This window comes from Trematomus bernacchii, unplaced genomic scaffold (genome assembly GCF_902827165.1).
Source record: "Trematomus bernacchii unplaced genomic scaffold, fTreBer1.1, whole genome shotgun sequence".
Classification (NCBI taxonomy): Eukaryota; Metazoa; Chordata; class Actinopteri; order Perciformes; family Nototheniidae; genus Trematomus; species Trematomus bernacchii.
Window position 1 is genome coordinate 10,052,149 of NW_022987803.1, and position 60,948 is coordinate 10,113,096.

The 60,948-nt window shown below is 40.5% G+C and overlaps 3 protein-coding genes across 4 annotated transcripts in view; all 3 read left to right on the plus strand.

Annotated features, from left to right (window-relative positions):
• Nucleotides 1-8,558, plus strand: part of snw1 (SNW domain containing 1) — an 11,739-nt gene extending 3,181 nt beyond the window's left edge. The window contains exons 9-14 of one of the 2 annotated variants that reach the window (XM_034150658.1): nt 69-185; nt 966-1,107; nt 1,801-1,906; nt 4,227-4,344; nt 4,872-5,035; nt 7,815-8,558. In XM_034150658.1, the coding sequence (XP_034006549.1) occupies nt 69-185; nt 966-1,107; nt 1,801-1,906; nt 4,227-4,344; nt 4,872-5,035; nt 7,815-8,013 (846 nt within the window). In that variant the 3' untranslated portion in view covers nt 8,014-8,558. The remainder of the gene's footprint in view (nt 1-68; nt 186-965; nt 1,108-1,800; nt 1,907-4,226; nt 4,345-4,871; nt 5,036-7,814) is intronic. The other variant, XM_034150659.1, reaches the window with a different exon arrangement.
• An 18,226-nt stretch (nt 8,559-26,784) lies between these two features.
• sptlc2b (serine palmitoyltransferase, long chain base subunit 2b) lies at nt 26,785-48,497 on the plus strand. The gene is made up of 12 exons (XM_034150445.1): nt 26,785-27,006; nt 30,614-30,808; nt 31,223-31,377; nt 32,539-32,687; nt 33,894-34,018; nt 35,806-35,899; nt 37,352-37,457; nt 38,857-39,076; nt 40,036-40,162; nt 44,323-44,458; nt 44,725-44,854; nt 46,322-48,497. The coding sequence occupies exons 1-12, from the start codon at nt 26,863-26,865 to the stop codon at nt 46,430-46,432; spliced, it is 1,692 nt and encodes a 563-aa protein (XP_034006336.1). The 5' UTR covers nt 26,785-26,862; the 3' UTR covers nt 46,433-48,497.
• Nucleotides 48,498-49,034: 537 nt separating this feature from the next.
• Nucleotides 49,035-60,575, plus strand: ism2b (isthmin 2b). The gene is made up of 6 exons (XM_034150318.1): nt 49,035-49,694; nt 54,292-54,543; nt 55,562-55,898; nt 57,494-57,631; nt 57,735-57,803; nt 58,156-60,575. Exons 1-6 carry the CDS (start codon nt 49,584-49,586, stop codon nt 58,671-58,673), a joined length of 1,425 nt encoding a protein of 474 aa, XP_034006209.1. The 5' UTR covers nt 49,035-49,583; the 3' UTR covers nt 58,674-60,575.
• The last annotated feature ends 373 nt before the right edge of the window (nt 60,576-60,948 follow it).

Genomic DNA, 60,948 nt, shown 5'->3' on the forward strand with positions numbered 1-60,948 from the left:
CTCGTTGTGATTCCAGTTCCATCGTCTCACTGCCTTTTTCTCATCTCTGTATGCTTAATATCTTTCAGGGCTACACCATTCCTCTTGACAAACGTCTGGCTGCTGATGGCAGGGGGCTGCAGACGGTTCATATCAACGAAAACTTTGCTAAGCTGGCTGAGGCGCTCTACATCGCCGACAGAAAGGTACCATCGATTTGTGGTTCAGAAATACTTTATTAGCCCTAATTAAAAAAGTTTTTTGTGAAAGTTTTTCCATTTTAGAATAAAATTCAATAAGTTATTTAAATAACATAAGAAGTAAGAATACAATGCAATAAAAACACCAAAAAAATAAATAAAACGGCAGTATTCAAGGTAAACATTTCCAATACAAGATTAAATAAAACAAAACGGTTGAAATATTTATATTAACATAAAATGTAAGAATGTGCAATAAAAATATGAAATAAAATATTTATATAAACACAAAGTTTTCAAAGTAAAAAGTACGAATTCAAAGATAAAAAAAAAAGTACGAATTTAGTATTTATATAAACATAAAAACTAAGACTTCAATTAAAGATGAAACAAATAAGAATTTAATGAGATATTAAGTAAATATAAGAATCCAAGGTAGAGGTTTCAAAATAATTAACTGATATGAAATATAATAAGATACTACATGAAATAAGAAGTAAAATATAAAAATTCCAATACAAATAATTAAATATTTATACAAACAAAAGAAGTAAGAATGTGCAAGAAAAAGTTGAGATAAAATATTACATAAACCTGGGAATTTAAAGTAAAAATGTCCAATAAAAAGATTAAATAAATAAATATATATATTTATACAAACATAAGTCGCTAAGTGCCAGGAAATTGAGTTTAAGAATCTGATTACCAAAAGCAGGATTGTGTAAAACTAACTAAAAAAACGTTTTCGATCTTTTAATGACCATGAAATGCTGACTGTTTCCATAGGCCAGAGAAGCAGTGGAGATGAGAGCCCAGGTGGAGAAGAAGATGGCCCAGAAGGAGAAGGAAAAGAAGGAGGAGAAACTCAGGGAACTGGCCCAAATGGCTCGAGACCGCAGGGCGGGGATCAAAAGTCACGGGGACAAAGGTGAGTCCTAAAAACGAGGAACCTAGAAAAAAAAAGTCATGTTCTCCGTTTCTTATTTTCCGGGTGGTTTTCTGAGCTAGTGGAGCAGACTGTGCTGTCAGTGCCGTTGTCAGTTTTCCAAATCTGGAACACGAGGCGCATAAGTGATGGCAGCATTTTTCACCCTGCCGGTGTTGACGGGACCAGCAAGCTGTGAAATGATGTTTCTGCTTCCCTGCTGATCATTCACATGTATTTCCAGAAGAGAAATCCATGTTGCATGACCTGTTTGTGTGCATGCATTTTGAAGGACGGTTTGGATATGTCACATCCTATCGAAGTCTAACATTAAATGTGTTAAAGGGGCCTTAATAATGCTAAGTCTTATGGTTCATATTTTTCTTTTGCGCCCGTTAAAAAAAATTCCCAAGACTAATAAATCAGCGTTGTTTTTGTCTTTCATGTTAACTGTCCACTGACTCTTTCCCATTTCTATCCCTCCCTTTCCTCCTATTTCTTCAATCCCTATACTATCTTTCCCCCCAATTATCCCTCACATCACTTCCACTGTTCCTCATCTATCCACTCATTTCTCTCCTTTCTATCTTTCACATCACATCATCTGTCTCCCACTTCTCTCATGTGGTCTTTTTTCTCTTTTCCTTGCACCCTTTTCTCCCTCATTCTATCCATCCCCCCCTCCATCTCACGCAGCAGGTGGCGAGGACAGCGAGGTCAGGGAGCGTGACGAGATCCGCCACGACAGAAGGAAAGAGAGACAGCACGACAGGAACATTTCCAGGGCCGCTCCTGATAAGAGGTGCTGGACACGCACTTTAAACACACCCCCCTCCACACACACACACACATACACACACACACACACACACACACACACACACACACACACACACACACACTCTTGTCTCACTGCTGAATCATTCATCGGGCCAGCAGTTATACCGAACAAACGCAGCATGATCCAACAGAGCACTCTGACAGTAGTCCATGTTTGATTGTGTATGCAGGACCAGTGTGTGTGTTTGTGTGAGCGTGTTCTCACTGCCCGGTTGTCAGTTGATGGAATGGTGGTTCCCCGCAGGAATGAGGGAAGTGGAATTCAGAGGAGAGCTCATTACAATCACCATTGCAGCTGTCAGCGAGCAGAAACCTTGTGATCTTAAAATGACCTTTGGCTTTAAGATGACGCTGGCTGAAGGACACTAAAGACATTAAAGTCACTCAGAACTTTTTTAACGACGTACATTTCATCCTCGATTTAAGATTTAAAGACAAAATCCTTGAAGTTTTCCAGAAATATGATTTAAGAAGTTGTACCCATAGGCATACATCGATATTTCAGGCATGTATCAATATAAAATTCATGCAACACTACGGTCTATTATGGCTTTAGGGGTTTCATGCCACAGTACTAAACATAGCATTTTTTCTAGAATTCCCTTATGTTTTTACGTCAGTGGCCCTTTCTCATTTCTCTAATTCCCCTCCTCGACTCCTATCCTCGTGTCTTAGTCCCGCCCACAGGAGATGAGAGCGGAGGAGAGAGGAGGGGAAGCAGCAGGTGGTTAGAGAAATGAGAAATCCTCTCCGAGCCGTCATTTTAAAGAGACGTCCATTAATGATGACAGGAGGCACAGCCCTCTGCTCTGTCTGATGGACAGAACTGTGTTCATGACGACTTATATATTTACTTTGAATTCATTCACAGTGCGGTATAATGAGACAATAACAGGCTACAGATGCGGACATACACACACATATATTTATATAAATATATACAATTTCAGAATTAAACAAGTATGAGAGCACTCTCATAATAACGTTACACTATCAGAGACTGGATATATATCCCCCCCCCCCCCCTCTCTGGTCGCTACAATGAGGAAATGAAATTACGGGCCAAAAGTTTTATTGACAAGTATTAAAAGTAAGCATAGGACACCAAACCAACTGAGACCTGTCTGTCTGCCGCATCTACGCACACACACTGTACCACACTGTACCACACTGTACCACACGCACCTACAGCTCCTTGTTAAGGAATAATTCTTCTAGATATCTAACCTTTTACTCTGACATGTGTTATCTCCTTTAAGGAAAGGCCTTGGTGCCATATGTGTTGTCACCAGTGTGTGACCGGTCAACTTGACTGGCACGAAGGGTAATTGTTGTGGGAACACTGAAGCATTTCTTTATCGGTGTTTGTGGGCTCTAGGATGTGAAATCCTTGAGGCCATGAGCGTCGGACGCAGATGATTCAGTGTTTAGTCTACTCCTTCAGAGATGTTGATTTCTCTCTGTGAACCTGTTAAAAGGTCTAGCATAGAGAGAGGTTCTTGAGAATTGACGTGGCAACTCTACCGTGTGGTCAGAACCTCTGACTCTTTGATTTGTGATGTGAATCCTCCGGCCGAATACTCTGAATAAACCCATCAGTGTTTGACATCAAAGCTCCAACTCTCACCGTGTCTCCTTCCTGAGTCGGTGACTCCATGCATTACTACACAGAAGTTTCCTCCACACTCCTAAAGCATATCATATATATCAGGATACAGCCGTTGTGTATTTTATTATGTGAAGCACTAAATGGTTGTAGACAAATATCGACTCTGTAGATATCTACTAAACTAAAGCAAATAAAGAGAGTAATGTAGGCCTGTTATACTGAGTGATATATATTCTACACACTGCTCTGCTTTCTGCACGGACCTCACAGCTGTTCTCACTGTAAACATCGCGTCGCGATGAAAGCATATATAGAATAGAAGAATAATATCCAGGGGATGCATGCAGAGCTGTCATTGGCTGAGATAAGTCCGGCCGTGCGTCACGACTCTTTTAAACATCACTGTTGCCGGGAAAACATCCGCGGAGGACCCATCAGTGTATCCTCGATTATAGCTCCTCCAGAGAGCCTCCTCGACGTTCGATCCTCGGTCCTCGATGTGCATTTAGAGAAATGAGATTTCCTTCAACATGGCGCGCTGAAATCCATTTCCGGAGGACCGAGGAGTCGAGGAGGGGAAATTAGTGAAATGAGAAAGGCCCAGTGTAGAGCTTATGTCATTATTTTTTCCCATGAATCTTTGCTAAGTGTCTGCCATTTTTCTGTGTCGCAGGTCGAAGCTGCAGAGAGACCAGGACAGGGACATCAGCGAGCTCATCGCTCTGGGAGTGCCCAACCCCCGCAACGCCAGCGAGGCTCAGTACGACCAGCGGCTCTTCAACCAGAGCAAGGTGAGCATATCAAACATGCCTTCATACAGTTATGATTTGTGCTGACTGGACACAAATGTGGACATTATTATTTTTTGTGGATTTTGGGGAAAGAGTTATATATTCAATATTGTTTTCAATTAAAGATTTTCAATTAGTTTATTTCTTAAATGTCATGAACTGTAGTGCAATGGCTGTACAAAAAGATCATGTTTGCGTCATCGATTTGGTGGGTTCGTTGTCCTTTTTTAAAAGTGTTGGGTTGAAGTGGCAAAGTCTCCAGTGTTTTTCTGGAATTTAAAGCCTCAGTCGCAGAACAACCTGGAAAGATAACTTTTTTCTTCCAAATGTTTGATAATGCTAAACTGAGTAATTTGATACTCAATACAAGGAAGAAACGCATTATAATCATTCCTTTTTTTTCTTTTTCGGCACAAAAGAAAACTAATGAATGTTAAGAAATCACCTTTAAAAAGTTTGAGCGATAACCTTGTTTTGCAATTTATTTAGAACTAACTGTACCTTATTATCCACTCTCTCTCTCTCAGGGTATGGACAGTGGTTTTGCCGGCGGCGAGGATGAGTCTTACAACGTGTACGACCAGCCGTTCCGCGGCGGCAGAGATATGGCTTCCAACATCTACCGGCCCAGCAAGAACATAGACAAGGACGCATACACAGATGACTTCGACACACTCATGAACAGCAACAGGTACTGTACATCACTCTGTTTCCACTATATCTGTAATAACATGTTATACATGTACTAGGAAATGTCAGTAGTATCATAATTATGACACGTAAACAACTGTATGGATAGCAGTGGGAAATGTCAAAGATGATAAAACGCCAACAAATGACAACAAAAAATAAAATTGTTCGCATAAATATGTTTAATCGGTAAGTACGCACTCAAGTGTTTGCATTTTAATTTGTTTACAAACCTTTTGCAATATTGCTTGTTAGATCAAATGTAGTGCGAACCTTTAAAACTATGCTTGATGTCGTGGCAATGATAGGTGTAACTGAGCACCTAAACGCTTAATAACTCAAATATAAAGTTATGTAAGCTATCACACATCCCTCCCTGCATAATAGGGTCAAATGTACCATGGGGCAATATCCTCTATTCATCTAACTTGCTTGCATTAATAATATAACTAGCCATGTTTTGATGGTGATGATCACAGTGCATCAGCCAAATAATCCTACAGAGAGATTAAAAAAATCAAATAGTGATGAAAAACTTTACTTTAAAAAAATTGATAAATATTCCCTAAAAGTATTTATTTTTACTTACCCATACTGCTTCCCAAATACTTGTACGACACTGTTGCTTCACTGCTGAAGTTTTAACTTTCACAATTATACACCCAATAAAAGCCTGAATAATTTAGGGGGCCTTCTGGCTTGATTCCGAGGCACGAGAGAAGCATGCACATGATGTCCCAGCAGGAGGTCTCCCCCTGGGGCGGCAGCAGCGCCACACACCACTAGCCGAGCAGAGCCTGTCCCATATGTTCAGTCACCAGCTCGTCACTGTCCTCTAGGAATGTCTGGCCGGCTGCAGGGAGTCACACCATTCTGCAAAACATCGGAAATCTTTGATTGAAGAAAATTCCCTGAGACATGCAAACATATGTTCATTGGAATAATAAGATATTTTAGACCCAGTGCTGAAAGAGTGCCCTAGGAATGAGTCATAAAAGACTGAAATGACCTAGCATTTGAGCAATTCAGTTCACTCGTCTTGAAGTCAACAGATTTTTGGTCAGTCATTTACCAAGTTTTGAATGTCTGAAGCTTTCCTTGTGTCATAAACAGCAGTGGCTAACAAGTGACAGCAGATGCTAACAATTGTCTAAGTAAGACTATTGAGCGTCATCACACTGAACTTTAGCCGCCTTTAGCTTAGCGGTGATGATGTGAAATCATGACCGAAATGTAGTTGGTTTATAGCCCAACGTTAGTTTTATGGCAATTGCATTTTACGCTTCCAAAATTATAAAAGTGGTGTTAAAATCTGGAGATCATACTGCGAAACAAAACGGCATCTGTCTGTTTCTTAAGCGTGTGTTTGACCCAGAACTTACTCTTTCCAACATATCCAATGGGAAAATCTTTTTTGTTGAGAGCCCTAGCAAGGAATACTTCAAGGTCTGCATCCAAAAATATCTCACTTGCGTCAACTCTATATCTTGTAGCAACTTGCTAGCAGTTTTCTTACATTGCAAAAGAAGAAAAAACAAGCCCAAAATAAGTTGGCAAACAAAATTGTCTTTAAGCCGAGACACGGCAGGCAAAAACATCGTTTTTCATGCACTGGTCCATTTTGAGATTTTGTGCTATTTTGATTCCATAACATGTTTTCTTTCAGGCTTTTGGAAGGAAAACGTACAAAATACACATTTAGGTGTTTATTTTACTATAGTTTGTCTATTTGCGTCTGTAGATTTCTCCTAAATTCACCAAACGTTAGCATTCTAACGTATAATAAAGAACCGCGACCGCTGTTTGCACCGTGTAATCAGAGGTATCATTGGAAAGCTCCGTCTCTCCTGCACAATCTCATCGGATCCAAATATGGTCATTTCCTTTGTATCAGCAACCAATCGTGAAAGTACAAAGGGGTCTTAAACCAAAAAACTAAATCTCATTGGCTGGTGTCAATTTCTGACAACGTGATTCGTTCAGATGCGTCACGTGGTGTGCTAAAACACTTCCTCGTTTAGCTTTCGCTGGAAATTTAAATCTCAAAATGTCAAAAGAACAGTGAAAAAAAACGTTCACAGAGAAGACGACAATAAGTGTCACTTGCACGAAGCAAAGTTAGACAAAAAACAAATGATCCCGAACATGAAATACCTTCACGGAGTGCGTCGAGGTGCAAGCTGTCATCCAAAGAACAGGAGGGTTTAGGTAGCGCCACACAGCAATCTTTAAAGGTTGTTTTCTCAAAATGAGTTTTTTCCTCATATTCTGAGTGAGAAATGTCCACTTCAGTAGCACTTACCTGAATTATATAACATTTTATACCTAAAAACATGGCAAAAATTGATATTTTAGGGCTGTTGGCAGTATTTTCTGATTTATGGAGTGATAAAAAGAGATATCCAAAATCCCTTCTGTAAAAACTTTAGATTCTAATATGACTACAAAATGAAAATTTTGAACCTGGCTTTATCCAATGTTCAGATTTGTGTTCCTGAACTGTGTTAAAATATGCGCATATTTATTGAGATGATGGCTCATTTGCATATTTAAACATGCTATTTCATAAAACTTGTAATACAAAAAACAATTGTCTTAATGCAAGTAATTAACTGGAGACATTTCTAGCTGATGTCTTTAAGTTAAACAAATTACCCTATTCACCTGTAGTGTCTCACCTTAAGTTTACAAACTGTAAAAAACACAGCCAAAACGTTTCTTTTGGAAAGAAACTATACATATCTTTAAACTAATTACGTTTTCTTCTTTTTTCATCTCAGGTTTGTTCCAGACAAAGAGTTCTCCGGTGCCGACCACGGGCAGAAGCGGGATGGCCCCGTTCAGTTTGAGGAGGATCCCTTCGGTCTGGACAAGTTCTTGGAGGAGGCCAAGCATCACGGCGGCTCCAAGAGGCCGTCCAACAGCAGCAGCAGCCGCTCGAAGGACGACTACCACGACAAGAAGCGCAGGAAGGAGTGAGAGCGCTCCACGAAGGGAAGCTGCTAGCATGATGGAGGATAGGGAGGTCGTCTGCACCCTCTCAAAGGCTGAGAGGGGTTTTAATATACTCAATTCTATCAGGAATGATCTGTCACATTTTTTGGTTTTATTTCAGTGTGAAACAAGGCAGAAATATTGTTTTTTTCCCTCCTTTCCCCCCCCACATTTTTTGCCCCATTCTGTAAATGCTGAGTCATGCTTGATTTGAATTGGGTAAAGCGCAAGTGGAGCTAATTAAAAATATGGACGTTGTATTTTGCCCTGAAAATGTTTCGATTTCTTTTTTTTTATATCTGTATTTAGTTACTCAAACAGAACATGTTCATATTATTATTTTCCAATTTTCCCCCTACATTCCCCCCCTTTTTTTGTCCGCTGTGTTTTATTTAAACCACGGTGTATTTGTGAGTTTTATTTGATGGCAGTTATTGTACAGCATTATAAACTTATCTGTAAGGTGTGAAGCAAACCTGCTTTATAATTCTTGTAAATGACTACCAATGGAATAAATTTCTTATAGTGTATTTCTGGTATCCTCCTATTCGTGTTCCTTATTGAGTAAACACTTTTGGTGGGTTATTTACTAATTAAAAATTGATGCTTTTCCCCTGTCAGCTTTTTCAGAGCTGCCCAATCTAAACTTTTACAACATAGTGGGAAGTCCATTAGTTGTGTAATTATTATAGTTTTCTCGTAGTAGATTTCCATTATTTTAATCACTCCCCGAGTAATGCATCCTATTTACATGATTAAATGCCCAAAATGTATTTAGAGAAGCCATCTATTACAAAGTGTGAGCAGTGACATTTTTTTTTTACCAGAAATGGGCTCCGTGATTTATACGATGATTAGAACAAAACTGGTTCCATTAATTACAATTAATTATGATTCATGCAGTCTGACAGTTTTATTTTCCCTGGCTTCGGAAAGTAATCAACGCGGCATTACACGGCCCGGCACCCTCACAAATCTCTGCACAGCGCCAACTCTCACTCATGCCTGAATAGGGCGCAGACACTTGTTATATGCACGTGATTTATGTTTTTCCTCCATGGGCAGTGTTTGCAGTTATGGCCGTGTGAATTAGTGCCCTGGACTTGCATGGTATGTTTTATTGCTGGTCTTTTTACCAGCATCAGAAAAAATATAGCCAAAGAAGTGACGGATGAAACAATAACCCCAAAAAAAATCCAGGCCAAATAAAATAGAGTTATATTTGGGTATTTAAAAGGAACTTGGCAAATGTTAAAGTTATGTCTCTTTTATTTTCAAACTTTGTCCGCCTTTGCTTTCTTAAATCTCTATGGGATTTCATTGGAGAGTTTAGTGGCACTCAACTTCTGGTTTATTGCCAGTTAGGTTTACACATTCAAGGAATTTGTTTTTGTGTATAATGATGCATACATAAACACGATAAGAGGAATTTAGTTGTACATTTAAAAAACTAAGATTTCTTTACGAGAAATCCAAAAGAATATGACAATTTATTCTGAAAAACAGCCCTGCTTTTAGGGCTTTCCCTCTCCTGCAGTGTGTTATAAATAGGTTTTTGTGCATGTAAATGGTCTGCAAACGCTAAAATCCCGAAGTTTCTCTCTCTACCTTTTTAAACATTAAAGGTCCCCTATTATACTGTTTTTCATCAATATATTATAGGTTTCAGATATATACAAAACATATCTCCTTAGACGTGTTTGGCTCGAAATACCAAACAGATCATTGCAGCATCCCATAATCCCCTCTGTTTCAGCCCTGTTTCAAAAGTGCTGATTATCTGTCTGTTACTTTAGATGAAAATAAGGAGCCTCTCCCCACATGTTTATGTGTAAAAGACATGAAAAAGTGGATTTTGCATAATAGGTGACCTTTAAAGCATTGAAACATGTCACAGTAGAGGCACAAAATATGATTGAATATGAGCATAATAGGGCCCATTTAACATTATCCTTTCTCACATTTCAGTGTTTTATTCTCACGTCTTATTATTCTGCCTTTGATCCTAACCCTGAGCATAAATAAGTGTTGAATGAAGGATGGACCGCTGCTGCCAGTGTGAGGGTGATTTAAGGACAGCGGGGGTTTAGTATATGAGTGTCAGTGTGAAGAAATCCATCTGACATGTACCAGCTTAGTGTCAATGACTCATGAGGGGAATATAATGACTGGGTTTTGAAGGCACATTTATGAACATAAATAAAGTCCTTTTCAATACACAAACATTTCCAAGTCAACACAATTAATTGTTTCCATTCAGCTCCCCTTCAGCCTGCATGTGCACTCGGACCATTGTTGGAGGACAGCTCGATAATAGGTCTCCACTCGTGTCTGCCTTTATACATGTGCACAGAGGAAGATCAATGAGGTTCTTATTCATGGAGGTAAAGAGGAAATTGGTTCCCTGGCATCGCTTTTGTGTGCTGTTGGTAGTAAACGCTGGGCGTATTGTGTTGGGCCATAATGGAATCCTCAGGTCGCAGAGGAGGCCATGATGGATCGCTTCTTATCTGTGCTCCGCAAGGTAACAAACCCAGAAATAATAAACTATATTGAGTTGTTGCCGAGCATCTCTGCACTCTTTGGACTCTACGAGGATTGCTTCGTTTGTTTTCTCTGATGTTATTTGTGATATTTACCCCCCTCCTTCCTCCCTTTCAGCTGCTGCAAAGCAATAAGTCTGGTGATAAATGTCCCCTCTGCTGCTGTTGACCTGTCCATGATGGCGGCCACAGAGAGATCTTATCTCCCTCTGTGAGATTTGCTCTTTTCTTCCATTATTGAAGGCTGCAACAGAGGAAGGCTTTTTGTGTTGTTGAAGAAACGAACCCACACCATGGAAAACAATGGCTGCATCTCTGCACTGCCATGGACAAAACAAGGTACAATGATTCTCCATCCACATAGAGAGATGAGTAATTTTAGGAATAGAAAGACAGAATCACAAGTTAGAAAATGTCTTAGTTCTTATAGGCCGAAAAAAGTAAGCAATACCAGCACATACAGAACAGATATAAGTGATGTGAAGAGCATAACATGAGAATTACATAATAAAAAATAGGAGTACATACAGATATGAACATATTGAGTGAGAGGTTTTAGGGAATAAGTTCCATGATTAATAGTTTATTAAGCAACAAAAAACAATGATTTACGTAGAGAATCCAGTTCTAGGAGGCACAGTGAAAACAATTGCATTTGAAATATATATATAATATATTCAAGAGCGCCATCATCTGGGGTATCATAGATACTAATAATATCTTTAATGTTGAAAATATAGAAAGAATAAAGTGAGTCCAAATTGCTTGGGATATTTCACAATAAAATAATACATGATCATTGTTTTTCAAAAACGTATCCATATTGAGAAAAGGTACAATAAGTTTAAATGTCTGTGAACTTAGCAACAAGACAATTAGCATGTATGTTTTTGGAAAATACGGGATCTATTAGCTGTCAGAAGCAACGTGTTGGTATCTCTAATTATGATAGGGCATCCTTGGTTTGAAAAGTCAAATGGAGCTAAAGCTGCACTAATCACACATTTTGTCACACATTGGATCAAATAACTAATGTAGTCAACAATTCATTATAATACGACTGTGTAGTTTCCCTCACCTCTACCTAGCATTTTAGCGTCTTTAAGCTCATTGTTTTGGTTTTAAGGGCAGGCTTACATTTATGAACTCTCTTCTAGTTACAGCCATGGTGACAATCTCCCCCATTATACTCTGCCGTGCCTATATCCACGTATGTTACCAATATAAAGCAAGTAGACTCCTTTAGCAAAAAAAGAAATGTCACCGTTTCAGAAGACATTCATGTTTCTACTGCTGCCTCAGTTGGTTACTTTGTGTTATTTTTGACTTTTTTGAACTCGATCCAACCCTTTGTAACACAGAAGTAACAAAAAAGGCAGCAGTAGAAAAACAACCCCCTGTTCTGCTAGGTTAAATCACTATTTTTGTCAATTGAGTCCGGTATGTTTGAAGAAAGCATCTAAAAAAATCTGAACTGTCCCTTTAAAATGTAATAATGTCAAAGTTGTTTACAGTTCGTTCTCCAGCCCTTAAGATAAATTAATTAATGCAGCTTTAACACGTAATATATAAATGATTTATATGCTATGTTTCAGAACATGTGTGCATATTGCAATCAGCAGATTCCCTTTCGGCCTAGTCATAAGCTTAATATGTTGTTATTTATGTATGCACTGGCACTCTAATTCTTATTGTGGATTTATAGTGTGAATATTGTGTGCAAAGCCTCAGAGTCTGTAAAGTGAATCTGTCAAAGTGACATCCACCATTAGCAGCACACACATGAGCAGCCTGTCTCTCCTCTGTCACTCAGAGACTTATCATTAGTTCCTCATCTGTACATATTTAGGCCAGGACTCACTCTTCGTAACACCCAGGGTCTAGAGTCGGACAGAGTCTACTGCTCACTGGAAAACGGTCTGCCTGTCAATCTGTCCGTCCTTTCTGCCTCACCTGAATCTCGGAGAGCAGAATCCGTCCTCTCGTCAGTAGCTCCCTCTGCGGATAATCTATTATCCTGGGAAGATTTAGACAGGCGAAACAATCTCTAATGGTTGTGTCAGTCAGAAAGCAGCCCACCGGTGGCAGGGCCCGCCCAGGCATGGTGGGAGTGCACGTGGACTGCTCTGGGATCTGCTGTGACATGAACTGATTGACGTCTAGGACAATGTCTTCATCTGAGGGGAGGGCTGGCCTAGAAAGAGTGAAGTTTGAATGGAAACGCGTTAGTTAAGTTGGATAAAGTGATTAATGTTGATGATGGAAGAAAGTAGTCCATAGAGTGGTGAAGGAATGAGTCCTAAAACCCGGAAATTAGTTAGCATTTTAAAACTTCCGGTTCCCTGGCCTCAAAGTTGACTGATTTTCAGATGCCTGAAATAAGGTCTGTGGTTAAAGGTAGGGTAGGTAATTCACTTCAGAAACACTTTTTGTTATATTCCATGGAATGCTCTTAACATCCCGATAGCAATTAATACATTAAATGCTTTGACAATAAATACATAAAAAAACGTCATCCGTGGCGCTGTAAAAAGCACGACCAATCATTTTAGCCGGCCCGGCTAAAATAACTGGATGGCCTACCTGCCTGTCAGCCTTCCATCTCGTGCACAAACTTATCTCGTGCCCTCATTGGTCATGTGCGCGTTCATGTGTGTTGGAGGAGGGGCTCTGTTAGGAAGTCTGAAGGAAGGGGCAGATTTTTTCCGGTTGTGTACTTTCAAATTCTAGCGCACTCGAGCTGGTTTCTCCATTCTTACCTACCCTACCTTTAACACAAGCAGAAGTGTGCTTTGTTCTACGAAATAAAATACGTCAGTATATATACCCACTCGTACATTTCCGAAGCTTGTTTGTGTTATAAAAACTAAATGAAACTCTTTAAAACCATCACGCTGAACATTAGCCGCCTTTAGCTTAGCGGTTGTGACGCGCAGCCATGTGAGCTTCATGTTGTTTGATTATAGCCTAGCGTTAGCTTTTTACTTTTTACCCTGCTAAACATATCATAAACGTTTGTCTGTCGTAGATCTTTTTAGCAATATTTCAAATCCAATGGAAAAATCCAGTGGTGTAAAGTTACTAAGTAGATTTAGTTAAAGGTCACCTATCATGCTGTTTTTAGGCAATAGCATAGGTCTCAGATATATAAAAATATATAAAAAACATTTCTATGAAGTGTTTTGCTCAAAATACCAAACAGATCACCCATTCTAGCCATGCCTCATATCCCTCTATTTCACTTCCTGTTTCAAAAGTGCTGATTTTATGTATAAAGCTTTAAAAAAAAGGCAATTGATAAAAGAAAGAGAGGCGGAGCTTATGCCTGCTCATGCGGGAGATTCTACCCGCAGATACTGCGGTGATGAAACGCCATATCATGGATTATCAAGGATTATTTCTGAAACAGTATGGAGCTCAAAGGCTTTCTCTCTTGCCGGTTATACCACAAGGTGAGTTCCTTTTTATTTCCTGCTTATTCACACACATGCTCTCTCCAGTACAGGTTAGCTCTGAGTGTTAGCGATGCTAATGTAAACACCGACCATATTACGTCCAAAACAGTCGAGCATTGTTTCTGATAGCAACGTTTCTGATAGTGCTGTGTGTCCACATTGCCGATATGACGTCAAATCGCCGTAAAACTGGATCAGCTCCGTTGTACCCCCTGTTTTTAGAGATTTGAGTACGGAGGAAAAGAGAGAGGGTTTTATTTCCTGACGCTGCGTGAGTTCCCTGACACACCGGGGACACATATTTATGTATAAAAGACATCAAAAGTGCATTTTGCATGATAGGTCCCCTTTAAGTACTGCACTTAAAGGTGGGGTAGGTAATTTTGGAGAAACCAGCTCGAGTGCGCTAGAATTAGAAAATACACAGCCGGAAAAAATCTGCCACTTCCTTACAGAGCCCCTCCTCCAACACACACGAACGCGCACATGACCAATGAGGGCACGAGATAAGTTTGTGCACAGATGGAAGGCTGACAGGCAGGTAGGCCATCCAGTTATTTTAGCCGGGCCGGCTAAAATGATTGGTCGTGCTTTTTACAGTACTACGGCTTCCACAGATGAAATTTTGTTATGGATTCTTTGTCAAAGCACTTCAGATATTCATTGCTATCGGGATGTTAAGAGCATTCCATGGAATATAACAAAAAGTGTATCTCGAGCCGGTTTCTCAAACTTACCTAACCCACCTTTAAGTTACATTTTGAGATAACTCTTTAATGCATCAATAATTATAATGAAAACATATAATATATATATTATTCTGAAATTGACCAATTCCTACACTCTGGTACTTATACTTTTACTCAAGTACAAGATATGAGTACTTTTCCCAGCTCTATTGTCTAGTCTTTCTCCACTTTGCATGCTACCTGCCCATTAAAGAGGTTAAGAAAATGGTCCCCTGAGCACAGACATGCAAACTTTCTCACCATTTTACCTACATAGGGGCAGGAGCAGTGGCGGCCGGTGGTCTTTTTTTTTGGTGGGGCTCTTGACGTACCGTAAGTGACCTACCCGGGGGGTCCGGGGGGTTTCCCCCCGCAATTTTTTTTCGAGAAATGACCCCTTAAATGATGACTTCTGGTGATGTTAGAGGGGGGGGGAAAGGAGAAATCGAGGCTTAAAAATATGAGAAGACTGATCAATACCTCCATAATCTTCAGTGTGGAAAATATTATTTATCAACCTGAACATCTACTACTTTACCAGGAATTTGTGTTCTCAGAACTGGTCTGTTTTTTTCTTTCTTAAAACTGTTCATGTTTTATGAACCAACACCTCCACCAAGTAGCTTTACAGTGAACTGCATGTGAGATATAAAATTAATAGCATCTTTTCAGTAGCATTAATTATAAATATTTAAGTGGTTCAATACAAGTCACTACAGCATTTCAAACTGAACTGTGAATAAATGCAATTTAAAAAAAATAACCACAGCACAAAATGTCATAAATTGTGTTTTTTCTTTGTTTCTCTGAGGATTATTTACAAACAGGCTTATTTACATATAGCAATAACTCAGAAATGAAAAAGCTACATCGTCTAACACGAACAACCAGTTAGCATAATGATAATATATGTGTTATGTACAATGTAACTGGCAAGGCTAGAGCAAGAAAGAACATAAAGTTTGCAAAAGGTTTAAATAACTTCAAGTATCTGTCTTCAGATTACGTGGAGGTTTTAGTCCGATGGGAAGCAGATTTTAAGCGACACCGAAGATAAACCAAAAATGTGGTGGAGCTGCAAACCGTGTAGTGTTGCTGGGACAGAACAGGAGCTATAACCGTTGGAAAATACATCACAGACAATGCAACAAACGTGGAGACAGAACAATCACTTCTGTGATAAATGCCCACTTATTAATAAACTTCTAACAACCATGGGAAACCTCCTCTCTACATATAAAGTGATATCCAAGCATGGGAAACAAAAGACAGCATTTACCTGTTTGCATCCAGCTAGCCAAGCCTTTCTTGTGTACCAGCTACTTGTGAAGCCTCGTGTATAAATGTTGTCTTTTTCACGAGATTGCTGCGATATATTCAAATCGGGTTGGTCCGGTGCAAGGTCTTTAAGCAACAATTTATCTGCCAAACTTCTCCTTTCGAAAGGATTGGAGATTAGCTCTTGAACAGAATTAGGCGGGGACCGAGGTCCGGAGACTCCACCTGCACACGAAGCCATCCTCATCAACTACTGCGTCAACCGGATACGAGTCACTGTCCAAACTACTCACAGACTGCACTGGGCGCTGACATTGGCGCCCGGTGACCGTCATCTTTGACGACGCTGATTGGCTGAAATTATATTTTCGCGGCATAGTTTACACGTTACAGATAGCAACAGTCAGCTGCTGGTGGCTGCTGCTGCACTGGTTGAAGGCTCCTCTCTTAGCGCCCAGACGAGAGAAGGTGCATGGGCAAGGCCAGGCAGGAAACATGTGACTTATCAGTAACTTTAGACATCGTAACACAATTTTAAACGAGATTTTATTGTAGATTATACATTTTACTGATACCAATTATATAATATTTACCTTGTTCATTAAAAATAAAAATAAAAACATATATATTTTTTTAAACATTTTTTTTTTTTTTTTTTAATTTTAATTATTATTTTTTTTTTTTTTTTTCAATATGGGAAGAGGTGGGGCGGCGCCCCTAGCGCCCCTATGGACCGGCCGCCACTGGGCAGGAGACACAGACTTTGTGATACTGTGCCTTTTGCCTCTTGTTTTTGGTCTCTCTGTAGTTGTTAAACGCCTCTTGGAGAGTCTCCTCATGGTCAATTTGTGTCTGTTTATTGTTGCTTTGTGTCTATTGTTGTTTTATAGAATAGAATATGGAGGGATGAAACCCTCTTTAATGGTCACACATGCAGAGCACACAGCACACACAGTGACATTTGTTCTCTGCATTTAACCCATCCTAGTACCAGGAGTCTATTACTAGGAGCAGTGGGCAGCTATTGTACAGCGCCCAGGGAGCAATGGGAGTGAGGGGGGAAGGGGGGTGTCCGGTGCCTTGCTCAAGGGCACCACGGCAGGGCAGGAGGTGAACTGGGACCTCTCCAAGTAGCAGTCCACACTCCGCATTTTAGGTCTGGTCGGGGACTTGAACCGGCGACCCTACAGCTCCCAGTCCAAGCCCCTACTGACTGAGCCACTGCCGGTCTATTTGTCGTTGTTTTATGTCTGTTTGTTATTGTTTATTGTCTGTTTGTTATTGTTTTTTGTCTGCTTGTGGTTGTTTTGTGTGTTTTGTTCCCATTTTGGATCTGTTTATACATGTTGTGGCTCTCAGTGGTTGTTTATGTGTCTGTTAGTGATTCTTTTGTGTCTCTTTGTGATTGTTTACGGTCACTCTGGCCGTATCTAATTTCTGGGATTTCCCCTCCTCGACTCCTATCCTCGACTCCTATCCTCATGTCTTAGTCCCGCCCACAGGAGATGCGAGCGGAGGAGCCGAGGAGGACCGTGGAGGACCCATCAGTGTATCCTCGATTTTAGCTCCTCCAGAGAGCCTCCTCGACGCTCGATCCTCGGTCCTCAAAGTGCATTTAGAGAAATGAGATGCCCTTCAACATGGCGCGCTGAAATTAATTTCCGGGTCACTACCGGAGGACCGAGGATTCGAGGAGTCAAGGAGGGGAAATCCCAGAAATGAGATACGGCCATAGTGTGTCCGTTTGTCAATGTTTTGCCTGTATTTGTACCCAATGTTGTCTCTGCAATTGCTATGTGTGGTGGTATTTTAACATAATGTGTTTAACTTTTAGGTAACCACTAACATAAAAGGACGATAGGCAACAGCGGGGACATAATAGAGATGCGACAGGTGAACCATGGTTAGGATCTGTGTTTTGAAACATAGTCGAGCCAAATAAAAATGAATGCCATGTATACAGTCTCATATTAATTAATATTAATAATATGACATGAGACTTGCACGTTGCATTTCTTTGTAGTCGTTTAATGTTGGTTTTTTGGTTTTTTTGTAGGGGGGGGGGGGGGGGGGGCACTGCCACTTTGGGCCCATGGGACAGGGAACTATCCATCTAACTTGCCATTTGCAGTGTTACAAGCAGTGATGGACACTTCGTTCTTACATGATTGTTTGAAACATTGATTTGAGGAATCATCAGAAACTTGGCAGAAGAGTGGCTTTTTGGTTGGGATGTGACTTGCACTTGTTGTGTTTGTGCATGAGCGTAATTCCTAGCAATAAGAACGCTCGTTTATACTCATTTATATTTGTTATCCACCACATTGAGACGCCACTGAAGTATGAAGAATGGCTGCTTGCCTAGACTTCCTCTCTGGCAGGCAGCGCCAGGTCTTAATAGGCTGCCGGGGGAATAGGAGGAGAGATTGATTCTCCTGATGATTTCATTAGATGACATCAAAGCAGGGAAATTGCAACAGAGAGCGGGAATGCATCTTCAGTGAATAGCAAGTCGTCTGTCATTTGAGCGATACAGTGAGAACATCAGCTGTGACATGTCACCTTGTCAGTGTAGACACAGTAATTATGATGTTTTCCTCAAAAGGGATATTATGTTGGTGGATCAAATACAGCTAGATAGCCTCATTCATAGATTGTTAATATTAGGCACGAAAACAGTCAACAGACCAATTGAGGAATCAATGTTAGCGGGAATAGTGGCAGTTACAGTTTATATGAGTAAATGTAACGGTTCAGGCACAAAGTCAAGTGCATTTGCGGAGTAAGATGCTGTGGTGGCCCTGGGCATAGATTTGCTATTAAGTGGACAAATTATGCTCGTTATCAGGTTCATAATTGTATTTTATGCCTCCACTGTGACATGCAATGCTTTAATGTTCAAAAAGCTCTTTATTTGTCTCACACTGCCTGTGCGGCAGCACCTCTTTTCACCCTCTGTCTGAAACCAGTGGCCTGATTGGTTAGCTGGCCTACTCTGTGGCAGAGTCCTGCACGGGTCTGATTTTCAAGACCCGCTCCCGCCCCGCACCCGCGACGTGCAATATCGAACCCGCCCCTCTACCCGCACATATTGCCAATTAGTTCAGCAACCCGACCCGACCCGTCGGCACAAGATCCGCAACCCGACCCGAACCCGCATATCCTATGAGCAGTGAAAACGTGCAATTATTAACACACGCAGTTGCATATTTGTCTCAAAAAGCGTGGGATGTTGATTATTTTCTCCATCTAGGATGACACCAAAAGCCTCCCAGACGTTGGATTTCGCTCTTCAGGAAGTGTTATTGAAAATGCTGTATTCTCCGCTAGAGAGCTTCACCTCAGCCATTTCGAATGTGGCGCGCTCAGCAGCAGATTGATGCGCTGCAGACGTTATGATTATGCGCGGTCCCGCGGGGGAGAGGTCTGAGGATTTAAACATTAAACTAAATTATTATTATTTTAATATATTTATTATGCAACACCCGCGACCCGACCCGCATCATCTTTGTTTTACCCAGAACCGACCCCGGAAAAAAGCATTTGAAAAAATACCACCCGTGAATCACTTTTTTCAACCGCTTAGAGATGTCCCGCCCCTTAGCCTATCATGTACAATGTGTTGGAGCGCTAGCCAATAGAATTGTAGTGTTTCATAGTGATGTCAATTTGTTACAGAAGTAAACCAAGGAGACCAATGGAGGCGTTTCAGGCGGGGGGGACTCCCTCGTTAGGGCACTTATGGCGCATTTCCACTGCAGGGCCTCGCACGGCTTAGTACGGTATAGTTAGGCCTTGGTAGGCCAGGCTCACTTCATGCTGCATTTCCATTACAGTTTAGGAACTGGGGTAGTAACTATAGTAATGCAGTGTAGGCGGACGTCATCTTCAATGCGAAACACAAAACCAACATCAGCCGTTAGCTGTTAGCCCTCAGAGCTCACAGCTCCTCATATCTGTTCAGAAACTAGACAAAAGTTAAACAAGTACAAACCACAGACTGTCTGTGTCATGGTGAATACAGTCGCTGGTTTATTTATGTCTGTATAGGCCGTTGTTGTGAGTGTGGACGGTCGGAGCATATACTGCGTTAGCTTAGCCGATCTCCATTCAGAAAACAAGCATTTTAAAAGGTTTTTCGCCTGCCGTCTGTCTGCAGACTTGTCAAAGCATTAATTCATGGTTTTTACTAACCGGTATCAGTATGTTGTTACTTCGGCATCATTTTGAAACGTGTATTACAATTAAATCACGGTAAAATATGTTCATTTTGTTGTAGTTGCCAGCGATTCTCTCACTAGTTTAGCATACTCAGCCCGGTTGTTGGCCCGGAAAGAATCTCGATTTTGGAGAGCCAGAAAACTGTGAAAAAATACCCGCTAGCCGGAACTGCGCCTAGTGGAAACGCAACCAAAAACGGGCCGGGCACGGCACGGCACGGCACGGCACGCTTAAACCGCACTCCGCGCTGTAGTGGAAATGCGCCATTAGAGATTTGAGCCTTTGCAGACCATTTACATGCATGAAAACGTATACAGTAGAACACACTACAGGAAAGGGAAAACCCCTTTGTCACATGCCAATTGTCACATGGAATTCTTGTGTTATTCCTTCTGCCTGTGTTAAGAAAAATAAATTGGACTGCAAAGTGTGCATATTTTAAATATAATAAGAGGATGAAACTATTTTCATGCATATTTTTGTGAAGACAGCATCTAAGATTCAACCCTCGAGCTGCGGGCTTTCTAGGCTAAAAAAGGAAATATTACACTTCAAATGTATCTCGTGTCTAGACTCATGACTCTTAATCAATGCTGGCTTTGTTTTGTGGCAGCTAGATACATGCATTTTTTTTTTTGCTTGATCTGTTAGCCATAAGGCCCAAAAAATAAACTCTGTGCATTTTTCGTCAAGTTGCTGAATGTATTCTAAATACTGCGCATGTGTTGTCAAATTGGTGAAGATGTTTCTTCATTGGCATGTATTTTGGCACATTTGTTTTTTGTCGGCCACCGTAATTATGCAGAGAAAAACTCAAAAACTCCTAGTTTAAAATGGTCCATTTACGTAAAAAAAGATGTGCCAATTCTTTGAGATACATTTTTTTTCTTGTCAAGACACCATATTTCCTAACTTTGCAAGGTTGGATAAAACTTTTTTTACCACTTTTATCTCAGAGCATACATTTTTTCTTGTAAATTTACAACTTTATTTTTGGAAATTCCAAGATATTTGTTGGTATTTTACGGGGGGTAAAAGGCTTAGGCTGCATAATTTGTTTATCGCCCCAGTGAATTATGCAAAGTATTGTAAATGCTTAAATTTAGCTACTACTAAATCAATTTTCATTTGAACAAATGTCCTAAGGCCATTGAATTTGGGTGTCTAGGGCAGTTTCCTCTGGGCCATGTAATAGCAGTTGTAAAACCAGGCTAATAATGACATCAAGAGTATCTGAGCGACTCCTTTAATTCCTTGTCACTCCATCAGAAGTCACAAAGCCTTTGATTACTGGAGCAACAGCTTTACACTGTTGCTCTTGTTTCTTACATGCCAGATGCTGCATTATTACTGCATGGCACAGAGGACAAAACACAGTAATTGCCAGCAGGTTTTAGAGATCACATCCAGAACATATAAATTGCTTATTCATTTTAAGTCAGCCTGATTTTCACAGTCTCATCAGACTGAATTCCAATCATTTTCTAAAGCTCCTTGCAGCGTCTGTATCAATGCGAGCAGATCCTCTTTCCTTTTAACCCTGCCTCTGATCCTATTAAAGCTGGATCCTTATCACCTTTATCAGGTTTGGAATGGATGGGAGCTTAACTGCCTTTGTGCACACTGGCAAGAGCTGGACGCACTAATGTTTAATTATTCCAACATTCAAGGTTGCAACCTTGAGAGGAAACAAAAAACGGAACGGCTTGAAAACCTGATTAGAGAATCAAATCATCAGATGTTATCATTGGAGTCTTAATCATGGATGTCACACCTTAGATGCACACCAATGCCACCTAACACTGAACTATAACCCAAGGCATCGGCTTAACCTCTGATTGTAGAACTGTCAACCTTTGTGTGGCCCAACACTGCCATCTAGGAGGTTGAAGTGGGTTTATGAAACTGTAGATTTGATGTCTCATTACGGCAGTAAAAAATACTAATATCTTATCAAATGCATGCAGTTAGTGGGACAAGGAAGTGGCATTATAATGAGGCCTTAGGGCAGGGGTGTCCAAACTATGGCCTGGGGGCGAAATGCGGTCCGCGGGCCATTTTTAATCGGCCCTCAGCAAATTCAAAAAGTATAATGAAATATGGCCCACAAATGAAACTTGTGTTTGTCTTATATTGTGCTTAAATATATATAATATATATGTAAAAATATATTACACAGTATTCATGTGTTAGTAAGCCCACTTCACTAATACATTCAGTCAATTAAAATTCTAAACATTTTCTAACAAATCTAAGTTGATAAGAAAAAAGTCCAATAACTGATTAACATAACAAGCTTGAAATATACCCTTCATATTTCCTCTTATTATAAGCAATCTGAGGCTTCTGTTTTAAAGAATGAGCTGCCAACACAATAAATGAAACCCTATGAGAGCTGTGATGTAGGCTGTTTAAAAAAAAAATAAGCATTTTCAAGTATCAAAAATAATTTACCCACATTTGATTGATTTTGTTAACTTATAACTTAACTTATGAGGCAATGTCCCTCACCTCTAGTGAGTGGCCCAGCCCTTCGTATATTTTTCTGTATGAGGCCCTCTGTGAAAAAGGTTTGGACACCCCTGCCTTAGGTTAACAATATCTGACAAGATTGAACGTGCTAAAGGACCCATTCAGACCATACCAAACAGGAAAAAGAGCAGGAAGTACAACCTGGAGGTCCGTTGCAAAATTCCGACTGTGACTCCAGGAAACCTCTATTGTTCTCTCCCTCTTCTTTGTCCTCTTGCGTAAGTACATTGAAAGCAAAACACTGGAGTCAAATGTCTTGTATGTGTACACATACTTCCAGTAAAGGTGACTCAGATTCTATCTATGTATCTGAAATGTCCTTATTGGCAGCCCTTTGCCCTGTTGCACTGCAAAAACTCCTGATCCTGCCAAGACATACCATCTTATAACTAGCCATGAATTCTGACTGAACTTGTTTTGAAAATAGTGCACTATGCAAGAGCTGCTTGTGTAAGATGGTGAAGCGTGTTTTAAGAACTTCTACGCACTTACTTAAAATTAGGCATCTTACAAACAAATTAAGCCCAATTAGTTATTATACCAATTATTAGTCAGAGGTTTGACTTGTATTGCCTCTCTTAGGATTTATATAATGATAGTCAGGTGAAATCTTGATATTTATTCACAAAGCAATGACAAATACGTGTTTTTCTGATTGTTTTAGGACATTTGTCACTTTTTTTTTCTTCCATATGTCTTTCTCATTTAAAAATTCTTATTCTAATTTAAGGATTCTTATTAAGCCTATCTCATGTCACTGGCAGATTATTATACTTGTTTCAAATCTGTATCTACTCAATTCACACACCTTTTTTCTTGTTTTAAGAGCGATGTTTTTTTCCAGTGTGCATACCATGAAATAATGATATACTATACTTATCTTTTTATTTATTTTATCTTATAATGTATGATAAATGAATTATTTAGTTAGTTTAAGAGAGGATTCGGGTCTAAAGAATTATTTTCATCTTTGATTTTTGCGTTTCAAAATATCCCCAATGATGAATTTAAACCTCTTGTTTTGTCAGTCAAAAAACCAAATCAAACAGTGAAAAACCAGAAATTTCCTTATTGGAGACAGCACTTTCTTCCATTTTTCGACAACAAAAATGACATCACAGAGTAACCTATTAGCAAAATAGCTGCCATAATTCCTCTGTTGATCGATGTATCGTTTGTTGACTCATCATGGGAGCGCTAGAGAGAATTCAGCCCTTCTCATGCACTCTGAGATGGAAGATTATGTTGTTTACATAGCCTGATGGGTATCAGATGAAAGGTGTTATCTCTCACAGGATACACTTTCACACCAGGGCCTAAGGCCCCGTCCACACGGAGATGAAAATGAAAACGAACCGATGTCGATATCAAAAAAGTCTTCCGTCCACACGTAATCGGCTCAAGAAACGTGTCCGTCCACACAAGACCGCTCGACTCGATGGAGGCGCTGTAGTACATATGCCGGGCTGTACTTCCGCCACAAAATACACCAAAAGCAGCGAAGAAGACCCCCCGAGCATGGTTGCCATGGTTGCCTGGTTGCCCTTCTGGTTATTCTCCGCGGTGGATTTAGCAACATGAGGTTCATGTAGTTCTCCATGTCCACTTGTTGCTGATGGTTGTGGTAGAGGAGCTGTAGATTTTGCACTAACATCTGTATCATGGTCAGTAGCGTCTGGAGCACGAACGCAACCCTGTGATCCGCCATTGTTGTTGTTGTTGGCGAAACGCAACAGCAATGACCCGGGTGACGCAGGGGTGAGCAGGAGAGGTGGGGAGAGGCAGGGCTATGATCGTTTAGGGCGTACACACGGTGCTGCAAGCGTTACGTTACCAGACCTTCCCACTTTGGGATGCGTTATCATTTGAGGGCTCGGTTTCCGCTGTTCCGTTCAGTGTTAATTTCGTCAACGAAAACTATGACGAAAAATTCGTTCGGAAGTATAGAGACACTCTACAAGGCTCGATGTGGAAAAAGCTTGTTTGCCATGTTTTCGCGTTAGCGCGTTGACACGAGTAGAGTAGTCTGTCCAAACAGCCGGCCAAAAGGCGTCATGTTCAATCGGAGAAATGCACAATTTTCGACTTCCTTAACTCGTAGCTCTGTTGCCCCAATTACGAGTAACGTTATCACATCAGGTGTGCAGAGGTGGGAGAAGTACTCAGATCTTGTAGCTAAGTAAAAAAAATACCATAGTGTAGGAAGAGTTCCTCAAGTCAAAGTATGATCATCAAAAATATATTTAAAGTAGCGACAGTAAAAGTAGTCATTGTGCAGATTGGTCCATTTCAGAATAATATATATGATATGTTTTATAATGATTGATCATGAAAGTGTTCTCAAAGCAGGTAAAGGTGCAGCTAGTTTGAATGACTTTGTATACTGCAGGGTAACTTGTGAATTTACTCCAGGTGGAACTAAAGTCTGATTTAACACTTGATTATATTTCACATCATTCATCCACATCTGTAAAGTAACTAAAGGTATTAAATAACTGTAGTGGAGTAAAAGTACACCATTTACCTCTGAACTGTAGAGGAGAAGAAGAACAAAGTAGCAAAACATTGAAATACTCCAGTAAAGTACAAGTACCTTAACATTTTACTCAAGTACAGTACAATTTTAACATAACTATATATATTTCATTTATTTCACATTTAAATAAAGCAATTAAATCGGTTAACAATTTGTTAGTTTTTCCTTTAAAAAATAACAAAAAGTAAATAAGAATACCGTTAAAGTACCAGATCGATAAGCAGTATTGATAAGACTATACCGTAGAAAACCTTAACGATACCCATATTACACAAGTAAAGTGTTAAGAGAGTGAAATGTTGCTTTACGAATTTCAACACTTGATGCTGTCACCTTGATTACAATGTCAGAAACCTGTATTTGCCTAACTGAATTGGTTTAAAGAGAGAAAACATTTTGACTAAAAGTTGACTAAAATGTAATTTTTCATCGACTAAAAGTAGACTCAAACGTTTTGAGTTTTCGTCGACTAAAACTAGACTAAAACGTTTTGAGTTTTCGTCGACTAAAACTAGACTAAAACTATGAAGGATAGAAATGACTAAAATGTGACTAAAACTAATAACCATTTTCGTCTAAAGACTAAGACTAAGACTAAATCAAAAACAGCTGCCAAAATTAACACTGGTTCCGTTACGGCCTCGTGTGGACGAACCGTCCATACGATAAAGAACTATAGCAGATAACACCCGTTTCGTCTCCGTGTGGACAGGGCCTAAGACTTCACATATGTGCTTCAGTTAATAGGTAGTTAAAGCAATCACATACTGTAATAAAATAAAATAACTGTTTCAATGATAATAATGGTTGCTAAAGCTTAATTGGGAAATGAGTGAGAGATTTTCCATCACCTATATGGGTGAAAAGTAATTACAATCAGTGTAGCTTAGACCTCCTTCCACTCCTTTATTCCTATTGGAACCACCCTGGAGACAGCCCTGACCCTTGTTTTGCATCTTTCTAGCTCAGGTGAGAAGTCAGTGGAAAAGGGTATCCAGCTGACGCCTGAGCAGAGGTTATTATGGGTTATTTCCATGGGCTAGACTTTAAGGACGTCCCATGTTAAGAAAGCGTTACGCCTAGCAAAGTTTGGGGATAAGAGTTCTCACACTGTTCGAAATTGATATGCCACAAATCTTATAATTTTTTTTGGAATGTCTTGAACATACCTAAATTAATGAGTTAATGTTAGTAACTTTTGTTCACAGAGCCAACGGAAAATACGCTACATTTTTATTTTACATAGTCTCTGCATATTTTATAACTGCCTGCATTAAACTGGCAAAAAGAATGTTCTCAGTGTCCCCAATGTTATATATATTCGAGTAAGGAATTGTTAGTTTATAGACGATCTTTGTGCTTGAGTAACTGCATTGGCCAATGAGACTCCTCGGGGGCGTGGATTTCCGGCGGTCTGGTGCGGTCACAGTGCAGAGTGGGCGTTTGTCTCCTACTCTAGCTCATACATGACTTCAGGACTACCGTTACACAAGTTGGGAGACTCCAAGTGGTGAGTTAACAGTCACAGTCCGCAGACAAAGATGACGGAAAGCTCCGCGAATAAACTGCTAAACGGGGACGCCTGTCACCGAACCTCAAACGGTAAAAGGTCGAGTAAAAATGGCTTCGTGAAGAACCACTGTGTGTTTCAGCAGCCACAGAAGTACCGTCGCCCCAGGGAGAAGGTAAGGCCCAACACTCAGGGGGGGACCGTAAACAGCAATGGATGTGTTCGTTACCTCTGCAATAGTTTGAATGAAAAATAATGTTAGTTAATATTCTAATAATGTCTTTATCCCCCAATGTTATCCTTCGACTTTACATTGTTGTTTTGAATATGTTTGCACACAGAAAGTGTGACCCTACATCACCTCATTAGAAAACTGTGTGACATAAGCCTGCTAATGTTTATGAATTGCTATGTTCTACATTACAGCCATATTACAAATTAGTAGACCCCTATTACACCCATGGTACACCGTTATTACACCCAGGTAACACACATTACACTGTTATTAGAACCATATTATGCTCAAGTAAAAGCAATATTACACCTATATTATACTGTTATGAGACCCACATTACACCCATGTAACTCCAATATTACACCCATATTACACCCATATTACACCCATTTTACACTGTTATTACACCCATTTTACACATGGCCTGTCAAATGCCTGTATCCCCCAGGATACAGAGCCCATTGAAGGGTTAATGCCTGTCTAGCATTTTGTTCTGCCCTCGCAATTTGTCCCAATGCGACATTTTTTAAGGTGGCTGTTACCAATTGTAACCCAGAACTATATTTCTCACACTTACATTTTAATTACATGACTTTCGAAATTCTTATTTTGATTACATTGTGGTTTTAAAACCAAATGATATACCCTGTAACCGGTTTTATGTGCTATGAAAGGTGCACTTCCCTATGCGTATTATACTTCTTCTTTTGTGATACCTGCCACCTGATCAGGGATGATTGGGATGGTGACTTTTTGTTGTAACCTTACACTCTGTTGTTTCTCTGTATGTGTGTGTGTGTGTGTGTGTGTGTGTGTGTGTGTGTGTGTGTGTGTGTGTGTGTGTGTGTGTGTGTGTGTGTGTGTGTGTGTGTGTGTGTGTGTGTGTGTGTGTGTGTGTGTGTGTGTGTGTGTGTGTGTGTGTGTGTGTGTGTGTGTGTGTGTGTGTGTGTGTGTGTGTGTGTGCGTGAAGTCAGTTCGGTCTCTGTTTACACTGACTCCAGTGTGAAGAAGAGCAGGGCCCTGTTGTGTTATTATCACCAGAGAAGCTGACTGTCTGTCTCCTGGGAAAGGGGGGGGGGGGGGGTGTAGAGCAGAGCCTGCTTCCTCATGACACTCAAGCAGGAGTGGAATGTCTCCAGGCAATGAAGGGTGTGGTCCCCCCTCACAGTGTTGAATGAAAACCCAGTGTGTGTGTGTGCAGTGGTGGAGGTGGGGTACACACACACATGCCACATTTGTTTTGCTTTTTTGTTGATGTTTTGGTTGAAAACAGACAAGTAATTTAAAAAGCACGTATACTAAACTAAATGCATCTCTCTTATATATGAGAATATCAAATAGTATTCAGCAGAAGCATTAAGCTGCAGGATTGCTGATTTCAACATAAAGTCAATTAGGTCCAGATGCTTTGGCTGACACCAATAACATCCTTTTGCAAATATTGTCTCCAAACAGAGCTGCACGTCACATATTTGTCTTATTCCAAGAAGAAACAGGGAACTACTTACTCAAATTGAGAGTGTCCCTAGTAGGTAGCTTTCGCATACAAAGCAGGCGATGCACTCAAATTCTATTTTCTCTATCTGTTTCACCTGGGGAGAATGTCTGTTTATTCCAAATGTGAAGTAATCGTGGGCACAACTTATGACTGATTCCCCCGCCCCATAGTCTGCATATGGAAAATATTTGAAATGTGTTCCCACGTCACATATCTTCTGAAGGTTATGACACTTAAATGGCATTTTTTAAATGGCCAACCACTTTGCTCAAGTCTGACTTGTCTGTCACTATCTAAGCTTACTAATACTTTAGACTGCACCCACTTAGCAGATATAAATGGTACAGCATTTATACCATTGGCGCTGTTTGTTATGCTTCATCTTTACTTATAGAGCATCTTTGACACCATGCAAATCCAGTCTTTGCGAGGTTAGTCATACTCAGGATCGATATCACCACAGTAAAAGTGACATCATGTTGTGATATGGGCTCTGCCAGTTCTTGATAAGGCAACTGACACTTGACTTCAACATACTTAAGCCTTTGTTTGCAAGAGGAACCAGGGTGTGTAACAAGGGTGTGTTTCTTGAGGCTGTACCTTAAGTGTTTCTCAGATGAGCTAATAAATCGTCTGTCTAAAAACTCTTACTCACAAGTAACGACTTTAGAAGGAATGTATATGCAAGGAACCTATAATCACAGTGATGTATTTTAAAGGTTGGTTCCTAACCTGTCCTGAAATAACATTTAAAACAAATCAAAATACATAGCCTAGCTAACTTATCGCACCGTATTGTATAACCCTGTATCATGATAGCTGATTTTCTTCCATTACACATCGCTGCTATTTAGACCTTTTTACAATATTTCTGAGTCTCTTTGACAAATCAGCTATAAATGTTCTCCTAGGTTTGTGTCCATTGCTGGAAAAGTAATATTTCATTATCAAGCTAGACATAATCCCAATATTGAGTATAAAGTATATATTTTATAAAGATTAAAGAAGAAACTCTCTCTCTCTAATAGCTTTCAGTTGGGATTGTAGTGTCAATATTGCTCAGTAAAATGTAGGCAAAATTGAACATGGTACTATTTTGGCTGGCAGGTAGAGGACTTACTCCCTTATTTACCTACTCTTAGGCCAAATGCAAAACATACACTATGCCCAAAGCTTTCCTGTTACCCCTATAGTGTAATACGATCATCATCTATTGAATTTCCACAGCGTTTAGCTCAGGTCAGGTCTTCCTCTCCTCACTCCCTGTTTCTCCACAGGTATAAATGATTTAGCAAATATGACCTCAGTTAACCTGCATTTAGCCGCTGTGGTCGGCATCAGTACGCAACAGTCTCTTTGAACAGTGTTTTTGTGCTCAAAGCATTTCTTTACTTGGAAATATGGGACTGGTTGGACTGGTTTTAGACTCACACACAAAGTGCAGCGCTCTCCTGTTCCCTGGCTCAGAGGTATTTCTTGGAAGAGCATGACCGGTCACATGAGGCCTGGTTGCTAAGCAGCGGGGCACAGCCTGTAATGAGTAACCACCCTCATTTGTTTAATGCTGCTTTTGTACACAGCCGTTCCACAGTGCACTCCCAAATGATGCTCGTATTTTTTTTATTTCAGCTTTTTTGAGCTCCTGTAGTGTGTGACCACATTTATAGGATCCCAGGATCGATATTTCTACTCATAAAACTTGATGAATTAAAACCATGGATTGATGGTTATTTTCCTGCTCACTGAGCTGTAAAGAAGTGGGCATGGTTAGGTTTCTGTGAATTCATGTTTCTAACTCTTTCCAAGGAAAACACATTATACCACACTGCTGTCCACTAGTGTGTGTTTGTCCAGATCACAATCACAATTTATTGGGCTCTCTTGTAGGGCAGATTTAACAAGTAAACAGACTTAGATCATAGACACACCATTACCCTTTTAAAGGAGAACCCACCAGATGAAAGGCTTAACTTCTAAATATGTGCCCTTGCCTTAGATGGTACTTGGTTTTGTAAAAACTCATTTGTTCATCTTTATTGCCCCCCCCAGAACCAAAATGTCACACGCAACTCCAGCCTGTACAAGAAGCCTTTCTCGGAATCGTTTGAGGAGACGCCTCTTCTGGTGGCCGTGCTCACCTACATGGGCTACGGCATCCTCACCGTCTTCGGCTACCTCAGAGACTTCCTTCGCTACTGGAGCATCGAGAAGTGCAACGTGGCTCAGGAGAAGGAGGAGCAGAAGGTAAAGAAAACCCCATTGCATGCAAATGCTGATTTAAGTGACTTGTATTCAAGATCATTCACTCACTGAGGACCTGAAGCCATGTCAGTCAAATTCATTTAGCCTTTTTTTATTTTGAGAGTTGTAGCTCACCTGCAATTTTGGGACTTTGTTCCTGATGTATGGTGCATAAAAACTGATACCTGAATAACGCTTGTCTAACTGATCCTCGAAAAAAACTGTGGTACAAGTAAAGTTTCGCAAGTCTTCCACACTCTCTGTCACACCTTTTTAATATCTGGTTTGAACAGAAAGTATTTGACTGTGCCCTTATCTGATGCAACACAAAGATGTTCTCTTGAGAATTTTTGGAATAGCTAAGACATGCCATTCAGATATCCAACACTCTACCATACCCCCGCCCCCCCCCTGCAGGATTTCGTCCCACTCTATCAGGACTTCGAGAACTTTTACACCAGGAACTTGTACATGAGGATCCGAGACAACTGGAACAGACCCATCTGTAGCGTCCCCGGTGCTAAGATGGACCTGGTGGAGAGGGCTTCCCACGACTACAACTGGACCTTTGAGTAAGTTACTTCACAGTGGCACCGAGTGTTTGTTGTTGTGTGTGTGTGTGTGTGTGTGTGTGTGTGTGTGTGTGTGTGTGTGTGTGTGTGTGTGTGTGTGTGTGTGTGTGTGTGTGTGGTGTGTGTGTGTGTGTGTGTGTGTGTGTGTGTGTGTGTGTGTGTGTGTGTGTGTGTGTGTGTGTGTGTGTGTGTGTGTGTGTGTGTGTGTGTGTGTGTGTGTGTGTGTGTGTGTGTGTGTGTGTGTGTGTGTGTGTGTGTGTGTGTGTGTGTGTGTGTGTGTGTGTGTGTGTGTGTGTGTGTGTGTGTGTGTGTGTGTGTGTGTGTGCAGGGTTGATACCGTATCAAGGCGTTGTCCATAACTGGCACTATTCCCCCAGAGGTGTGTTTCTGTTCCACTGATTCTTTGCTCAACAGGAAGTTCACTGACCTCTTTCTCTCTGATAATAGGAGTGACGTAAGCCATTCAGAAGCACCAGTATCTATCACATGGTATTGAGCAGAAGCCATGTGCACTGTCATTGAACTCTGACATTTGAAGAGACAAAAAGTCCCAATAACAGCGAATGTTGTGTTATATTTTCCGTATTTATATTATCAAAGTATGATCAGTATAATGTGGTCTCCGCCAGCTCATTCATTGGGACTAGGCCTGGGCAACATATCCATTATTATTTTTATCAACAGTGTGACATGAGACCACAGATTGTCTTAGGTTTTGTTACATGACACAAAAGGGATTCTGAATTTATTTTCTTAGTTTGACCATACATTTACTTTTTTCAAAAACACATTTTTTACATACTGTATAAAAAAAGTCAAAGAAAAAAATAGATTTAAATCCAAATGCAGAAAAATAAAGCTATATAATGTTTATTAATAAATAATAATAATAACACAAATCATCCCACAGCATGATTAAAACAATTACAAATCTATAAATAATAATGATATTAAGGGGAATAAAAAACAAGCGTATTTAGATTAAGATACACAATGATATATATAAAGGTGGCTAGGGGACATAACACTTTTGTTTAAGTTATCATGCACTGTGATAATAGAGGGTAACATTGAACAGGAAATGGTAGCTATGCAACCAGGGCAGTCATGCACACACTTAAAGGTCATTATACTTATTAACCCTCTGATTTTCTCTCTCAGGGACACAGGCAGAGTGGTGAAGGACGTCATCAACATGGGATCATACAACTACCTCGGCTTTGCTGAAAACACTGGAGCTTGTACCGATGCTGCTATCGAAGTCACAAAAAAGTACGGCCCTGGAGTGGGCAGCACTCGCTGTGAGATGGGTGAGTTCTCTTTCTTTAGAAGCTGTCATGATTTTTTTCCTCATCTCATACGGCTTTTATCATAAAGAGTCAATAAATGCTCAAGTGGACCTCAGTTATTACTTTAAAGGCTGCGCCCTCTTTTGTCAGTCGCACTTTCAGCACTACAATACTGGCTACAGGCTTCAAGTGGTTTTGAAGGACCGAAAGGCTGAGTTTGAAATATCGTGAAAGCATTTTGAAAAGCTTTGAAGTTCCAGTCCATTCCATTTCATTTTATTTTGACATGTGCAGCTACTGATAGTTTATCACATCTAATCTTCTTATCTCTAGCAAAAGAAAAGCTAAAGTTCATGGTCTATTTAACTTAAAGGTGCCATGTGAGTATTCATTTTGGATAAACAAAAGCTTTGTTTACATACAGTGTTACTTACCACAACATTGTCTGTGTATTCTTAAAGTCAACCAAAGATGTTTAATTGACATCCTATCCTTATATAACACAAGCAGCATTTGTTATTTGTTCGCCCTCTTTTCTTCCTTGCGTATGCCTCATTGAACAGCATGACGGGGTGTTACTGACACCTGTTGATCAGTGGAATAGCTTGACACCGATGGTGTAACTTGGGATCGCGTTACACTGGTGCGCCTTGATGCACATCCACGATATAAACAAAACCTGGGCCCCATCGTAGAGATAGGGCTCCATAGTGTTTCTAGAGGGTTAAGAGGCCCTATTATACTTTTTGTAGTTTTGCCTTTCCTGTGTAGTGTGTGCAAATGTCTTTCTCTCCCAGACACTCCCCCCTCTGCCTGAAACGCCTCCATTGTTTTACTTGCGCAACCTAATGACATCCCTATGTAATACTTGTCTATTTGCTAGCGCTTCAACACAACAGAGCCGGCCAGCTAACCAATCAGAGCAGCCTGGGCTCTGGTTTCAGACAGAGGGTGAAAAGAGGTGCTGCAGCACAGGCAGTATGAGAAAAATAAAGAGCTTTTTGAACATTAAAGCATGGAGACATGTCACAGTGGAGGCAGAAAACACAAATATGAAGCTTAAAATGAGCATAATAGGGACCCTTAAAAAACTCAAGGGACTCTTTAAGATTGAACAGGTATAAGAAAACAAGTGTTGACCTAAATAGTTCCAACTTATGACAATTTAGCAAATTGCAGTACACTAATAGGACGTTGTAGTTAAACTAATATTTGATTCCTCTCTAGGAAATCTTGACATCCACGAGGAGCTGGAGCAGTTGGTGACCCGGTTTCTGGGTGTTGAGTCATCCTTGGCTTTTGGGATGGGCTTCGCAACAAATTCCATGAACATTCCTGCTCTCACCGGGAAGGTACGGAATTTCATTCACTTCCTTTCTTATGATTTAGATCTCACTGGAACATCCTGCTCCTTTTAATTTGATTACTTTGACAGTGTTTATTTAGTCACAACTACCCTTAGTGGAATTGTTTGGGTATGGGAGTGCCATTAAGCTGTTCAGGAAACAATGCTTCGTGTGTAAAGTAAAAACAAGTTTTCAGATGTACAGCCAATTTCGTAGGGTTCAAACTGTTCCACAGCAAAGTGTCCGTTATAAGCTTTCAAAACATCTCGAGGGCCTTGGGGCTGTAGATTGATATTTGACAGCCACTGTTATTCTAACCTCAACGAACCTCACATGTCAGTCTTTACTCGCGTCTTAACTTGACCTTTTTTCTTTCGCTAGCCAGTTTCGCTTGAACAGGAAGTAGAACTGACAGGCTCGTGTACCTTGTGATTCAAAGAACACATTTCCTGACCACCGCATGAGTGGATAGCAGATGGACTAGGAGGGAGAGATAAACTGGCTGCGAGACAGTAAAGATATGAGTCACTGAGATTGTCACAAGGGTTTATTTATTCTTAACTGTACCTGTCACATTTCCGCTAGCTCATGTCATGCCATAATCATGTGTTGTGTAACAAGCTCATTGAATTATTGGAAAGAGGGAATGGTCTGACCTTTGGAAATGTTAAGGTGTGTTGACTTTAACAGGTCGATAAGGTGTGTTTATTTTGAAACATTATTTATGGTATAATGAACAATTGACTGCGTTTCTACTTATCTGAGGGAGGGAGGAAACCATATCTTTGGGCGTATGTGGCTCAGGGGGGGGAAAGAGTGTTTATCAAGTAAGATCGTCAGTTGTTCAATCCCCAATCCCTCAAGTCAACATGCCAAAGTGTCCTTGGGCAAGATACTTTACCCCAAATTGCTACAGTAGGGATCTCTACAGTATAGAAGAATATGTCATTCAAAGAGGCCCTTCTTTGCCTTTTGGGGGGTTTCCCGCTCCTGTAGTGTTATATAGGCTTTTGTGCATGTAAATGGTCTGCAAAGGCTAAAATCCTTCCAGAGGGGGTTTCTCTTCCACACCCCAGACCCCCGCCTGACCCGCCTCAATTATAATTATTTTGTTACTTCCGTAACATAGTGACATCACTATGTAACACTCGTACCTCTATTGGCCAACCCTCCTACACATTGTTTATGATAGGCTAAGGGGTGGGACATCTCTAAGCGGTTGACCAATCACAACAGAGCCGACCAGCTAACCAATCAGAGCAGCCTGGGCTCTGGTTTCAGACAGAGGGTGAAAAGAGGTGCTGTAGCACAGGCTGTATGAAATAAATAAAGGGCTTTTTGAACATTAAAGCATGGAGACATGTCACAGTGGAGGAACAGAATACAATCATCAACCTCAAAATGTGCATAATAGGGCCCCTTGAATGTAATAATAGGATATCTCCAGGTTAGTGCGTCTATTCATTGCAAAGGGTATACTTAATCACAGAGTATTAAAGTTTCATGTGTAACCCAAACAAGCCTGGATCATTTGCCACACTGCGGGTGTGTTCTGGAACCTTCAGTTTAGTCAACACTAAACACTCCCAGCATGTTAAATCCTGGGGTATTACAATTACGCAAGAAAAGCTCTTATAGAGGGTTGAACTTGAATATTTCTCCCTGAATAGTGTTTGACTTTCCTGGCTAATTAGGGATTGCTTTTTCTCCTAATGTCGAAACCCATTATCAGCTAAGAAATACCAAGCTCTGCAACTAGTTAAAAAATCATATTTTGTATTTCTTTTTTTCAGGGTTGTCTTATTCTGAGTGACGAGCTGAATCACGCGTCGCTGGTGCTGGGGGCCCGCCTGTCTGGCTCCCCAATCCGGGTCTTCAAACACAACAGTGGGTGACCTCTTATACTAATTACATTACCTGATTAGTTACATAGAATTGTGACTCCCACACTATTACGTTTTAAAACTAAAGCGATATTCAAACACGTAACAATTTTAGCATATTTCACAACTAATCTCAGCTCATACTAATAGCCTTAAAACGCATGTCACATGACCATTCACGTACACTGGGCATGCATGTGTCAGAAGTAACAGGAAGCCGATGTTCTACTCTGTACTCTGTGTCATTTTTAATAAAAGGTATTTTTTGATACATCAGACTTACATCTATATTTCCCACACATGCATTCTCACTCAATCAGAGTCACATTCAGTGGAGAAATGTAATTAAAATTGTTTTAAAGCAGCTACTAGGCTACTGCTACGTTACTAATTTATAGCCAACCTCTTTCTCTATCTTTCTCACTGACATAAAATGTACTTAAAAATAAGGAACAATTACAACGTTTTCTACATTAAAGGTCAAAACATTTGGTAAACACGCATAACTTGTTTACCGCTGTGTTTTCTCGTAGGGTAAAACCCCTGTTGTAGTTTAAGAAGAGGCCCCTTTAATAATCCCACAAGAGAAACTTAGTCTCTCACTTTGTTATGATATACATTATACAAAAACATACATGCAGAGGACATATTATCATTCTTCCTAAATACAATACGACTTTTTCTGTTGAGAGGTGTCAGAGCAAAGAGGCTGCCATGTTTTACAGCACCAGGAAGCAGATTGGGTTGAATGACTTGCTCAAGGGCCCTGGAGGTGAACACGCACATCTCCAGTCCACACTCAGTATTTTGGTCCGACTCGAACCGGCGACCCTTACAAAAGGAATGACCTCCCTGTTAACTTCCACCGCTTTCCTCAATGCCGCAAACCCTTGCTTTAAACATTTATATTTCATATTAAATGCAGAATTTAAGGACTCGTTATGACCCAACCAGGAAGTGAATGTGGGTTCTGCATCATTGTCTCCAAAGGTTTCTGTTTCCTCCTCTTCAGACTATGATGCAAGCCTGGAATTTTTGAACTGAAAAGGAAACTAGAAATTGCCACAGAGCATCTTTCAACACTATGAGACAGGAGTTCGCCTTAGTCTGCTTTACCAAACTTTACCCAATGCCAATTTGACTTAACACCGGTTCTCTTACTTCTACAGTTCTAAATGTACTTAACAAAAACGTGATCTCTCTTTTATTTACCATATTGAATCGCACAGCAGTTGTTTTGGCCCAGGATGAACACACACACAGTCACCAGAGATCTTACTGTTGTCCAAGCTCACACTCAAACACCAAGAAGCAGCAGGTCGACTGCTCTCGATGCTTCAAAGGGTCGTGATCATAAAATATTGACACTCATCCATTAATGAAAGAAAGCTCTCGTATAACTTTCGGAGAATAAAAGCTTCACTAAGACTATAAGTGTGTTTTTTGTGTGTTCTAGACATGATAAGCCTAGAGAAGCTGCTGAGAGACGCCATCTCACACGGGCAGCCGAGAACCCACCGACCCTGGAAGAAGATTCTCATTGTGGTGGAGGGAATTTACAGGTATACACTCAAATGTACAGTACTCTTACACATACAAACATACTGTATTTAGTTGATAATAGGTCATAAAAGAGCTAGATAATTAGGTTTAGCTAATTCAAAATTCAGTTTTTATTGCTATTTAACTGTAAGAATTTGAATACCATTACTGTATCTCATTACACTGTGTTTACTGCCAATTACCTGAAACCCACAGCTGTCTGGGGGAGGACATATGAATCTGTATTTAATTTATCTTGTGTATTGCATTGGTCGCATTAGAAGAAACATAAAAATACTCTCAGAAAAAGTCATGTTTAAATATTTATGTTGTATTTGACTTGACATTGCCCTTGGTGTAATTGATATAGCAGGAGTGCTGCATTTATAGGACCTATGACAGGTTTAGTTTATCAATACCTTTTACAATGTGACTCCATCATATTTTAAAGGTTGTTTTATAATATAATGTTGTCCCTTTATTCACTGTAGCAGCAGATAAGTGACTCGTTTATATAGGAAAAAGCACTTTTGGCAGTTTAGAATTCAATGCAGAATCTTTCTGTATTTATTTTACGACTCCCACATGCTGACATTGTTAGAAAAAACTACACATAGACATTGTGTATACCAATTTCACAATATCTAGTTCAGACAGTATTGAGTCATAATAGCCCTTATATCACTTTGTTTAAATATAGAAGATAATGTGGATTTGGAAGTGTGCCCACTCTCCTTCAGGCGTAATGTATTCCTTTCTTCTCTGCAGTGTACTTACTAGAAAGGCAATCAATCCTGTTGATCAATAGAGTGTTCAGAGAAACGGCCTGACCTACTCAGTGCCCTGCGCTAATGCAATGTTAATGAAGTTTCATTTCCACTGGGAATTCCAAAGCAAAAGCTTCAACACCTGCTCATGCTCACACCACACTGCAGCCTTCTGAGGCCCAACATTACTGTACACTGCAGTCTGCCAATTATAATGAAATGTTAAATAAACCAGTTTTATATTGGTCATCTGCTACTGCTTTGTCAGTGCTCGAGTCCTAAAAAATAAATGAGTAAATAAAGTAACATTTCAAATGTTCACTTTTTATGTAACACTTAGATAGGTTTGGCTTATAATGCAGTAGCGTGGTCGTGCTTATTTAAATCTAATGTATTTGCAGTATTCTTGTTTTGTTTTTCTACGCTTGTTTCTTCATGGTTGAATGCACTTATTTGAAGTCGCTTTGCATCAGCTTAAGGAAATGTCGTGAAATGTAATGTATTCTCCATAAAGTAGCTGTGGATAGAATGTTGATAAGGCAGTGAGGAAGCTCATGCAATACAAATAAACTATCTATTGTTGTCTTTTATTGCTATAGAGGAGTTGCGGGACAATCTTGTTTATTTTTGACTGTATTTTTACGTTCTGAAGTATGGAGGGCTCCATCGTGCGTCTGCCTGAAGTCATCGCTCTGAAGAAGCGCTACAAGGCGTACCTCTACCTGGACGAGGCCCACAGTATCGGGGCCCTGGGGCCCAACGGCAAGGGAGTGGTGGACTACTTTGGCCTGGATCCCAAAGATGTTGACATAATGATGGGAACATTCACCAAGAGCTTCGGGGCTGCTGGAGGATACATTGGAGGCAAGAAGGTGGGTGAACTTTTACACAGATAAACCTTAAGCTGTGAGATCAGACAGAGGAATTTGAAACATTCTGTGTTGTTAAAGAAACTATGAAGCATTCGGATTACAGTATGTGGAGCCGTTAGTCATAAACTCGAGGGATTTGAGCTATTTCCACATTGTGTGTCATTCAGTTTTGGTGTTGGTCAACACTGTTTACGGTCAATAGGAAGTTTCGCTTCCTGTTTTCTGAAAACGGTGTAAGCTTTCATTTTCTACAAATCAAAACTCACCTTTAAGAATGGCTTTTAATGTGTAAGTAATGTTGCTTGGTGTATATTTTAAGGCTGTATTTTTTATTATAATGTATGTAAAGAGTACTCTATTGACATGGCTTCTTCAGTTGGCCTATTAATATTTAAAAAGCGGTTATGAAATAATAGAGTTATCATGCCCAAAAAACCCAGATGATGGCGCTTTACCTGAAATATATCTTCCTTAAAAATGAGCAAACTCCTGGTCCACACCTTAAAATCATATTTTCAATTCTAAAGCTGCCTATATAACCAATGATCTTATCCTACATTACAAATCATGTGCTACTGATATTATGTTTTGATCTATACTCAATAAACAAACAGTATTAAAACAGAATTGTACTCACCATCAGCAGCCATAATAACACGCTTTGCATTACTTGGATTTCCTTGTTTATTCATGATGGAAATATTATGATTTTTAAATAAAACTGTATAGTCAGCTTTTTCAGTTAATAAAATATCACTTCTTATAATATTTCAAATATTCTAATAATAATCTCTAAGTCATGTTTGTAAAAATCATCAGTGCTAATACAGAGGCACAACTGTCTCTCTTCTGTCTCTTCTCTTCTCCTGTGTTTACTCACTAACCAAATTAAATATATAGCATCCCCGTTGTTTTTGGAAAATAAAAGGCTTAAGGCTTTAATATGATTTCTCTGTCAGGAGCTGATCGACTACCTGCGGCGCCACTCTCACAGCGCACTGTACGCCACCTCCATGTCACCCCCTGTGATCCAGCAGATAATCACCTCTATGAAGATCATCATGGGAGAGGACGGGACCACACTAGGTAGGTGCCAGAAAAGAGCTCTCATCACTTATTAAAAGTGCAAAGCATCAGTGTTGTACCATAAGAAGAGAAGTCACACAATATATAAGCTTTAATAAAGTGCTGCAGTGATGACGTATTGTTGCAGGCCGACTAGCAAGGGCTCCCTCAATACAAATCTATGTGATTCTCAATTGGATTTTAGAGTATTGCAGAAAATAAAATCTGTGGCAAACACACGTTTATTATACTTACACATTTGACTCAGCAGGATAATCTCAACATATGAACCACTTCATGAAGTGTAAATAAAATCACCAGAAGTAAAAAGCTAAGGGTGGCTAAAAAACAACTACATCTAGTTAAGCTAAAGATGGCTGGTGTTCGGCTATTTCCCGGGTTCCTGGGACTCATTCCTGCACCACTATTTTACTATCCGGTCTAAAAAGATATTTGAACTATGGACACCTTTTACCTTACAGAAGGTATTTAGCTCGTGAAACACACAGAACAAGTATAATTGCAATCTTTTCTTGCTTATTATTTTCCCTTGTTGATTCAGCAATTCTGTCATTTGCAAGCTTTATAGGTCACTCGTGTTTTAAATGAGATCGCATTTGCTCAGTACTGTTTGTACCTGCATTACTTTCCATCGTCGACCACACGATGGCAGTAGAGGCCTGTGTTCCATTCTTCATTCACTCCTCTAACCCAGGCTGTAGCACATGCCTTCCTGACAGATGGTGTTCAGCTTTGCCACCTTTTGTACTTTGACTCCTTGATACTCAGCGTGCTTGTTTGCCTTGGAAATGTTTCATTCCCCGCCAAGAGATAAAGGCTACTATCTATGGCCAACTGGCAATTATTTACTAGTAAATACAGGCCTTATCAAACTCTATGGCATGTGTGAACCCATTCTAGATAAAGTAAATAACAAGGGGGTGGAATTAGACACGTCACATAATCCTCTATTAGTTGTTTTGATTATTTAATATCTTCTAAAAGTTTGACTTGGTTACTTCAGATTTTAAAGGGATTACTTTTGGGAAGAGTTGCTCAGAAAAGTTCCAGGTTATTTTCCAGCCTGTCTTCTCAGCGCTGTTTGGCTAAAACAAGTTGGAAAGCATTGGTCTCTCTGTACAGCAGGATGTTCATTTTCAACACTGATGTGTGGACAGTTCCTTTCCTCTTGTCCGATTCTGCCCAGGCTGATGTAAGGTCTTGAAGTGTTGGTATGTTGACTTCCACCCTCTGCCTTTATGGCTTTCAGATGTGTGTTTCTTTGTGTATGTGCACTTCTTTGCCTCCATGCTGGGTACAAAGCAGCGTGGTGCTCAGGGCCAGAGATCCGTGCAGATCAAACTCTGCTGGACTCATCTCCTACACACACAAACAGGTCACTGAAGTCGTGTTTTTCTTGCAGGGCGGCTCCCCCTTTTACTCTTTACGGGGGCTTGATTGATGCAGCCTCCCTTAAACATGCTGACTTAAGGAGATCAGATTACCTCGCTCCCTGGTCATTCAATCATTAAGCACAGGAATAAACACCTGGAGCAACCTTTAGAGTGTCTTTCTCCAAACTATTTCGAGACCTTACATCAAATCCCAACCTGACAGGTTTTCCTTGTAGAAGACTAACAATGACAGTGTGATTGGTTGCAGCCCTATCACTGTTTGAAATGCAGGCCTTTGAAGCTTCAGACACTGACGTAAAGTAAAAGTGACAGTTGAGCTGCCTGCTAGCGGTTTGTAGCTGAGGACGGCTGCTTATTGTTGGCGGCTCAGGCCTGCATCAAGATGGACATTTGTTGTTTGAAGCTCACATCAATCAAACATGTAGATGGGCCATAAGGGCCAAAGCTTTCTTTAATAAGAATCCTTAAGAGCACTTTGTCTGAATATTATATGCTGCTCTGTCTTTCGCCGACATTGCTGAGAATAGCTTGGGATTTCTGGAGTGTGGAAAAAGAATGTCTGCATAAATATAATGTCAGACTCTGTTGTGTCTCGGGGATGCTTTGAAGCCGCCGTGTTTCTGCTGTTTTTCAGCACGGCCAGGCAGATGTGTGTTGCTGTTGGCGCTCTCTGCCATATGGTTTATTTGTTTGGTTAAGATGCTATCTGTGGAGGCTCAGTCTGAGGATGCAAGTGAGTGTGCATCAGTGTGACACGAGAGGATTGATGCTCCTTTAGTTTTAGCCCCCTTGAGCCTTAAGAAATCCTGGTCATCTTCGAAGGCGAGAACTGTAGCGCTCTCTCTAAATAAGTGTAATATGTGATAAAAATACATGGGCTACGGTCGAAAAGTCAAAAACGTACGACCTGTGCCTCTCCCAACTTTGTCTTTTTTACTTTGATGGAACAAAAGAGCAGTTATATATCGATAATATATCAATATTGGGATTTGAGACTAGATATCGTCTTAGATTTTGAAAATCATTATATTCTAATATCGCATACATTTGATATGTTCCTGGTTTTAAACGCTGCATTACAGTAAAGTGATGTCGTTTTCAGATTATATGATTTGTCTTTTCCCACAAAGTCATTATAATGAGTAATTACAAAAATGTCATTGTGTTCAAATGTTATGAAAGCACCAATAATCAACCCTGCATTTTCATTGCAATATTGATATTGAAGTTGATATTTTTATATATATAAGTTGTTTGGTTGACGTACTGAACTTCTCCGCCTTGTTTTATTAAAATGATATTCAATTTCTTCAAATTAAAAGGAGGCTCAATAGAAGTAAACAGAAATCACCAATGTTGGAAAATCCTGCACTTGACCTCTGATCAAGAGCTGATAATCCAGTTTTATGAAGCGTTCAAGCCAAGAAGATATGAATACCTAAAAATAATGTTACGAAACCTGAACACCCCCACAGGTGTTTTCACTTATTTTGGCTGATTAGGCCTCTGGACAGGTTGCCTGGCACTGCGTGCGGTCACCACATGTTCTAATAACGTGCAACAGGAGAGTGAGGAAAACGCCAATCAGGAATGATGATGACAAGAAGTGTAATCAGGGTAATGAAGTGAAAACACCTGTGTGGGGGCCCCAGGGTGAGAAGGGCCTTTAATCAAAGACGTTACCGGTAGATACTCATTATCACGGTTGTTTAATTACAACAGAACAACCTTTTTACTTTTTTTTTCTCAGCAGTCGGAAATATAGTCTTCACTAAGGTGTCGAGCCACAGTTAAAGTAAAGTATGGTCGGCGTTCAACATTAAGACCTATAGAGTGGTGCAGGAATCATTCTTAAAACCTGGAAATGACTGAATGAAAATAAGGTCTGTGCTGTTAAATATGTAAAAGATGTATGTTGCCACAACATCTTTTTAGACGAGATAGTAACGTGGTGCAGGAATGAGTCCTTAAACATGGGAATTAGTTAGCCGCCTTTAGCTTAGCGGTGACGACACGAAGCCATGCAACTCTGATGTAGTTTGTTTATACACTGAAATAAATTTGAAACGTTGACTTAAATAATTGTATTAGGTTAGGTGAAAGCAATAATATTAAGTTTAAATAAAAACACAATAGGTTCAACTTAATAGTATTGGTTTCAACTAACCTAATACAATTGTGTGGAAACCGTTGACATAATACATTTAATTAAAGTCAATGTTTAACTTTTTGAGTGTTGCCTAACGTTAGCTTTTTACTCCTGAAGCAATAAAGCTTTTAAAAATCATACAATAATACGTTAATATGTGGAAAGTACCCTGCTGAACAAAATGTGTAAGTATCAAAGGTATTTGCCACAAATCTTATTTTCTGAAATATTCAGAAAGCTAATAGAAAAATCCTGTTGCTTTTTTTCGAGGTAGCCATTGCAATGCTAACTTCCCGGTTAGGGTTAAGGTCATCATGACACCACCACTCTTTTGGTTTCTTTAGTCATTTAAAGGGAAATTTCACCCCAAAATCAATAATGCACATTGTACCTGTAGTGCTAGTTATTAAGAGTTGGAGGTTTTTTTTCAAATTACAAACTACACCTGTCTGGTGGTATGGTTGCTTGGTTGTACTCCAGTAGAAATAAAAAAGTAGTTCCTAATTGAAACTTCCCACAACAAGGTCCCTTAAACCTTTGTCCATCCAAGTGTGCGTTGAGTAACAAAATGATCTTAATAAAAGATGTATGAATGTTCTCTCTGTTTATCTTCCCAGGTGCTGACCGCCTCAGACAGCTTTCAGAGAACACCACCTACTTCCGCAGAAGACTCTGCGAAATGGGCTTCATCATCTACGGCAACGACGACTCGCCTGTAGTCCCCTTGATGCTTTACATGCCTGCCAAAATAGGGTATGGGATTCTCTTCAGTTTCATATTATTTGGTATATTTTCCATGCTTCACACAAAAAGGTGGCTATTCTGGCTAATATTTCCAATTAGTTCACATTTGGAAAAGACATAATGGTTTAATTTGAATGACTTTCCGTGCTGTTGTCCCTTTTCTAAATAGAATCTGACTCAATGTGTGGAAAACTGTTTATGATTTAAGATGTGGGAATGGCGGCGGTGGGTCACGTCATAAGTTGGATTTGCCTAATGTTGTCGTTGCTTCTCAGGGCGTTTGGTCGGGAGATGTTGAAGAGAAACATTGGCACGGTGGTCGTCGGATTCCCAGCGACACCCATCATCGAGTCGAGGGCGCGCTTCTGCCTTTCTGCCGCCCATACCAGAGAAATGCTAGACACAGTGAGTCCTTAAATAACACTTGCCCAAACAAAAAACATAGAGAAACGATTCGAAAAGACAAAATGGTGCAATTCTTCTACGAACATTTGAGATTTATTTAGCGAGAATTTACCGTAGTGCACTTTTGGCCCATTTTAAAAAAACAAATAAAGAAATATCTGGCTAGATCTAGATCTTTGGTGGAGGACAGTCTGAAACCTTGACAGTCTTACAGTATAGCTATTGACAGGCTTTAGAAAATCCAAAGTCATGCAAAAATGAAGTTTAATTTATTTTATAACAATTTAATTTGCAGCAGAAACTTCCAATAGATATACCCATAGATTATATCTTTTTTTTATGACTACAATGGTCTGTGGCTGATCATGGGTCATATAATCGGCAGTTCTTTTTACATTTTCTTGCATTTTTCCACTTATTACAGAGGCTTTTTCTCAGATGTGTTGCCATTAAAGGGGCCTCATTTCATCTAAAATGGTGCAGAAAGTTTCCACTTGCCGTTTGGAACAAAACAACTTCATAATTAGCTTGAAAATAACTTTAAAATGGCTATTAGCACGTCAGCATTATCTGCCAAATTGCTTTGCATTTGCTCCTTCATCTCATAAATGCATCAGAAGGATGATCACTTTTTCGGGGGGGGTGAATAAAACTAGTTTCTTGTACAGTATGGGCTCTATGTTCTGAATTTGTTTATACAACTGCAGTTTTCCCTTATTTATCATCAAAGCCTTAAAGAAAAAGACCTCTGATTATGTTCTAAAGGATTTAACAGTTTGAGTTCTCAGCTGTCTATCATCAGATCTGCCTGCTGGCTGACATTTTTCTATATACGTCTGTCCACATACTTGAAGTGTGCCTGTTGAATAATTACGGCTCTCCAATGTGTCCTTTATTATAAAGGAACTTAGAATGCCAAGCTGTCTCCGAGTATTACGGCGCGCGCTCAGACGGAGACTTTTATACGAGCTGCTCTGTCTCTCCGAAGACACTTCATTCATCTTACTGAGGAGCGTGTCAACACCGTTTGTAATAGTCCATTTAAAGGGCATCAGCCTGCCTTTGTAGAGCTCTCGAAGTAGCCGCTTTTTCCGTCTTTGAGGAACAGCGAGGGTCGCCTGTTCCAAAGTATGGGATCAGAAAAGAAAAGAAAAAAAGGTCAGGAGGGAAGGTAAATTGTTTCCAGGTGCCCTGCAGTGTTGCAATGCTTGATGCAGTCTCTTGTGGAAAGACGTGGAGGAGTTTCTGTTCAGTTGTGGTTTTACGCAACGCCTTCTGTTCACCTTTTGCTTTTGGAACCCCCTCTTCGACATGTTTAGTGCGATTAAGGCTTATCACATCATTTATCAAGTTGTTAAGCTATGCATGTAATCTGCTCATATTGACATATTTTTGGCATTTCAATTGATATCATACATGTCGTTTTGGATTGAGATTAATAGCGTTCTTCCTGTGTTTTTTAACAAGGCGCTGGATGCCGCTAATGAAGTGGGCGACCTGCTGCAGCTGAAGTACTCCAGACGTGAGCAGCCTCGTCCCTCGCTTGGATGGATGTCCGAAGAAAACCTGTTTGATTGAGCCACATCCTCTCGCTTCCCTCCGCCCAACTTTACTGTCCCTCCCTCCCTTCATATTTTCTTGCCTGATATCACTGATCTTCCTCTGAGCCAGTCTCTCAACCTCTACTGGGCCATATCACCTCACATCCCACTCCAATGGACTCGCCAGAACCTAAGTCTCAATAGGTCGCTTAAAAACATGCACAGTAGCATCACTCGTTAGCATGCGTGCAGTCTGTGAACTGTATGTCCCTCCTAACTTATTTTTGACCACAACGTCAAGCCTTATAACTGTGTGCACATTGAATGTGTCTGATTTGTGCAATAATAACTAGGAATGTATTTGTAATCAAACAAGTACATCGATATATGTCACGAGTTCATACTCGTGCACTTGGAAGAAGAAAAAACTAATCATAGCTAATACTACGATGAACACAAGAGGAAAAAATATATATGTGTAAATATTATTTATCCACATTTTGGCAATGCTGCCTTAGGGTGGCATCCCAGACCTCAAAGAGATATACAAAATAATGAAGGAGTACATTAGCACATGTACTCCATATGTATTTATCTAAAAGGCTTTTTTTTCTACTTTTACTTGAAGAGAATAGAATATCGGGGTTCTTTCCCTAACCAAAGGATGTATATGTATAGATATGTTTCGTACCTTTTTCTCTTAGAAATGCAATGCAGATGTCCAACAAGAAAACATTTAACAGGGAAAGAATCCCAGGGGAGCAGGAGTAAGGATCATTTTTACTGCTTATTTCCTAAAAATATTTGTAAGCCTTATTTACTGTTTACACCTGCACTCAAAAGCCCATTGTCTTTAACATTTCTGTAAGCTAATTAGCTACACGTGTGATTTATTTAAAAAAATCCTTCTCACTGAAGTGCTTTCATGTGAATCGGCGCAGAGCACATTGCCTCGCTGTGACTTAGATCTGTATGTATGACGACGATGCAGCCATGCCCGTCTGACTTATAGATCGCTTTATTTATTTTGAAATGTCTTAATCATCTTATTTTTGTGAAGAAAAAAAAGGTTTTTATCCGGAAGGCAGCTCCAAATGTGTCTTAGTGTGCGTTTAAACTGATACGTCTTAGCTTCGGTGCCAGCACTACTGATAGGCATTGTGAATGCACAGATGAAGTAGTCACTGGAAGATTTGTACGACTATGCTTCAAATGTCATTGTTTTTGCTTCGTCTTCTGGAATGACGTTCCATATCAACCTGCTTTTATTGTCAAGTGTTTTAAGTTTTTGTCTGACTTTTCTTGTGTGAGGTCACCCCAAACATGGCGCACATGCCACTGTTCATGTGCGTTTTTTATGTTCTACCACTAAATTGATGTGAATTGGAGTGAAGCCAGTCAGAAAGCTGGTCATCGTCTGGCTATGTGACCATTCCTACATATGTTCATCAAAGTGATAAAACTCTAATCAAGTTTAAACAAGCTTGAGTTGATGTTTTGTGGCATTTTAGCACAGCATGCTAACTGTTTGGGGTTTATTTTTTACTGTAAATTCAATTCATTCCAAAATTGCTGTTGTTTTTTTCCCACAGACAATGTCTTGAAATAATGACTCTGTGATGCTTTTAATAAATATAATATAAAAGGTGGAACACATGACTATGATCTGGAATTGCACTCTTCAGAAGTATGCTCTGACATAATAAAAAAGATCGTCAAAGTTTCCTCAAGCTGTCTGAAGCACTATGCAGCATGTTAAGTCTCTACATTTCTGCCTATGGAGGCAAAATTGTAATTGCAACCAGCAACGTGACTGTTTCTCTCAGCCAGGTTTCCCTCATTGAAACTGAGGAATTAAACTCGAGAGAGTTTATAAAAATGTTTGGAACTCTTTGATGTAATATTTCCCGCCTGCCTACCACAAATACCTGCGAACTGACCTGCAGTGACCGCTGGAAACATGCTTATCAGTTGCTTTTGACCTTGGAATTGTATATGGGTTGAAGATAAACCACTTAGAAGAGTTTGCAAAACCATGATGTTTGTTGACCATGCTGTTGGAAACAGGGCTACGAAGATTAAATCACTTTCTTTGTATCAAGTTCTGGAATGGGTTTGTGTTTATTTACAGCATGCACACACACACGGAGTGATGTCACAACTTAAAAGCTTGTGACAAAAAACTGTTTGAAAGCCTATTTGACTGATAAGTCACTGACATCCTGCCATTACCCAGCCTTCCACCTTGGCCAGCCATTCCCTCATGTCTACAAATTGTGTTTTTATAGATAAGAATGCCAATGGGATGGGATGGCTGGTTTTTGAAAATGGCAAAACAAGCCTAGAGAGAATACCATGTAATTTAGGTGATTATAGATTCCAGTAAAATTATGAATCAATGTATATTTCACTTTAAAACTCCCTATAGTAGTATAAGCATTTGATTAAATGTACTTTTTTCCCCACTCCATGCCCTGGAGGTTCAATGTAAACTAAACCTTGTACCTTATCAAGAACCTCAGTGGCCCAGCGCACCCCCTCCACACAGCTGTGAACAATAAGCCTCCCACCCCCATCTCCCTCACCTTCTGAATGCGTGCGTAAAGGCAAGTTTACCGAAACCGGTTGGCTGGGCTGTGCGCACACAAACACATCCACTCGAACCTGCGGATGAACTTCATCTGGATAATGGATTAACGCATCAGACAGATAGCAAAAAACAACGCACAGCAACTCCAGATGTCAATGTATTGGAAGAAAACACCCATCCACCCACCCACGATGGAGTGACTCACAGTTTTAAGTAGTTGAATAAGCGAGCGCCGGTGCGGACGGATAGATTCTGCGTGGGGTATTTCACTTCTTTCTGGTACTTAAAACTCGACCAACTGTGGGTTTTATGGGGAAGGGAAGCGTTGGGCTCGAGCCGCCATACGGACTGACAGTTGCTGCACGAGGCGCTGGTGCCAGATATGGATAGCGAGCGCGATACCTCCGGACGCTGGTGCGCATCTTCATAAAGTGCGACACTTCCACACTGACGAGGCCAAAAACTTCATTTGTCCCGAGTCAAGGTTGCTGACAAACGGAGGCTGAGCAAGAAGAACTTAATTTCTCCCTGCTTTTTAGGGAGGATAGTTTAAGAAAAAGTAGGCTACTTTTGCAAATCTACACAGGAAGCTTTGAAGATGCTTCCAGGGGTCGCGAGGAGATTTCACACGCTGCTCGTGATTTGGTCGATACTTCTCGTGAGTTTGGGGACCGGGTTTCCTACCAGACACAAGAATGTTGCCCACAAAGTGAGTTTCTTTCACATATTCTTTACAACAACAAAAGAAAGCTGCGAAGTATTAAGATCACACCTGCAGCAAAAACAATTTTGACGTCTGATTAACTAGCATGTATATCTTTGCTAACTGTTGTTAAGTGTCCGTACTCATGGTCTGCTTTGTTGCTACACGTAGTAACTGTATTAATGTCAACGTATAGTCTTACTTTAATATGATCATTGACAGTATCATTTAAATATGACAAAACTAAAAACGTGTAGCTTTTATAAGTAAATTGAATGAAAATTGACAAAATTAACGAGGTCATTAGTAGTCTAATGGTTTGACAATTAAACCAGGTGCATTTTGGGAAATTTGAAAAATGATGTTAGCTAGTAATTTCGGTTATTTCCAACTTATGTTCTACATTTAACAAGTAAAGGTAGAATTTCATAGAAAATATTGGAACAAATAGATTGTACAGTTCCCATCAGATGAAGCAATCAATTAACTAAGCTGAAATAACAGAATATCCTCATCAGCGCATTCTGCTCTCTTTTGTTTCACTTCTCTCTCCATGTATAGTAAGGTTTGCCATCACTGGGCATACACGCTGCTATAATAAATCCAAACTCTCTCTACACACACACACAAGCTGTGCAGTGTGTGGTGTGTCTCTGGGAATGTTTGTGTTACACACGGACATATTTGGATATCAAAGCCTGTTTGTGTGTGTTTGTGTCAGGGTTCAGTTTTTGCCTTTGAACTCTCCTTCTTGTGTGGCCTCCCATGGATGCCCTATTGGGACTCTCTCTCTCTCTCTCATCATCTGTCTGATTGATGTCAAAGCAAAAGGAGACAGAGAGGAAAAGAGGGAGGGAAGAAGAGAAGGGAACGATTAGTGAGGAGATGGAAAAAATCTCACTGCGGCTTGTGCGATTGTTCATTTAGTCCGCCAGAAAAAGGCTGCAGTTGGTGACTCTGTGCCTTTCGCCTGTGACCTTCTGGACGCATAAGTGGTGGATGGAGAGGAGAGATTAGCAGAGGAAGGAGGAGGGGAGGCTCAGTAAAGTGGGTGCCCGGTAACGAAATGCTTATGTAACCAGAATAAGGCGAGCCCACGGCATCTATATCACTGGAGCTTGGGTCAAGTGTCATCCATCTGATTGTTTACATTGGCCCTTTTTTGTGTTAATGTGGAATTTCCTGTTTTTGGTTTTACCCCCATCTCTCAGTGAAGAACAAGAGGAAAGGGGGGGGTTTGTGTTGAATTGGCCTCTTTGCTAAATATTGGGACCTGTTTCCCTTTTACCCCCATTTCCCATCCCGACCTTTGCAACCTCACCCTGATTCCACCAGGCATGCATTTGTTGTCCATTTGTGAAAGATGGCGATCAAAGAGTGTCCATAGTTTATTGTTTCTGTGTAATGGTTCGGAAACAGCCAAGTGCAGAGGCCTTTGATATCTGCGGGTGCATAAATCCGGGCTGCCACACGCCCCCCACCCCACCGGATCCTGTCCCTGCCCCTCACCTCAGCCCCTGCTGCCCCCATAGGCGTCACTTTGTTTTGAAAAGTGTTGCGGACACTTTTTACAGACGAAAAAACAACTAGTGTATTGCTTGCAGGGGTGCCCACTGCCCAATATACTCAGGCTTTCTCTTTGTAAGCAACACCTAAAGACAACGCAAGACCTGGTTTCGCTCTTCAATATAACAAACCTGACTCAACAGACAGAGAATGGAACATTTGGACAGGAAGTAACTGTGTCAAGAACTTGGTAAAGTTTCTGAACGACTTATGCTCGTTTTTGGGTTGTTTTAGAACTGGTAGGCTAAGGGGGAAGTCTTTTTAGCATACTCTTTTACTAGAAAAAACTAGAGCAGTGGTAGCAATGTTCAAAGTTTAGTAATATTAAAATGTGTCACATTTTGGAGCCCCAAAAAACAGCCACCAAGTGTGAACAGACAAACTGTTCTCTAGATTCTACATGCTCGCAAATAAACCTCAAAGTTGTGCACGCAACTTTTCAGAAAACTTTTAACAAATTAAAAAGTGTTTGGGACATGTCACGAAGCGTAAATGACGACAATGGCTGCCCCCATCCAGTCTCAGACCTCCTCTCCCTACCCTGAATGTCTGTCACCAAGAGCAGCATTATTCGACAGTTGCCTCAATATGCATCTTTTAAATCTAGTAAGAGGAGGACACAATGCTTTGCTTGATTTGAAGTTCCTATGAGAAGCAGTCTTCAGATCAGGCCGAGGTCCCCCACTGCATCCAGATAGCCTCCCAGTTAAACAAACTGCATGCCATTAGCCAGCGGGCCTTTGATCAGAAGCACCCTGCTACAGAGAGGAGAGCAGGATCAGAGAAAACGCGGGGGAGGTAGAGAGGAGGAGGAGAGTGATATACAGGGCGAAAGAATACAGGATCCAGATGTGTAACAGGACGAGATGAGGAGGGTGTGAAAGTATTTGGCCTCTCTCGTGACTCTGGACCCTCTGTGTCTGTCTACGCGTGTGTGTGGAGGTGTTAGAGCATGTGTGTGAATTTGAAATATTTTCACTGTTGGTCATATGCACCAATAAAAGGCCAGTAAATGAGTCAAATGGACATAATATCGGAGGATTTCCACAATAAAATCGTACACCAGACACCAGACAAGGTGTTACGTAAGAGAAGCAGACGCATGGGGCCCATATTGCTTGCTATGCTATGATAGAGAAAAATGTAGCTCTTTCATAAGTTACATATTTATTTCCCTCCATAGATTGAATATTGCACATTAGCTTGGAGGCATTGAAATCTGGTGCATCTTATACAAATAAATACAAACATTTAAACATACAATTCACAAAGATTTGGGTTTTGAAATTAGCCAGTTATTAGGAGAAACATTTTTTATTTCTATGTTTATGTTAGTTAGCTTACTTTCAGCTGTACTTGCATTATATCCAGTAAACAGTCACCATTTAGATAAACACCAAGAGCTACAATTGTGAAATATATTAAATGTATCTGATATTGTCCCAAATCGTTTTCAAATCTACATAAATAATTCTATTAAATTGTATTGCTACTCGCATTAATCAAGGGTTTAACTTTGCTTTAGAAAGCTTGAGCTATTTTGTTTTCAGCATTGCTCTTTTATTAGTATTTTGAGTTTTCTTGGCAATAACATTTGGTAAATTGTCAACTTACAGTATTTTTAGTGGATACATAGAAAAAAGCTTGATATGCCAATAAGGTTATCTTCTTTTCACCACCAGTTTACACATATCTGGGGAGGGGGCCAACTTCTCTTCATCCATCATTTATCATGCTTGACAGGCTTTTCCTCTAAACAGGCTCTATGTGTTCACATGCTTGAATTTGACCGACCACATAACTTCTTTATGGGACAATCAGAGGCAGCCAGTGAAAAGTACGCCCTGTTCCAGGGGCCAGAAGTATATATCATCAACCATTTGGTCATTCATTTGACATTTCTTCTCCTCTTTAGCCCTCCAACGGCAACTGGTTTGTTCTGAGCAGACCGCAAAATGGCTCAGGTTAAATCTCAAGGTCCGGTTCAACCATTTGTTTGAGCCAATTTAGCATTTTCAGGATGATATAGAAGTGAGTGAATGGCAGACCAGGGGTTCATTAGAGGGGTTCGGATTTTGGTTTTGACCAGGCATGAAATAGATATGTATTCCATTAGACATGAAACAGACACACGCTGGAGACCAACACACGCTGGAGACCAACCAAAAATTCAATTTTGAGTGACCATATTCCAGATACAGTACATATATCTACAATTTCCCACCATTATAATGTCACCAGTAATCTCCATCCATCTCAGGAGATCGACATTTCCTCCCGCTGGGCTCACTAACTGTAAAACCTGGAAGGTCATATAAAGTGGCGTCCGTAGTGGCGGCAGCGCAGCAGGTTCAGACACGCTCGCACCGACCCAGGGGTCCCACGCCTCCCAGGCCCTCTCATTAAAGCTAAAAGAGGATCTCTCTGGCACAGGCCCCTCTTTGTCCACGGCCCGGATGCCATGACTGTTGTGGGAAAAAAAAAAAATGAACGAAAGCCGGTTTGTTGGTCACTTGGCTGATTAGTCGGATGCCTCGGGGGCTTTTTGGAATTGCTGACCAAGCTACAAAGTGGTAGATGGTTTCAAGTTTTCCTCTTGGAAACAGGGCACTAATTGTTCTTATATTCATCAGTGAGTCGCTATAAATGATGGATCCTTTTTTGTCAGTAGCCCCGAAATAGCTACTGGCTTTTAAATGTGTTACAGTTTTTCCCTTTTTATGTTTTGGGTGTTGTTTACTAAAGTCAAAGTAGCAACCGTATACATTTACTTAAAAAGTAACACATCTAATTTAATAATGTAGAGGAGTAAAAAGTACAGTAGTGGCCTCCAAATTGTAGTGGAGTAAAAGTAGCATACATTGGGAAATACTCAAGTAAAGTACCTCAAAATGTAACTTTCCACCACTGGTCAGAATAGATGCAGAAATCAGTCATCATGGCATTACATTTTGTCATGTAACGTCTTCAATAATTTCACTATTTTGTTGTTCTGATCCACATACAATCTTTATCTTTCATTTCCTTGTATTTTCAGGCGCATGGCCACCATATTCACAGTGCCGGGGTCCAATATGTCCCTGAGACTTTGGAGCAGCAGAACCAGGTCCAGAGTATCCTGCCTGAGCCCCATGGCCCCCAGAGGAGGTGGACCCACCCCCACCACCGCTCTGTTGGTGTTCTCCCACAGCCGGAGCCTGAGGAGGAGACCAATCCCTTCATTCTGGATCTCAAGAACTTCCCAGACCTGGCAAATGCTGAAATAAACTCGCAGAACCCAAACATACAGGTGAGTCCGCACGGGGGGTCACACTAAATTGGAGATATGCAGTTTGTGAATTCCTTAGATTGCCTTCGTTATTACATTTAGGGATACATTTCAACCATTCATGCAAGGAGAACATTTTGACTTTCATTGTGCTCAACAAAATCAACAGTGTAATCTTTGCAACCTGCGTTTATTTTAATACAAAACAGGCTCTGTGATAATAAGTGTGAGCCATTAAGTCATCATCATCTCATTCTAAATTGACCCAAAAAGTCGTTCTGTTTAACTTCCATCTCAGGGCAGTTATTCTCTCCGACTCTGGTCAGTGTAATCAGGATGTGGTTAGAGGGACATAATGATGCCGGCCTTATGTCTACATCAAGTACAGAAACCAATGAAATGTCTGATGAGTTTTCATGTAGCCTATAGACCAGATGTACCATATTCTGACGGAAAGATATATTCAACAAAGCATTTCCAATCCTTGCCTAACTGCGAAAGGAATGTCACAAAAGTTACAGAAAGATTTTCCCCTGTAGTCTCTGCATTGCCTGGTCTTCACATCAGCTGAAGTGGGCCCTTGGAAGTACTGTAGCATCTAGGATGAGTCATATTGAGGTAATGAGAGGTAGTTATCCAGAAGAAATGCTCACATTCTCTCCCTGAGAGGATGGTTTGATGGCTGAATGCTCATGCTCAAGTCTCGCTGGCTGGGAAGCGAGTTCACTTGCTGAGAAATGTATCCGCTGATTTGAGTTAGTTGATTTCTTAAGAAGAGCTTGTAACTGAAGCAGTAAAGCTGCACTCAAGTAGATGTATGACACATTTAAGGAAAATCAGAGTCAACAGAACAATACTGGATAGCTCACTTGTATGTCATTGTCTTACATGGTTAATACGTAGGTTTGGGTTGCTACAATGTTGTTGTCTTGGTTTGATAGTTTTAGAGAGAGTTGTTCACAAACAGGGCTTTGTAAAACAGTGCCACAGATGAATGGTTTACTTTAGCTTAACAGAGGGCCTCTGTTTTCCCATGTAGGTAACCATTGAGGTGGTGGACGACCCCCAGATGGAGGTAGAGATGGATCTGGCCAAGGAAAAAGAATGGCTCCCCTCCTCTTCCTCCTCACCGTCTTCCACGGTGGATTGGCTCGGAGGCAAGAAGCTTTTCTGGCCCCTTTTCTGGAGTTACACTGACGCCGACTCCGGCGAGGAAAGCAACAGCCGCTCAGGGGCGGACGAAAATGGTGAGGAAGAGGAGGAGGAGGGGGATTACTCTCTGGATTACGGAAGCGAGGAGCCCTTACCAAGCGGAGTGGGCGAAGACTGGGATACGCATTGGAACGAAGGCTGGGATCCAATACAGAGCTACTACGGTAAGGTTTGCCAAGTGGTACACTTGCTGGCTGTTAGAACCAGCAGATGTGACTTCCTGTGTTTTTATTAAGTATAAGCAAAAAAGGGATAAGTGTGGAAATACAATTGCTGATGTCTTCATATCAGAAGAGAGACAGAGATAAAGGGAATGTCTGAAAGCAGAGACAAAGAGAGAGAACAACAGAGTGGTTAAGGAGGCTGCATGATAACTATCCTCACAGTCAGAGTACCAAACGATGCCAGCATGCGAGGCAGCATGAGCACCCGACCATCAGGATATTGCGGGTTCTGGGCACTTTGAAGTCGACACTGGTCGTGCCGGTCGCAGAGGCCCGCCTTTTGAAGATGGGTCCGATGCGCTCGCTAATGGCAGCGTGAGGCCGCCACTGTTCCCTGGGACAAAACAGCCCTCTGCTTGTGGACAATTAGAGGGCAGATTTGGAACACAGAATGACAGGGGCCATTCGGCTAGCCCCTTTCATCTTTCCCCGGGACCCCATGGGCCCCCCCCAGACCCTGGCGGCACTCACAGCCCTCTGCGGCTCAGCCTTTTGAGCCAGTTCAAGAATTTCGGGGGGCTCGCAGGGCTGTGCATAACTTTAACAGCTATTTTTCCCCTCTTAATTCCACCATTGTCCGGTGGGAAAACAAGTTGTGTAGAGAGAATTTGTAGTATATAAAGTAAATAATAAGAGGGAAAGAGAAGGGTAAACATATTGATTGAAAGGGAGAGAAGGTGGAAAAGGTAGAGGCAGATATAAATACATATATATATATATATATATATATATATATATATATATATATATATATATATATATAAAGAATGATATGTGATTATCTGATCTGAGGCTTGGCAGTCTGTAGCCATCTTGTGTTGGTCCGACTGAAGATCAGAGCTCAGTCATGGACTTACCACAGCCGCATTTTTCATTCTTCAGAGATATTTCCCAAAAATACAAATCTGTGCATGATTGATCTTTTTGTTTTTACAAAGTTGTTCTCGATATGTTGGCTAACTCTTTAACTTTTCCCCTTACCCATTTATGCCAATATATAGATTTGATCCCTTTAAGTGTTGTGCATGTAGTCGAGCAAGCAAAGGGCAACAATGCCTATTAAGTGGTCACATCTAAAGACTGAGCGAACATAAATCAAGGATGTCTGCCTTAGCTTCTTCTGTAATTAAGACTCTCCTGAGACCTCATTCCCGTATGGCCACATGGCGAGTTGGCAGCGCCCACAAAGTCAAATTGGGTGCTCGCTACACCCAAGCTGGTATTTCTGCACCCACCTCGCCTTTAATCAAGAATGACTTGTTTTCAGTGTTATTAACACCACAAGGAAACATGGTGCGGAGGCGGACAGCCACAGCACAGCTTCTTTCTCTCTAATTTTACTGAGGCCTTCTTAAAAAGAATATGGGTTTGCATGGGAAAGGTTAGACCAGGAGAAAACATTTCATGTATATGCACTGAGACTTTGAAAGCCTATTCTGAATTAGAAAAAAAAAAACATTCTCAGTTTTTTTCTCAAGTTCATAGTAGTGCAAATACAGTTTGTGACCCTGACTGTTTGGATTTTGTTTTCACAGAGAAGGAAACAGATGAGTGGACTCCCTGGTCTCCCTGTTCAGTGACATGTGGAAACGGTGAGAGGAAAAGGACCAAGTCCTGTGGCTACTCTTGCACCCTGACAGAAGCCTCCAAGTGTGACCTGGAGCCTTGTCCCGGTGAGATTATATTTCCCTTTTAAGATATAAATACTAGAAAGACAGGCCAGAATGTTAAGATTTGTATCCTGCTTTTTCTAATCTACACTCTCCGTTTTTTTAGGTGATGTCAACACTGTAGTAGAGCCATTCCCTTTCGCAATGGAGAATGGCACAGAGCCATTTGGAACAGGTATGTTTTTTGTAATGGACAGCTGGACTTTCATTGGGCTAAAAGAATTACACATTTTAACCTATTAACTGCAAGCTGGTTTTACTGTACACCATTTTACAAAGCATAATCAGCCTGATAAATACTGTAGTTGTAGGTCTATGAAGGTACACCCTTGGCTAATTAAAGGGACATGCCATTTTATATAAGGGATTTTAGAACTTGATTTCTCAATTCTGTCACAGATTATTATGGATGCCAGAATTGAATTTAAACTTGACTACAAATGGCTGCTGTTCATGTTACTAGTAGTGCTATATTGAAGATCTGTAACGCACAAGTTCATGAAGTGTTGCTGTCCTCTTTCTTACAGATGTGGACAGCTGCGAGAAGTGGCTCAACTGTAAGAGTGACTTCCTCCAGAGGTACCTCCACCAGGTGATGTCTGAGCTGCCCAGCTGCCCCTGCACTTACCCCTCTGAAGTGTCTTACACCGTGGTCAGCGTCTACGATGACAATCACGGCCGGCCATTCCGCTGGCGTGATGCCAGTGGCCCCAAGGAGCGCATGGACATCTACAAGCCGTCAGCGCGTAGCTGCATCCGCTCAGCACTTTCAAGCGATTCATCCACTCTAGCAGCGCAGCACTGTTGCTACGGCGATCGTGGACGGCTGATAACACGAGGGAAAGGCGCAGGCACGCCTAACCTGATCAGCACCGAGTTCTCTCCCGAGCTGCACTTCAAGGTGGACGTGCTGCCGTGGATCCTGTGCAAGGGAGACTGGAGTCGCTTCCACGCGGTGCGGCCACCTAACAATGGGTTGAGCTGCCCAGAAAACCCCCACGAAGACGTGTTCATGAATGAACTGGAGGAAGCCAGGGAGTACTGAGGGACCACAGCCAAAACTACCACTTCAGTGTCAGAGGGCCCAATCCTAATTTGAGAGGAGACAGCCTTTTAAAAATTATGAAATATTACACCTAAACCATGCGTTGACTCAGAGGAAATGTGATTTGGAGGTGTGTGGGGTTTAGGTGTGTGTGTGAAGTGTGGTTGTCTCAAGTTAGGATTTGGCACAGTTTCCTGATATCAGGCTCAATGGAACTAAATTACAAGAATTGAAAAAAAAAAGCAGTGTTCTCCCATCGCTTGCCAACCTGTTCCACATCTGGGATACCATCCAGCTCTCTCTTTATATTCACTCTCCTGGGTGCGTGTAAGCATGATGTCCACCTACTGGCTTTGTTTGATAGTGTCCTGGAGCGCTTGTGATTGACAATTCGCAACATGTGGTAAACATCCTGATCATGCTTCTTGTAAGTCTTATGTTAGGGAAATGTATGAATGTGGGTTGGTTATATTGATGAAACAAACACATGCATGGGAAGAGTCCAACAGAATATGAATATCCCGACTATGCTGCTACATTATATAATCCATCAGGTTTTTACAAAGGTATTATGGGGAACAAGACAACAGGACATCAATAAACCCAAGAATTCTCACAGTAATGTACAATGGACACAAAATTATGAGAATACTTTATCTCAAAAGTTTCGTCACACAGATTGATTGATTGATTGATTTATGCGATTTCTCACATTTTCACAGCCGGGAAGATAATATGATCCGGGTGCCAAAGAGTTAAAAAATCAGACTGTTGGTGCCTGCGTAGATCCAGCCTCCTAAGTCTCTACAGTGCAAATGTAGGAAGAAATTAAGTTCTAGAGTGAGTACATGATGCTCATAGATCTCTACGATGTTCTCAGGGGGACTATCAAACCATGATTAACACATCTGTTCATTTACCTCGACAACGGAGCACTATTGGAACTACTGCAAAGTGTATTAGGGTAAAGATTAGTCGCAGAGTATCAGATTTCTAATCCATGCTTTTTGTTCAGTTTCAAAAAGCAGTAAGGAACCTTATAACTGAAAAAGCTGTTAAAGCATTATGTGTGATAGAAGGATGTCATTGCTGCTTAAGATGTGGGCTTAGGGTCTTTGGGTTTATAGACAGAACATGATTGGATAGAAAGGACATTCCTATAGACTTTGAGTAAATACCCTATAAGATATAGTGCAAATGATTGATTATAACAACAGTTTTAGCATTGTAGCTATAATAAAACTCAGCACCTTACTCAAATACTTAGTATAAATATCAAATAAACATAGAAATACCTTAGAGCGCCAGGAATCGCCCATTCTATCCAGTCTCATTCTATGGATGTTCGCTCCAAACCTTTTTTCAGGAATTCTGCTTCAATATGTGATATGCAAACACGCATTTACATTTTGGAATCACCAATTTTAAAGGAAGGCACTTTATTTAAAGTATATATAAATATATACAAAATATATATCAAAATGTACTCGTGTTTGCCATTTGTTGTTGATAGTGTTATTGTGAAGGAAAACTCGCCAGAAATGCTGCATTGTTCTTTGAAAGTGCATATATCAAGTGTTCTGTTGAGGAAAGCATGATTTCTTTTTTGTGATTTCTGAATCTAGTATTACATATATGGTGTTGTACAGTATTTATTTGTCTGTTCTCTCTTTTTTTAAGTTTGCTGAAGCTTTTGAAATGTCTCTTTACTCAACATGGTGCACTAATCTGACTGAGAAATGAAGGCACCCATTATCAAAAGGGAAACCCACTTGCCTCATATCACTTCATACAGCAACATCAAGTGTTTCATTCTACTTTGTACTGCAGTGCTCTATGAATATGTTGTTGCAATTATGCTGAAGAAATATATAAAGACCTTGCATTCATCATCTGACTTTCTAACGTGTCGTTTCTTTTTCCACACTTAAGATACTGTGTAGCCGAGCCAACCATAGCATAGTACTGTCAAGCAAATTCCTAAAGACTCAACTGAGTACTTGTACTCTTTATTTACGGACATACCGAAACTTTCCGTAACTTCCCTCTCCAACAAAACAGGTACAGTGCAGCAAGCATTCCTTCAGAGTGCAAACATGTCACTGCCCTATTTCAGCAACAGGCTGAATATTAAGGACAGCCAATGGGGGATACTGTACCAAGACCACCATAGATGCCATAAACTTCTGTTAAGGATATAAGCAAATAGAGTTTATGTAAAAAATAACACATTTATGGGCTAGATGCTTGTTTGCTCTCTTGCCAACAGTTATGT

Bases quoted from the DNA above. Each gene is read 5' to 3' on its own strand.
- ism2b (XM_034150318.1), top strand. From the start codon at position 49,584: ATGCTTCCAGGGGTCGCGAGGAGATTTCACACGCTGCTCGTGATTTGG. The intron at 54,544-55,561 runs GTGAGTCCGCAC...TTTCCCATGTAG, and splicing joins CGCAGAACCCAAACATACAG to GTAACCATTGAGGTGGTGGA. The intron at 57,632-57,734 runs GTGAGATTATAT...CCGTTTTTTTAG, and splicing joins TGACCTGGAGCCTTGTCCCG to GTGATGTCAACACTGTAGTA.
- sptlc2b (XM_034150445.1), top strand. From the start codon at position 26,863: ATGACGGAAAGCTCCGCGAATAAACTGCTAAACGGGGACGCCTGTCAC. The intron at 30,809-31,222 runs GTAAAGAAAACC...CCCCCCCTGCAG, and splicing joins AGGAGAAGGAGGAGCAGAAG to GATTTCGTCCCACTCTATCA. The intron at 34,019-35,805 runs GTACGGAATTTC...TCTTTTTTTCAG, and splicing joins TTCCTGCTCTCACCGGGAAG to GGTTGTCTTATTCTGAGTGA.